Genomic DNA, 69,894 nt, shown 5'->3' with positions numbered 1-69,894 from the left:
TATGGGAGAGATAGCAGAAGAGTTCCCGGTGGTTATAACGGACGATGACCGGTGCGTTGTACCGGAGGTTGAGCTCACCGTACCCAAAACCGACGATCCGAGCTTACCAGTTCTTACGTTTCGGATGTGGGTTCTTGGTATCAGCGCGTGCATTGTACTCTCTTTCATTAACCAGTTTTTCTGGTACAGAACCATGCCGTTGAGCATCACCGGAATCTCAGCTCAAATCGCCGTCGTGCCGCTCGGACATCTCATGGCGAGGGTGCTTCCGTCGAAGAGGTTCTTGGAAGGTACGAGGTTCCAGTTCACGTTAAATCCAGGTGCCTTCAACGTCAAGGAACATGTTCTGATAACAATCTTTGCGAACTCCGGCGCCGGCTCCGTCTACGCTACTCATATCCTCAGTGCTATTAAGCTTTACTACAAACGCTCTCTTCCTTTCCTCCCTGCCTTTCTCGTTATGATCACCACTCAGGTTTCCACATCTTAACCACATCCTCTGTTTCTTGAATCTTGAATTCTTGAATCTTGAAGTTGTTTGTTTATGTGTTGTTATAGATTCTTGGATTTGGATGGGCGGGTCTGTTCAGGAAACACCTTGTCGAGCCAGGAGAGATGTGGTGGCCAAGCAACCTCGTCCAAGTCTCTCTCTTCGGAGCATTACACGAGAAGGAGAAGAAATCAAAAGGACACATGAGTAGAACACAGTTCTTCTTGATCGTCCTAGTAGCTAGCTTCGCTTACTACATCCTCCCCGGTTATCTCTTCACCATGTTAACATCAATCTCATGGGTTTGCTGGTTCAATCCCAAATCAATTCTAGTTAACCAACTCGGTTCAGGTGAACACGGTCTAGGTGTTGGATCCATTGGTTTTGATTGGGTCACCATTAGTGCTTACCTTGGAAGCCCTCTAGCTAGTCCCTTGTTCGCTTCAGTCAATGTAGCTATTGGCTTTGTGCTTGTCATGTATATCGTCACGCCTATTTGTTACTGGCTTAACATATACGAAGCCAAGACGTTTCCTATCTTCTCTAGCCAGCTCTTCATGGCTAATGGCTCACGCTATGATGTTTTGAGCATTATTGATAGCAAGTTCCATCTAGACCGTGCGGTTTACTCTAACACCGGTTCGATCAACATGAGCACCTTCTTTGCTGTTACTTATGGACTCGGCTTTGCTACATTGTCTGCCACCATCGTCCATGTCTTAGTATTCAACGGAAGGTATACAATTACTTAACTACTTTCTCTGTTTCATAAAAGAATATTATTTTGACATTTTATTTCTTGTTACACAAAATGTCATTTTAGAATTTCTATACAATTTATATTTACTTTAAATAATGTTATTTATCTCAAATACTATTTGATTAAGTACGTTTAAATAATAAAATTCAATCATTTTCTTAATTTGTATAAATATATTTTTTGTTAAAAGGAAAGAGTTAGTTTATTTCTACTAATCAGATCAAACTCAAGACTAATCTCTATATGTTTTACAGTGACTTGTGGAAACAGACAAGAGGAGCGTTTCAGAAGGATAAGAAAATGGATATACATACAAGAATCATGAAGAAGAACTACAGAGAAGTTCCAATGTGGTGGTTTCTGGTGATCCTCTTACTGAATATTGCGCTCATCATGTTCATCTCTGTGCACTACAACGCCACCGTGCAGCTTCCTTGGTGGGGAGTGTTGCTCGCTTGTGCCATTGCCATATCTTTCACTCCTTTGATTGGTGTCATAGCCGCCACTACTAACCAGGCACCAGGGTTGAACATCATAACCGAGTATGTTATTGGGTATATCTACCCGGAACGTCCTGTTGCCAACATGTGCTTCAAGGTCTATGGATACATTAGTATGACTCAAGCTTTAACTTTCATTTCTGACTTCAAACTCGGTCACTACATGAAGATTCCGCCTAGATCCATGTTCATCGCTCAGGTACGTTATCAATTGGTTTTAAGTTGGAAGCTCGTTAAAAAAGAAGAGCATAACTAATCAAACTGGAATAAGTTCAGGTGGTAGGGACGCTTGTGGCGGTTATGGTTTACACAGGAACAGCTTGGTGGTTAATGGAAGAGATTCCTCATCTTTGTGACACAACCTTGCTTCCTTCAGACAGCCAATGGACTTGTCCCATGGACCGCGTCTTCTTTGACGCCTCTGTGATTTGGGGACTAGTGGGACCACGCAGGGTGTTTGGAGACCTTGGAGAATACTCGAGTGTCAACTGGTTCTTCCTCGTAGGCGCCATAGCTCCACTCTTGGTCTGGCTAGCCGCTAAAGCATTCCCGGCTCAGACATGGATCTCCAAGATTCATATCCCTGTCCTTGTTGGAGCCACCGCAATGATGCCGCCAGCAACAGCTGTTAACTTCACCAGCTGGCTTATTGTTGCATTCGTCTTTGGCCATTTCATTTTCAAGTACAGGAGAGAGTGGTGGAAGAAGTATAACTATGTGTTGTCGGGTGGTTTAGATGCTGGCTCGGCTTTTATGACTATACTTCTGTTTCTAGCACTTGGACGAAAGGGTATTGAAGTGCAGTGGTGGGGAAACTCTGGTGACCGTGATACATGTCCTTTAGCTTCATGTCCAACCGCAAAAGGGGTTGTGGTCAAAGGTTGTCCCGTCTTCTAGCTTATCAGAGAAACAGTATATAACAAGACGCAAGCAAACAGTATTATTTTTTTTCTCAGAAATGTATTTACTCTTTGAAGAAGTTTGTCATAGCTTAACATTAGGTACTGTTCTGTTCTATGACCAAACACAAATGCTAGTGATTCTATTTGTGTCTTCTTATAATGAGTATTATGTGAAGATATGTTTTTATCCAAAGCATATTACAAGAACGGAGTTTATCAAAATGGTAGAAGCAATGTCTTGTATAGAAAGAAAGAAGAAACACACTGATTGCATACAAAAATGAACTTGTGTCTTTCAGTCTAACATGAACAATAAATAATAGCCAAGAAAATTCAACAATCAAACTTCACTGCTATGAACTTTCTGTTCTGCATGCTATGTTGCCTTGCAAAACAACCTTAAAACCTTTTCTTGTCTTCTATATGTCTCCATTATTGAATCCGGAATGTGCGTAATATGTAGATTATTTCATCAAATGTTGAGAGGAGCTTCTTCTGCGTTTCTTTCATTAAGAGGTGTCCAATCATTTGCCTCTGCAAAATCATAGAGAGTTAAAACTGATTGTAAGTGGAAAGCTTGCTAGAGCAAGTAGGTAGCTCAATCAACATAGAGACAACATACTTGGCTTGTCAGCAATCATCATGAGCCTTCTTTGCAGGAGACTTGCAATAAAGAGGAAGATGGAGCACATTCCAAACATGACAGTCATAGGGAACTCATTCACCTTCAGAGCACATAAAAACTAGTCAGTACCAAGACACAGGTTCATAGGATAACGCATAAAAAGAATTGTGGGGGTACTTACATTGTATAAGACAACGCAGACAAAGATGTTCAGAGGAATCCGGAAAAAGTTCATGATTGTGCTTCTTGCTTCCTCAGGGATGTATTGGGATCTCATCTTCATTATGGATGCCCAAAACAGTCCTACACACGCCTCAAAGACACAGAACCCAAGAAGCTGAAAGCAACCAGAGAAAGAGATTCCTCCACCCTTTACTTTGGAAGGTGCTACCAACGACTGAGTCACAGACATATAATTGCAAACAATGAGTCACAGAATAGAACAACACAAAAAGAAGCTTTTTAAACACTTACAGCCATTATAATTGGAAGCAATAGTGAGGCAGCAGAAACTAGGAAGACGATCTGCATGTAGCTCTCTACTTTGGGAGATGAGCGAGACAACAGACGAGATGCAAGGGAACTACCGAGCATCGAAGCAAGCATAAACGTAGCAAAAATGAAACCATGGGGAATCTCCTCATCGTTGGGGCTTAGAGCAGGAGTCCACAGGAATACAAAAGTATACATAGATCCTTCAAAGAGCGACTGAATGGCACCCAAAAGTGCAATTTTTTCATCTGATGAAAGATACAAACATTCTTCAAGACTCAAGACGCAAATGTCAATAGATAGTGAGAAGCAAAACAGGAAACAAAGTCCAAAATTAGCAAAAGGATTATCAACTCACCTGATGCAATGGCAACTGCAGCACCTCTAAACTGAGTAATCAAGTCCTTGTTGTCAGAAGGATCACCATAGTTCTCTGACCATGAAGATAGAATGACAGCCATTCCAATAGCAAGAAAGCATGCAGCAGCGTCAAATGGCGCAACAGGTCCAAGAGAGAAAGAGTGCACTAGCAAGTTCCCAAACAATCCAGCGATAATAGCAACAAGACCGTTTCCAAAAAACACAGCCTTTGAGAATGTTAGAGACAGCCATTGCTGCTCAAAGCCCCTCTGAATACATCACAATAGAACAACACAACGTTTAGTTTGCATATTTATCCGGAACTCAACATAAAAAGTAGCAAAATTCACCTTATTGTGCTCAGCAACTAGCCAGGATTCAAAAGATGAAAAGAGAAGGGAAGTAGCAATGCCTCCCAACACACGCCCCACCATCAGAACCTTATATTGAGGAGAATGCTTGGTGATGCAGCTCAATATGTAAGTAATACAGTACGTAACGCACGCCCTCTTACGACCCCTGTGATACAGAGAGTTGTTGAGATTTGCCATTTAGTGTAAGAACATAATAAAAGCATGAGAGAGAGAGAGAGAGAGAGGAAACTCACTGTTTGTCGGCAAGAGATCCAACGATAGTGCCAAAGAGCATAGAGGAACCAAAACCAGCAATGAAAAGCTGCCCAATGTCCCCTTTGCTATACCCATAAGTACTGTAAAGATAGTACACATATGGACCCTGCAACCAGTCACCCGCTGCCATTCAAGGAAACAAACAAAGAGTCAGCAAACTCCGGTTGGATCATTGAGTTTAGACATATACCAAAACTCCACCTTCCTATAAACCTTGAAACTTTAGTTTTAGCAACCAATCTCTAACACATAGCAATTAGAGTAACATTATTATTGTTAACAGATCTTATTAATACTTGGTTATCTTCTCTAACAATGTGATACAGAATCTTTCAAGTAAACACGAGAGAAAAACAACAACAAACACGGATCTGAATCTCCCACCCAAATTCCACATTACTTTAACCAGATCGGATCGAATCATGCATTGTATTAACATTTTCTAGAGATAAAAATTGAGGATCGTATTCGTACCCATCATGAGCGAGTAAACGACGAGGTAGTTGTTTTTGAAAGAAGTGAACGCTGAAGAAGTGTTGATCCGATCCTTGTTGTTCTTGCTCAGCTCCAACGTCGCCACGACGATGCCTAGGACCCCGAACACCACGTAGTAGAACACCTCCATTGTCGATGGGGGAAGGAAGATGGGAGAAGTGATAACACTGCGCTTCTTTGAGATTCAGATCTTTCTATTCTCTACTATCTCTATACTAGGCCTGGCTTAAAAACCAAAACCCGACCCAAAATTAAATGTATCGGATCGGTTTGGATCCGTCTAATAATCATGTCTTTAGTATTAATTGTGATACTTTGAATATCGTATTCAGTTTGGTTTAACCCGATAACCGAAACATAACCCGAACTAAACCAAACATATATAATTATAGTTATATATAACGGTATAAATACCAAGCATGGTACGGATTACGGTTTTTTGAATTTCGAATTATCATTATTATTAAGTATTGTAATGCTATAAACTTTCTAATGTTGATTTTTTTTAATTACTTTATGGATTTTAAAAGGTGATACAAAACCAATCTGGAATCGATATGTTATATCCGAACCCGATCTATACTTCCAAATTTACTAGAATAAGACCTAAGACATGATATGAAACATAACTAAAATCCGAAAACATGATATGAATTTAAACGGGTATCCGAACGCCTTTGCATAATCTAGACGAAATAAAAAAAAAGATGTTCTAAAAGTGTCACATCAACAATTATATTCTTTCGGTAACAAGCTGGCACATCAACTTATTTTCCATGTCATCTTTGTTTGTATTTTTTAGAAAAAATAATTGTTAACTATATGAAGTATTGACCATCACATGGATAACCATGTAAAATAAACTAATGTATATCTAACTACACGAAGAATATGTTATGCATGACAACATCTATCAACTTAATGATGTTATGCAGTTAACGTCATGAGTTTAATTTAATTCATCCAAAAACGGATGTACCAGTCAAAGACAGTTTAAATATCACATTTCATCAATTAAAATATGTTTATTTAACAAATATCAACTCCGTAATTCCTTTCACCTTCTCTCTATTGTTACTGCAAGCCTATAATCACTTATTACAAAAAGTTGTTTCTACATACCTTTATACAATTGTTAAATCATTCCTAAAGACATTTTATAATTTTAAATATAAAGTTTTTTTATTTCCAAAAAAGAATTTCAAAAGTTTAAATTTAAAGTTTCATATATTTGTTTGCATTTTAGTCTTTACAATTACACATCGCATTTCTGATTATTAAATATTTTATTGTTTATCATTTTAATCCTTAAAAAAATTTATATCTCATAAAAATTTAAAATTTGTATTTATAAATCTAAGTTTTAAGTAGATGAGATATGACCATCAATTTCTCCACAGATGAATCAAATGCTACTGCGGTTAGCAACAAAGGAAGAGGTCAGACAAGCTTTATTCAGGATGCATCCGGAGAAAGTTCCAGGACCGGATGGAATGACAACTCTTTTTTTCAGCATTCTTGGCATGTTATTAAAACGGATGTGGTGGAGCTGGTGAATAATTTTTTTGGTCACATGCGACTTGGACCCAAGGCTAAATTTAACTAATATATGTATGATACTAAAAGTGGAGAGACCGACAAGGATGACGGAACTAATGTTTGATACAAGATAATTTCAAAAGTTTTGTGTCAAAAATTGAAAAGTTGTATTCCCAGATTAATCTCGGAAGCACAATCGGCTTTTGTGGCAGAAAGGTTAATTTCGGTTAATATTCTTATCGCGCAGGAAATGTTTCATGGTTTGAGAGCCAATAAGTCTTGCCAGAATAAGTTTATGGCAATAAAAACAGATATGAGTAAGACATATGATCGGATATAGTGGAATTTTATTGAGGCTCTCCTTTACAAAATGGGTTTTGATTCTCATTAGATCAAATTAATGCGAGAGTGTGTCTCTTCAGTCCAATATAGGGTACTTCTCAATGGGCAGCCTCGGGGTCTTATAACCCCTCAGCGAGGATTATGTCAAGGAGATCCTTTATCCCCTTATTTATTTATTATGTGTACGGAGGCGTTAATTTCAAATATTAAAAAGGCGGACCGGGTGAAACAATTAACCGGTATGAAAGTGGCAAGAGCTTGCCATGCAATTTCTCACCTGTTATTTGCAGATGATAGCTTGTTTTTCTGTAAGGCAAACAAGGAAGAGTGTCAAACTATTCTCAGAATTCTAAAGGAATATGAGACTGTATCAGGGCAACATATTAATTTCCAGAAATCCTCAATTCAATTTGGACATAAGATTGATGAAGCTAGTCGTCAAAAGTTGAGAGATATCTTGGGAATTCAGAGTCTAGGGGGAATGAGATCTGATTTAGGCCTACCGAAAAGCCTAGGTGGCTCTAAGGTACAAGTGTTTGGCTTCGTACAAGATCGGTTGAATAATAGGGTTAATGGATGGACCTTTCGATTTTCTACCAAGGGTGGAAAGGAGGTGATTATTAAATCGGTGATTACGGCTCTGCCAAACCATGTGACGTCTGTGTATCGGTTACCGAAAGCTACAGTTAAGAAGCTAACGGGTGCAGTAGCCCAATTTTGGTGGAGTCCAGGAGGCAGTACAAGAGGTATGCATTGGAAATCATGGGATAAATTGTGTGCACATAAGGATAATGGTGGGTTGGGTTTTAAGGACTTGACTGATTTTAATACGACAATGCTTGGGAAGCAGTTGTGGCGGCTGATCGAGAAGCCAAATGCTCTTTTCTCTCGAGTTTTCAAAGGACGGTATTAAAGGAATGCTTCACCCCTGGAACCGATTCACTCATATTCCCCGTCATATGGCTGGAGGAATATTATCTCTGCTAGATCTCTGGTTTGTAAATGACTAATTAAAAAAGCTGGATCAGGGTCATCTATTTCAGTATGGAATGATCTCTGGCTCTCATCCACTCGCCCGAGACCAGCTAACAAAAACCTTCATAAATAATAGTTACCCGGACCTCACAGTGGGTTCTTTCATTAATTCGGAATCCCGAACATGGAATTTACAGGCAATTAGGAATTTGGTGGATCCACAAGATGCAAAAATAATTGAGAGTATACCATTGAATAGAAATCAGGTGGAAGATATTAATGAATGGTACTTCACCAAAAATGAGAAATACACGGTACAATCAGGGTATCAAGTAGAAAGGATTTATTCTGATAAGGAGAAACCACCTGAATTTTATGGTCCCAATGTAGATATTCTCAAAGCATTTTGCTGGAAAGTGAGGTGTCCTCCGAAGTTAAAGCATTTTTTATGGCAGTTGTTGTCCGGTTGTATAGCGGTAACGAAAAACCTAAAAACGAGAGGGATACAAGGAGATACTTGCTGTGCCCGGTGTGGAGACCCGGAGGAATCAATAAATCATGTGTTTTTGAATGTCCTCCAGCACGGCAAGTGTGAGCACTATCTAAGATCCCATCAAATACAAATTTTCCCCAATTGGCTCTCTTTTTGCTAATATGGATCATCTATTTTGGAGAGTTAACCCAAAAATGGAGGATCATCAGTTTGTCTGGATATTATGGTATATTTGGAAGGGCCGGAACAACAAAGTGTTCAGTAATCTTGATATTGATCCGATGGAAACGCTTCGATTAGCAGAAGTTGAATCAACATTGTGGGCTGAGACACATGTTATTAATAATCATAGGTTGGCACAAGAAGTACAGGTAAGGCCTGATTTAGGGACCACAGGAAGATGGTGTTTCACAGGCGGTTCTTGGAAAGATAAGGACCTATTTTCAGGACAAGGATGGTTCAGTACGTTACCATGGTTTGATGGTTTATTAGGGGCAAGGAATATAAGGGCATGTGTAACGACCCGCTCCCGGAGTATTTTTAAATTTGAAGGAAATAAATCGTGAGAGGTTTTTGTCTACAAGGAGAGTATTTTTCTAAGTGTGAATACACTTGTAATCGTGAAGATTAGGTATGAAGATGTATTTTAACTAAGTGTCAGATCTTAAATGAGCTCATGGAATAAATTTGGAACTAGCGGAGCGATGATAAACTGATCATGGAACGATCAGAACATACATGAAGCGAGATCAAGACCAATTAAGGAATGTTCGGCTGTTGGGCAATGCGGGTTCCAAGTAAGGAAAGTTGGACTAGCCATCATTGCGGGATAATACAAAAGGAAGGTTGGATCTGCGGAAGTCAGTTAAGGAAAGAATCAAAGATATCAAGTCAAGCCATTGATGGTGATCTTTGACCAAGCCAAATAAGGAAACTGGCATTAAGTGCCTGGCTTGGTGAGAAAGCTTGGGAAATCCTATAAAAGGACTCCTTGAACTCTCATTTCTAAGACACAACCAAGAAAAACATATTTAGAGAGAAGTAAGAGCAAGAACGGGTTGGTAGGGAGAGAAGTTTGAGAAGAGGGATCAAACGAGGAGGAGCTAAGGAGTTCTTCGTCAGAAACGCTAGGAAGTTCAGAGTCTTCGAGTCCTAGAGATTCAGCTAAGGTGAGGACATGATTCGTGATAGTCCAATAAGAACTATTTGTCCTGTTTTGATTCAATATGATTGTGTTTATGCTTGGATAGAATTGTTTATGGAAAGTTCATTCATCATGTTCATAGGGAAATGTATGATATGAATTGTTTATGGAAAGTTCGCTCTTCGTGTTCATAGGGAAATATATGATAGGAATTGTTTAAGGAAAGTTTGTTCATCGGGTTCTTGAGAAATGCATGCTATTGATTTGCGGGATGGATTATTGAGTTATGTTATGATGTTTATGTGAGAACTGAATGTTTGATCTTGAGAACCTAGGTCATGAAGTTATAATGCGTTTAAGGAAAGAATAAATGAATTGAGTTAATGTAAGGAAAAGGTTAAGGAAAAAGGTTAATGAAAAATGATTAAGGAAAGGTAATTGACCGACGGGTCACAGGTTGGCTACGGCCGCATGTATGGCTTCAGCCGCAGGTTTGGCTTCGGCCCAGGTTTGGCTTCGGCCGCAGGTTTGGCTTCGGCCGCAGGATTATCGGCATTCGGGTCGAAAGGTTAAGAAATGAAAAGAATTTAACTAGTTACGTAAGGGAATGATAGAACCGGATGCTAGGGTGTTAGTTTGATTTAGTATTGCTTATTGGGCTATATTGGGCGGTATTGAGCGTCCTCACTGAGTACTTTCGTATGCTCATGCCTCCTTTTGTGATGCAGGTGACGAGTAGTTGATTGGACCGGAGCGCGGGACAATGAAGACCATCGGGGCGGGTTTTATTTTCTTACAAACTTGGGATTTCTATTGGGTGTTTTATGAATCATATACTATTATCCTACATTATTTTCTCGGATTTATTAATAAAGTTGAAGTTTTGTTTGAGTTTATTCTTGAAAAATTTCCTGAATTTTTACTTAGAATTTTTCAAGGTTTTTTTTAAGATTTCCTGGTCGGGGTGTTTCAATTGGTATCAGAGCGGGGTTGGCCAGCCAGTTCTGTCCTGGCTGGCTGTTTTTTTCGAAAATGGGATTTGTGGGTAAGGGGGGAAAGGAACCGATGGTCTATGTCTCGCGCGAAGGATGTGTGGTATGATTTTGCTCAGATATTTCTTGTTATGTGTTTATGATTGGACTGCTTAGTAAATGGCTAAGCAAAATTGTGTTAAAGAGTTTGCAGGAAGTTAGTGAAAACTAACTTAAGTCAAATGAAGGATACAAAGTGTCGACTGTCGGATTTTTCAATGGGTAGGCAAGGAAAGCATCAGGTTGGTTCAGTCAACAAAAGTAATATGCTTGAAGTCGTGCGTGATGGAGTAAGATATGTCAACGTTAGGGAATGAGTAGATATGATGATAGAATGTACGAAGCAATAGTCGGCATGGGTTGATGGTTATTGACTGGGCTTGTAGCATCCCCATCCTGCAGTCTGAGCTGGATCAGTCCAAGGCCGAGTGTTAATTTGACTGATCAGTCGAACCTGACACGTATGACATGTTGTTTGGATAGTACTGGTCGGATTAAGACAATTCTGTGGGTCCAGACATAGCAGTTGAGCTTGTCGGACTGAGCTGGTCGGATTCAGACAAAGCAGTTGGAATTTTCTTTCGAGAAAAGTTAGTTTATGTACGACTTACTGGTATATGTTATGGTGGGAATGGATACCGAGCTGAACGTGTACTGATAAGCTAAGTAAAACGGCGGGAACAGTTATCTGACGGCTACCGAGCGGTTACTAAGCAGTTACCGAAGCAGATACAGGACGGTTCCGTGTGGTTACTGAACTACTTAACTGACTGGGACGGTTTATGGGGCTGGAACTGCCAAGTAGTTATGGAACAATTACCTGACCGCCCGATCGAGAAAGAAACTGTACGGGGAGTTAATAAAAACTATCAAGGACGGTTACTGATTTGGGATTGGGCACGGGAGCGGTTATGGGAAAGAAAAAAAAAACCGCCAACTCCCATTTTTAGTGGGATTCCCGCGGATCAGAAAGGGGGAGGCGATACTGGACGGAAACAGAGAAAACCGAGAGAGAAAGGGAGAAACGGACGGAGAGGGACTGAGATCGGCAAGGAGTACTGATCGGATCCTTTCTCCGACTACCCTAGAGTTCAGCGGTGGTCTTACTGATCGTCTGAGATGTGTCGGGTTCTGGTTCGAAGATACGAAGCAAGTGGTTAATAGGAAGAACCGATCGTTCCGTGTGGTTACTGAACTACTTAACTGACTGGGACGGTTTATGGGGCTGGAACTGCCAAGTAGTTATGGAACAATTACCTGACCGCCCGATCGAGAAAGAAACTGTACGGGGAGTTAATAAAAACTATCAAGGACGGTTACTGATTTGGGATTGGGCACGGGAGCGGTTATGGGAAAGAAAAAACTGGTATCAGCAGTACGACAGAGGAACAACGATGGAGTGCGATTGGAACTGTACTTCGGTACTGTCTGTTCGATCCGAAGGAAGGATCAGTCAGAATTATGGTGGACCGGAGAGTTGACTTGAACTGAGCGAAAGATCAAGAAGAATCGATGGATAATAAGCAAATGGATCCGATGGTAATCAGGTTTTTGTTTGAATACACAAGCTGGATGCAAGGACTTAGTCGATCCAATTCTTAGTAGTGTGGTGGTGAAAGCCAAACTTTTTTTGACTATAGAAGCCACACTCCTTGTGTGCCAGGAAGTTGTCGGTCGTAGAAAAATGGGTTCAGGGAAGAGATCAAATTTGGTCGGACAGCATACATGGAGATTTTCAAGCCGCATGTTATTTATCAAGATGTTCCAATGATGGTGGAGAGTGCAAATAACTTTAATGGTTTGATCGTGAAACTAGATAAATGGTTCAAAGAAGCTCTTGGAATGGACATGTTGGATCAATGTCAAGTTAACTTGATTGAACAGATATTAGGGTAGCGTATCAGAAAGAAGGAAAGATGGTAGCTCAGAAAAATGAAGAAGCAATTCAGAATTTCAATAGTATTCCCGGAAAGAACCTATCAGCTGATCGAAAATAAGTATGATTTATTCTTAGGACCATCTCGGATGCAGAAGTTGAGTAAAGAGTGGTAATGGTAGAATGTCTATGGAAGCAATGTCTCAAAGAAGTTAAGCACGTAGAGCTAGCAAAAGAAAAAAAATGATATAGGTTCATGAGCGCAATGTCCGATGAAGGTGTTGGTCGAGTCAAGGAAAGGGTACGACCACTGCAATTGGTCGAGGACAAAGAATCCAACAAGATCATAAACCTTGTTGGATTAGTGGGCAAGAATCACCAATAGTAAGAGATCTGCAAGTTGGTTCAACCATTCAAGGGTTTGACGGTAAAAGATGTGACGTATGGTGGACGGCATACTACAAAAAAAGTTTCGTGGTCCACGAAAAGAGCAAATGGGTAGGTTAATATTAGTACAATCCAGCTATGAGTGTTTTGGATGGATACATCTATGATTGGATTTAGTTGTTTTATGAATGTGCCATAGCGAATTCTTCTCGACGATTGTGGAACAAAAGGATTGCAGTCAACGCTGAAAATGTTGTGAATCAAGGGTGATTCAGATAATTGGAGTGCATAGAGTGATAAATCAGGTGATCAAGTTGATTGACAAACGACTAATATCCGCCCAGAGAATATGTGTCAGCCCTGTATTTTGGGATCCATGATGCAACCTAGAAGAAGCATTTGTCGTCAGCATATTCGATTGCATTATTATAAAAGTGTTCCAGTCAGACCAATAGTGCTGGACCAAAGTTAAATGGAGGAAACATAAAGATTAGATCCAATAAGCGGTTAGTGAGCGTGGAAGCAAAATACATGCAGCGAGTCCAGAGTTGTTCAGTTTCTGTTTATTTGGCAGTTGGTCGTCCACATATTTAGCTAGAGAAACAACTATGTCCACGACCTCGCGATTGCGTGGAGGCTATGTGTAACGACCCGCTCCCAGAGAATTTTTTTTAATTTGAAGAAAATAAATCGTGAGAGGTTTTTGTCTACAAGGAGAGTATTTTTTTTTCTAAGTGTGGATACACTTGTAATCGTGAAGATTGGGTATGAAGATGTATTTTAACTAAGTGTCAGATCTTAAGTGAGCTCATGGAATAAATTTGGAACTGGCGGAGCGATGATAAACTGATCATGGAACGATCAGAACATACATGAAGCGAGATCAAGACCAATTAAGGAATGTTCGGCTGTTGGGCAATGCGGGTTCCAAGTAAGGAAAGTTTGACTAGCCATCATTGCGGGATAATACAAAAGGAAGGTCGGATCTGCGGGAGTCAGCTAAGGAAAGAATCAAAGATATCAAGCCAAGCCATTGATGGTGATCTTTGACCAAGCCAAATAAGGAAACTGGCTTTAAGTGCCCGGCTTGAAAATAAGGAAACTGGCATTAAGTGCCCGGCTTGGTGAGAAAGCTTAGGAAATCCTATAAAAGGACTCCTTGAACTCTCATTTCTAAGACACAACCAAGAAAAACATATTTAGAGAGAAGTCAGAGCAAGAACGAGTTGGTAGGGAGAGAAGTTTGAGAAGAGGGATCAAACGAGGAGGAGCTAAGGAGTTCTTCGTCAGAAATGCTAGGAAGTTCAGAGTCTTCGAATCCTAGAGATTCAGCTAAGGTGAGGACGTGATTCGTGATAGTCCAATAAGAACTATTTGTCCTGTTTTGATTCGATATGATTGTGTTTATGCTTGGATAGAATTGTTTATGGAAAGTTTGTTCATCGTGTTCATAGGGAAATGTATGATAGGAAATGTTTAAGGAAAGTTTGTTCATCGGGTTCTTGAGAAATGCATGCTATTGATTTGCGGGATGAATTATTGAGTTATGTTAGGATGTTTATGTGAGAAATGAATGTTTGATCTTGAGAACCTAGGTCAGGAAGTTATAATGCGTTTAAGGAAAGAATAAATGAATTGAGTTAATGTAAGGAAAAAGTTAAGGAAAAAGGATTAAGGAAAGGTAATGGACCGACGGGTCACAGGTTGGCTACGGCCGTAGGTTTGGCTTCGGCCGTAGGTTTGGCTTCGGCCGCAGGTTTGGCTTCGGCCGCAGGATTATGGGCATTCGGGTCGAAAGGTTAAGAAATGTTAAGAAATGAAAAGGATTTAACTAGTTACGTAAATGAATGATAGAACCGGATGCTAGGGTGTTAGTTTGATTTAGTATTGCTTATTGGGCTATAGTGGATGGTATTGAGTGTCCTCACTGAGTACTTTTGTATGCTTATGCCTCTTTTTGTGATGCAGGTGACAAGTAGTTGATTGGACCGGAGCGCGGGACAATGAAGACCATCTGGGCGGGTTTTATTTTTTTATAAATTTGAGATTTCTATTGGGTGTTTTATGAATCATATACTAGTACTCTACATTATTTTCTCGGATTTATTAATAAAGTTGGAGTTTTGTTTGATTTTATTCTTGGAAAACTTCCTGAATTTTTACTTAGAATTTTTCAAAGATGGAATCATTAATTTGGGCAATGGAATGTATGAAAAACTTAAAGCAGTTTCAGGTTACGTTTGCAACGGATTGTTCTCAATTAGTAAAGATGGTTTCGGAACCAGGTTCATGTTCATCCTCCTTTGACCATTTTATGAAATTTCAAAAAGGAATTAACAGCATTAGAAGAAACGGAGCTCAAACATAATGGTAGAAGCAATGCCTCATTGATTGCATACAAAAATAAACGTGTCTATAAATTCTAACAACAACAATAAATAATAGCCGAGAAAATTAAATAATCAAACTTCACTGCTATGAACTTTCTGTTCGAATTGTTGCATATGCTATATTGCCATAAGAAACAACCTTGAAAGTTTTCCTTGTCTTCTATCTGTCTCCATTATTGAATCCAGAATGTGCATAATGTATAGTTTATTCATCAAACGTTGAGAGGATCATCTTCTGTGTTTCTTTCATTAAGAGGTGTCCAATCATTTGTCTCTGCAAAATCATTAAACTCTTTGTAAGTGGAAAGCTTGCTAGGGCAAGTAGATAGCTCAGAGCCAAATGAAACATAGAGACAACATACTTGGCTTGTCAACAATCATCATGAGCCTTCTTTGCAGGAGACTAGCAACAAAGAGGAAGATAGAGCACATTCCAAACATGACTGTGATTGGGAACGCATTCACCTTCAGAGCACATAAAAACTAGTCAGTACCAAGACACAGGTTCATAGGATAACGCAGAAAAGGAAGTCTAGAGGAGACTTACATTGTACAAGACAACACAGACAAAGATGTTCAGAGGAATCCGGAAAAAGTTCATGATTGTGCTTCTGGCTTCCTCAGGGATGTATTGGGATCTCATCTTCATTATGGATGGCCAAAACAGTCCTACACACGCCTCAAAGATACAGAACCCAAGAAGCTGAAAGCAACCAGAGAAAGAGATCCCTCCACCCTTTACTTTGGAAGGTGCTACCAACGACTGAGTCACAGACATACAATTGCGAACAATGAGTCACAGAATATAACAGCACGCAAAGAAGAACCCACACTAATCCTTTTTTAGAAAACTTACAGCCATTATAATTGGAAGCAATAGTGAGGCAGCAGAAACTAGGAAGACGATCTGCATGTAGCTTTCTACTTTGGGAGATGAGCGTGACAATAAACGAGAAGCAAGGGAACTACCGAGCATCGAAGCAAGCATAAATGTAGCAAAAATGAAACCATGGGGAATCTCCTCATCGTTGGGGCTTAGAGCAGGAGTCCACAGGAATACAAAAGTATACATAGATCCTTCAAAAAGCGACTGGATGGCACCCAAAAGTGCAATCTTTTCATCTGATCAAAGATACAAACATTCTTCAAGACTCGAGAGGCAATGCCAATATATAGAGAGAAGCAAAACAGGAAACAAAGTCCAAAATTAGCAAAAGGACTATCAACTCACCTGATGCAATGGCGACTGCAGCACCTCTAAACTGAGTAATCAAGTCCTTGTTGTCAGAAGGATCACCATAGTTTTCTGACCATGAAGATAGAATGACAGCCATTCCAATGGCAAGAAAGCATGCAGCAGCGTCAAATGGAGCAACAGGGCCAAGAGAGAAGGAATGCACAAGCAAGTTCCCAAACAATCCAGCGATAATAGCAACAAGACCATTTCCAAAAAACACAGCCTTTGAAAATGTCAGGGACAGCCATTGCTGCTCAAAGCCCCTCTGAATACATCACAAGAGAAATATATTTATTAGGATAAGGGCTTTAACTCAACATAAACCTTTGGTAACTTTACCTTATTGTGCTCAGCGACAAGCCATGATTCGAATGATGAAAAGAGAAGGGAAGTAGCAATGCCTCCCAGCACACGGCCCACCATCAAAACCTTGTATTGAGGAGAATGCTTGGTGATACAGCTCAATATGTAGGTAATACAGTAAGTAACACACGCTCTCTTACGACCCCTGATACAGAGCACACCATTACGCAATTACTAAAATAGAGTTGTTGAGATTTGCCATTAAGTACAAGAACATAATAAAAGCATCAGAAAGAGAGGAAACTCACTGTTTGTCGGCAAGAGATCCAACGATAGTACCAAAGAGCATAGAGGAACCAAAACCAGCAATGAAAAGCTGCCCAATATCCCCTTTGCTGAACCCATAAGTACTGTAAAGATAGTACACATATGGACCCTGCAACCAGTCACCCGCTGCCATTCACAAAATATCAAACAATCCATCAAACTCCGGTTAGATCATTGATGTTAGACAAATACCAAAACTAAAGATAAAGTCTGAAACTTTAGTTTTAACAACCAGTCTCTAACTCATAGTAGTAGAGTAACATCACTGTTTACAGATCTTAATTCTCTGTTACCTTCTCTACCAACCAAGTGAAGCAATTCAAAATCATAAAGTTCCAATGTGATATATACAACTCTTTTCTAAAAAGACAATACTTTGCAAGTAAACACGAGAGAGAAACAACAACAAACACGGATCTGATTCTCCCACCCAAACACATTATTTCAACCAGATCGGATCGAATATACACACTTCCTAGAGATAATAAAAATTGAGGATCGTACCCATCATGAGCGAGTAAACGACGAGGTAGTTGTTCTTGAAAGAAGTGAAAGCGGAAGAAGTGTTGATCCGATCCTTATTGTTCTTGCTCAGCTCCAACGCCGCCACAACGATGCCTAGGACCCCGAACACCACGTAGTAGAACACCTCCATTGTCGCTGGATCCGGAGAAACTGAGAGATGGGGGAAGATATTTTCGATGGAGAGAGTGATCCTACTCTACTTCTTGAGATCCAGATCGTTTTTATACTATACTCTCTCACTGACGCGTAAATGCCACTACCTTTGGGCTCCACGTGGAGTTTATTACCTTCGGGTTATATAAAAATAAACACTCCCAAGTCGTAGCGTTTACGATTCGGAGCTGCGTGAGAGGACGTTGTTTCGCCGTATGAGGATAAGTGAAGATGTACGTGGCGAGATCTCGACGGTGTGTTGGAGTGATCAACGGTGAGAAGAGTGTCGGTGGAGTGAGAACATTGAGGATAAATGTGTCGGTCGGGTTAAGGAGTGGGGCCGATCCATCTTAAGCCGTCCGATGATTTTAGTTTTTGATACAATATAGATCTAATAAGTTCTTCTAACGATAGTGCCATTTTCATAGAACAGTGAGAGTCATTAGTGGAAGTGGGAAAGCGCATGACATGTATCAGAAAGTTTCAACGAGTGATTTGGTTTCAATCCACTGACTAAGGAACTGTTTGTTTCTCTATTCAAATGATTCATTCAAATGGAAATAAGTTTTTTTTTGTTTTATTAGACACAAGAAGTACAACTCATTCGGATGGTTCATTTGAATAATTTTCGACAAAATTAGGTTTAATTCCAAAAACCAGTTGACTGAACCGAATTGAATCATTTGGCTGGAACTGGTTCAATCAAAATATCGAAATGTCGATTTTGCCCCTCATCAAATCCTGAAATTACAAACCTAAAACCTAAAGCGCGAAAGATCGTATCTCTCTTTGCCGTCTGCTATTTTGCCCCTCATCAAATCCTGAAATTACAAACCTAAAACCTAAAGCGCGAAAGATCGTATCTCTCTTTGCCGTCTGCTATTTTGCCCCTCATCAAATCCTGAAATTACAAACCTAAAACCTAAAGCGCGAAAGATCGTATCTCTCTTTGCCGTCTGCTATTTTGCCCCTCATCAAATCCTGAAATTACAAACCTAAAACCTAAAGCGCGAAAGATCGTATCTCTCTTTGCCGTCTGCTATTTTGCCCCTCATCAAATCCTGAAATTACAAACCTAAAACCTAAAGCGCGAAAGATCGTATCTCTCTTTGCCGTCTGCTATTTTGCCCCTCATCAAATCCTGAAATTACAAACCTAAAACCTAAAGCGCGAAAGATCGTATCTCTCTTTGCCGTCTGCTATTTTGCCCCTCATCAATCGCCATGAAATCGCCATAGCTTGAGCGCTCTCTCTCTCCACCCCGTCTCCTCTCCGTCTCTCTCTGCCGCCGCGTCTCCTCTCCACGTCTCTCTCTCTCCGCCGCAGCTCACTCTCCACGTCTCTCTCTCTCAAGTATATCTCTCCGCCTCTCTCTCTCAAGTATATCTCTCGCATACTATTGATGGGTTTGCTTGGTTTGCTAGTTCACTGATGTTGTTCATTGATGGTTTTGATTGTGAATCTCATAGCTTGTGAATCTTAAGCAAGAGATCTCGTGATGGGTTTGATTGTGAATCTCATAGTTTGCTAGTTCACTGATGTGTTATTTTCTCGTGAGCTGATCTGATCTCGTGATGGGTTCCTTTATTCCATTTCTGAAGGGCTTTTTAAATTTTTTTTGAAACACTATAGTCTCAAATATGTTCACCCTAATTTTTTAAATCTGAAATATGGAACTATCTGAACTAGTAGAATCTCATAGCTTGTGAATTATGAATGATGGGTTTGAGTCATGAGAAGTAGAGCTCACCCTTGGTGAGCTTTTGAGTGAACGGTGCTCCTTACCATGCATTAACTAGCTCCACTTATGATTAATGCGTTTGTATCATTTCATCTGTTACGTCCAAACTGCATATAAGTTATGGCTAATGGTGTGCTATTTGTTGGTATCCTTGCTTAGAATGTTTAGGAATGACTTAATAGGACCCTGTAAGAAAATACATGAAAGTTGCAAGCAAATAATTTTAAATAAGTTATGGCTAATGGTGTGCTATCAGTTATTGATGATGTATGATTGTGTGGTTGTGTTTATGGCATTTTAGGATGAGATATAGAGCGATCATTGATGAGATATTGGCATCAGTTTCATTATAATGTTTAGTGGGTTCTGAGCTTTCTTATAAGCTGAAAAAGCATTTTTTTTTTGAATTTTTGTGTCCCATTGTTGATTGACCAAAACCTTTTTATATGGCAGGTTGTTTCTCTTCTTGGGTTGGGAGTTCTTGCTTGGAATAAACATATTGCTTGGAGTGTGGTAGTTACTTGGATCGCAAGCCTTCTTTTAAATTTCAGTTTTATAAAATTTGAGTTTCTACTTTATGTTTCTACTTTGAATTGTTTAGAAGTTTATTTAAATTTGAGTTTCTACTTTGAATTGTTTAGAAGTTTATTCAAATTTGAGTTTTCACTTTGAGTTTTATTAGAAGCTATAAATTTTAATGCAATTTTAAATAAATGAATGAATATATGAATTTTAAATAAATGAATGAAATTATAAATTTATATGAAATAAAATTTTATAAATGTCAAAATGATAATTTTAAAATAATTTTAGTGTAAATATATTTTAGACTAAATAATATTAATTAGTATAGTTAAAATTAATATCAAATATATGATTAAATCAAAACAAGGATATATTTGTAATTTTTTTATCAAATTCATTTGAATGAAAAAAAAAAAACAAACATAAATTCATTCAAATGATTCATCTAAATGGTTCATCTAGATGAAAAAACGAACAACCTCTAAAATCTGGATGAATTATTTGGATGGATTACATAAATGGACCAACTGACATAAATGGACCAGCCGAAGGAAAATTACAAATGGAGAAACAAACAGCAGCTAAGTGACTATCCCCTGCGTTCTACATTGAATCTGAGCATTTCATTTGTTCGTTTACATTTTTTTATTTTTTTTTGTAAAAACATTTGTTTATTTCCTTTCTTCGAAGTCTTATTTTTTAAATATATGCACCTAGGAATATGTTAAAGATGTTCGACCTAAGTTCCTAACATATTAGGACAAACTTTCTTTGTTAAAAATATCCATGTACTCATGTATTGAAACATGTGATATTTGTAGTTATGTTATAATGTACTAGTTTTTTTTTTGACTAATGACTTTTATGTACTAGTTTTTGGTCTAATGGAACGACATTTTACCTAATTTAATTAATATTGAATAAATTAGTGATAATCCGTAATCACTCTTTTGATTTTTTTTTCACACTGATATTTCCATTAACTTTAGAACAATACAGAGATGGGGAAAAAACATTTGCTTAATCTTTAGGAAAAAAATGATTAGTAAAATTTAACTAAACTTAAGAAAATATAGATACCGGTTCGCAATCACCTAAAACTTGAAAAATGACTAGTAAAATTTAACTAAATTTTAGGAGAAAAATGCTGAGACAATTAGCTATATATACCCAAATGAAGTTCATATTAGTGAACTACACATTGATTGACACTAAAATTCTGACTCATACCATTTTGCACACTAAAAAACGATTATACCCCAACGTGATGATGAAAGCTCAAGTTCCATACACTGTCGCAACATGGAGTAGAAAAGCGTGTCAGGCGAAGAAAGAGGCATTCAAGGTTGTAGGTTGCCAGCTGGATGACTTCTGCTCCACTCATTTCATTTAATCTCTACTCCTTTTATTTTTACTATAATCTTTATATCTTTCGTTCTTTTTCTTCGTCTCTTTCTTTCCTTTCTTCTTATCTTCACTTCTTTTTCTGAATCTCATCGTTTTTTTTACTTTTTATTTCTTTTTCCTATTCACTTTCTCGCTCTTTCAAATATTTTCATTTTTTTTTATTTTTTTCATAATACATAAAATTTTAGATGTTAATTTTCTTAAAATCTAGCAAAATTCAAAGATGATTAAACACCAAAGATTGATAAAACTAGTGAATTTCATGACAATGATTCCATTGATGGTGAAAGTCAGTAATTTTCTTATGTTTGAATTTGTTGTGAATCATAGTTAGAACACATGTATTACCATATATTTATAGAAATGTGATAAAAGTAAAAAGTGTTAACACTATATAATATATGTTAAGATACTTATTTGATTATCAAGGTAAATGTTATCTGTAGCGTGTTAAACAAATCAATAACATAATAACAATCTTTATAATTTAGTATTACTTATTAATCTAATATATTATTTATCTTGTAATAGATAAGTTAGTTACTAAAATTTAAATTAACGAGTAAAACATCAAAGTTAACATGCAATAATCGTTATTGTAGGTTGTTAATATTTGATATATCATTTAAAAAATAGAATAGATGTTAACATATGTATTAACCATTACTTCTCATGTAACACATATAATAAACATACATATTAACATAGATATAATATTTTTTTTACACGGTAACATATATATTAGTTGTTAATTCTCATGTTGTTTTCATCAGAACATAAAATATATTTGGATATAATAATTGATTATCAGCTATCTATCAATGTAACACGTTAAACTTTATCATTATATTCTTAATAGTTTTAATAGTAAAGATTTAAATATTATATTTTTAAATCAGTTGATATAAAATTTAAATTACTAAAATGATTATTTTTCTAATGTTTACGTTTTTTCAGAAAAAAATAGAAGAGTTAAATCAATTGGTTTATTTGTTAGATAAATACATGATTTACTGACTCTCTAAACTGACACTTAAGAGAACGTGCACATGAATCCGGCTATAGGCTATATGGGTAAAATTGTAAACAAAATTATTTTGGTCACCGTCATCGATAATTATGGTTATGTCCGTGTAGAGATGGCAAAATTTGAACCTGCCCGCGGGCCTAGCCCGTTTGAACCTGTTGCGGGGCGGGATTGGTTACTAAGATCCAGGCCCGGATTTTTTGCGGGCTTCGCGGGATGAGCTTGTGCGGGATCGGGCCAGAAGCGGGATGGGTTCGGTGTATCCCGCGGGACGCGCGGAGATCCGCAAAGACTGGTCTCTATCATTGATCATCGTACGTTCTTTCACCACTCCTTTCAGTACATCGAGTATTTGCTTCGGTTAGGTCATAAACAACTTGATCAACTCAAAAGTCCTGAACCGGCAAATTCACTTACTGTGCACTTTTACCTTCAACGCAAGTTACACAGTGAAGCTGGACTCTCTTGATGTACTCTCTTGATGTACTCTCTTGACGTTCTCTTGCTCCATCACAAGCATGTTACCATACTCCATAAGCTTCTCAAGAGTCATCTCCGGCTGCTCGAACACTGGAGGACCTTCCCTCGAGTTCACCAGCCTCTTGCTTATCTTCTCCACTCCTAGTCCCTCAACGAACTTCCTCACCTCATCATCGTACACTCTCGCCCTCAATGCACCAACAAACATAAAGGTACTAATATTTTTTTTTATTACCGATGGATTGGCCAGGGAACTGGTCAACAAGCGTGACAATGTCTTCGTCCTTGATTTTGTCAAGACTAAGTTGATTGCCAAATTCTCAGCTGCACTTGAGGGCTCGATGAAGCTAGGTGTAACCTTGTAAGACAAGGATTAGCTAAAGGACTAGCCCTTGGGAGAAACAAGAATTCTTCTTGTAGACGAGTGCAATGTTTAAGATAAAAGTACAAAGAGTGCAATTTTACCTAAACAGTTTACGTTATGAGACTTGATCTTTTAGTCTAGTAATTTAGTTAATAAAAATTTCTTATAATGCTTAAGTCTCTGACCAATGGGAAATAAGTAAATAATTGGTATAATTTTTAAAATTACATAAAAATACAAACAAAACCCTAAAACAATATTACCTAAACAGTTTACGGCTTTACGGCTTTCACGACCAAAGCCAAAAAGAAACAACCAGAAACTAAACCTAACGAAGAAGAGAGAAAGAGATGACAGATGATGATTCAAGTTTCGATCCAAATTTTACGCCGTTGAATACAATGGATTTAGAGAGTCAGCGACTCATTGGAGTTCCTTTGGCAGCTGACGAGGCTGATGATGGTTCTGGTTCATCTGATGGATAGAAACTTGGAAGCACTTGAATCCTGATGTCAAATTCATTTGTCGGAAAACAGCTAAAGCAGAGGTCTATCATTTTTATGAAAATGAGAGAGAGAGACATTGAAGAGGGAGTTGGCTAGTCTTCCTGGAAGAGTAAGCTTCACTTCTGATTTGTGGTCATCATTGAAACGGGAGGGTTATATGTGTCTGACAGCACATTACATTGACCGAAATTGGAGGCTGAACAGTAAAATACTGACTTTTTGTGCTCTCCCACCGCCTCACACAGGTATGAATGTTGTTTTAAAGCTTCTTGAATCTGTGGAAGAATTGGGACTAGAGAAAAAAATGTTCTCTCTCTCACATTAGACAATGCTACAAGTAATGATTCGATGCAAGATATAGTGAAAACTCAGGTGCTTTTGAGCAATGATTTGTTGTGTGGAGGTGAGTTTTTTCACGTCAGATGTGCAGCTCACATACTCAACCTCATTGTGCAAGATGGTTTGAAGGTTATTAAAGACTCTTTGCACAAAGTTAGAGAGAGTGTTAAGACAACTCTCCAAGGTTATTTGGATGAACCTGCGCTAGATATGGATAGCTTTGAAAGTTTGGATATTCTCAACTGGTGGAAAGATAATACTCACAGGTTTGGTGATTTGCCAGCAATGGCTTGTGATCTGCTTAGCATTCCGATCACAACAGTGGCTTCAGAATCCTCCTTTAGCATCGGTTCAAGAGTTCTGAACAAATACAGGAGTCGTCTACTTCCCAAAAATGTCCAAGCTCTGATATTTAGTAGGAATTGGCTAAAAGGATTCGAAGCTTCTGAACATGGTAAATTATTCACTTTGTTATATATTTTAGGGTGCCATGTTCTTTAAATCTAATTAACTTTGATTTTTTTTAAATATTTCCAGAAGATGAAATAGTTGGTGAAGACGAGACAGTACCATGGTCTGATGATGAAGTTGAAGAAGAAGAAACTTGATTTTTATTTTGATATGGTGTTTTTATTTTATTTATATTATGGATTTCGTGGTGCTCTTTTTCTCTTGTCGGGTTTTGTCCCAATGGGTTTTCCCGATAAGGTTTTTACCGAGGCCACATTACATTACTTGGATTTTGTTTTGGTGTTCATTTACAATACTTGGATTTGATTATTTGGATTTGCCATCGTTCACTCATATTTTAAAGAAGTTTTTTCATTAAAACTCCTTAATGTAATCAAATATGGTTTGTATGCAAAATACATAGATTACTACACCATTACATAAGCTTCAGCTGATCAACTTACTCTAACCCATTTATATTAAAACATTGAACTGAAATTACAGTAATTACTCATGTTATGTACTCGTGCTGTTTCTTGAAAACAAAGCTACAACGGTTTCAATCAGCTTTGTTTTAATGTTCTGTCTCTTATGTAAAACATTGATTCCATTTACTAATATGCATTATTTTGATGTTGGTGTTTGGTATGCAATGTTCACATGAACTGACATGCAGGTTGCAAGTCGTTTCTATGATAAAGGAGGAGAATGATATGAGCATATGAAGGACACTATCATTCTGATCTATATTAACATGTTACATTGAGTTTCTATGATAATTACACAATAACTACGTTACTAGTATATACTTGTGTTCTTACATAGATCTCTTTCTTTCTATGTTTCTATGTTACATTGAGTTTCTATGTCCGCTTTCGATATGATTCTCAATCCTTTGGCTGAGCATCATTATGTTCAACTGATTCATAGGACATGTTGTGTTCTCATCTCTATTGGTCTCTTTTTCTTGCAGGTGCTATGCTCAGGATAGAGATCGTGGGACGGGAAAGGCGGGTCAGTACATCCCAATTGCCATCAGTAGCGCATGTGTTGATGAAGATCGGAGTCCCGCGGGCCTGTACCGCCAAGGCTTGTGCAAGTCGCGGGTCGGGATTGGGCAGCTCTTCTAGGAACCGCATCCCGCACGGGCCTGTACCGCGAAGACCCGCATTGACCGTGTACTGCGGCGGGGCGGGACAAGGCGGGTCGGTACAACCCAATTGCCATCTATGTCCGTGTATAAGGGACGCCAATTTTCTCAAAAATGTTTGCTTAATCTATTGTTTTTGTTAAAATAATTATGAAAAGCAAATAGTAATCAAAAACCAGGTTAACCAAATCGAACCGATCCAATGAAAACTCAAAACAAGGCTAACCAAATCGAACTGGTCCAATCAAAAACTAGAGCATCAATCTTAACTAGATAAGAGAAGATTATCTATGATTTGATTTTCAAAAGATAGAATCGAAGGATGAAAATCAAGAAGAGACAACAAGCACCACATGTTCAGATTCTTTCTTAAACTGAGAATAAAGAAACCGCAACACTCATCCCTCTCTCTGTCTTTTTCTCACTTCCCGCAATTAAATTCTCTCATTTTCCTGAAAAATATCTAGAAAGAAACTCACCAGAGATGGCTTCACTTACTTCTATCGCCACCCCTTATCGCAGCTCAAGTTATCCATCTTCTTCGCAGGCTTTACGTGTCAAACTCACCGGAAACACTCTGTTCTCTGCGGGAGCTAGATCCCCTGCTTCTTCATCATCGCTTCTAACTATTCGAAGCGCTGCAACGAAACCTGACAAACCAGCAGGTACACAAACTCGTTCGTGTAATGATTTTGAAATGTGACAGTTATGTTATTAGATTATTAACCCCTTGATTTGCTGGTTGTGTCTCTTGGAGGGATTAGCTGAAGTCGATTGGAGACAGAAGAGAGAGCTTCTACTTGAGAAAAGGGTATGCACGCACATCATGTTATCACTCAAAGATCAGATTTTTGAAGATCAAAATGTTACAGAGAAGGTTGCTAACTTGCTATTGACCTGTTGTTGTTAGGTGAGAGGTGTGGACGTGAAGGAAGCTCTACGGTTACAGAAAGAGAACAACTTTGTGATTCTTGATGTTAGACCAGAGGCTGAGTACAAGGAGGTGAGCAGTTCTACGCTTTCTGATATGATGATCTCTTTGTATCTTACTTAATGGCGAATTCATGTGTTTTTGGTTTTGAAGGGTCATCCACCTGGAGCTATCAATGTGGAGATGTACAGACTGATACGGGAATGGACGCCATGGGACATAGCTCGCCGTCTTGGCTTTGCATTCTTCGGTATCTTCTCTGGCACAGAAGAGAATCCTGAGTTTATTCAAAGTATGGCACTGAGAACAGATCAATAGCTTTAAACCGTTTCCATATTGTTTGTATCCAGCAGCTGAATGTTTGTTTTTGTGTGACAATGTTGCAGGTGTAGAAGCTAAACTTGACAAAGAGGCAAAGATAATAGTAGCCTGTTCATCCGCAGGCACGATGAAGCCGACTCAGAATCTCCCTGAAGGCCAACAATCTAGGTAATATCAAAGTCTTGCAACTCTTGTGTGGTTTGTTTCAATGCTCATATGATTAGCGTTCTTGCAGGTCTCTCATAGCAGCTTATGTTCTGGTCCTGAACGGCTACAAGAACGTATTTCACCTTGAAGGTGGAATCTACACATGGAGCAAGGAAGGCCTTCCTATTGAATCTGAAGAAGAAGACTAACAGAAAGAGTTGTCCAGTTTTGTATCTCTGTCGAATTCAGGTAGTTTCTTTTAGAGATTTGGCTTTCCGTAATGTGTGTTTAAAGTTTGTAAAACTTCAGACATTACCAATGAAAGCAAACCAGAATCCAGACAACTTGATCAATGAGCAAACTATTCATTCTGAGTTCCAACCCACATAACAAGTCTTTAACTAAAACTGAGTACACAAAGTAGGCTTTACACAAGACTCAAAAGTCATTGTTGTTACTGTCATCAAGATGATGTGTCTTCCTTCAACCTGTACAAGGTGATTTCTTGCTGCTTGAAGTATCTGCGATCCTCTTCATCAACCAGTACAAGATTCAGATAATACTTGACGCTAAACTTGTTGTTAATGTTGCGATGCGTTGGTGTAAGATCGTATGGTGCAAGAAACAGTCTTACAGGTATCGACTCGCCTGCAAAACTCCTCACTCATCAAGTCATTCAAGTTTCTTAGAAGCAATCACTAAAACATCGTGTACATGCATATATACCTCTAACTGGGGTTCCATCCATCAACTCAAATTTAGCAAGTGTCTCTGTCTCCACATGAATATTAGCACCAGCACCTGTTGATTCCCTCCTCCTGATCTCAAGATCCATATTCTTCATCTTGATCCTCACAAGAAGAAAGTATATTTTCCCGAGGATAACATCTTTTAGGTGATACTTGCTTTTGTTGTACTCAAACTCGATGTGCAGGCAATCCTCAATCCCAACTTCCATCTGTACGATAAGGTGAGATCCAAATGGAATTAAGCCTCAAAGTGTGCTAAGAACGCTCTGAGTGGAAAAGAATAAAACTATTGACATCTTTTTTTTATAGCTAGAGAAAAGGAACTCAGTGAGGCGAGCTTCAAGAGAGATAGGATTTAGTATCATTCACAAGTGACTGTAGTTAGAGCCGAAACACTAAGAATTGAAACTAGATTGAGTTTTTTTTTTTTTTCTTTGGAAATGAGGCATAGTTCTTGCTCTATTCTTATAAAGTTTCAAAGTAGGATCCTATCAGAACTCACCTTGATGCTGTTATTAATTGGAGGAGGTGGAGCATAGTTCCGAACCTAATTTCAAACAACATCAACAATGTCACAACAAACACACCTCTAGGGTGATATTAAACGGCAAATCATGAGTCATTACGCAGCAAAAAAAAAAAAGGAAGAAAAGTACCATGAATTCCTGGTATTCAAAGATGCTTCCAGCATAGCCACGAGTGACGGTTACTTTGAGGACATATCTGAAGAAACAGATTGTATCAGAAACTTGTATCAAGGAACACAAATGTATCAGCCGCCTTATGAGAAAAATAATCATATGATATACCTTAGCCGCACATTGACACCATTGTATGTCTCATATGGCATCTCGACTGTTGGAAATTCAAAAGGGTATGTCTTTCTCTCGTATATATCTCCAGGGACATCCAGTTCACGAACTGGAACAAGGCAAAATAGAATCACAAATACAAATGGGTCATAATAATTATCTAATACGGTTGAACATGAAAGTAAAGTCATGTTAATCCTAAGTTTTACTCTCACCCAAGGAAGTGAAGTCATAGAAGTTTCCTCTGTCAAAGTACATTTCTGTCGAGAACACAAATGCCATCAGTAATTCAGAAACCGGGCAACAAATCTCTAAAAAGACTCTTTTGGTGGTTAGATCTACTAGGAGGTCATGGCAATTGCACACCTATTTGACCAAGAAGCTCAACTTTCACACCATTATGCTCCACCTTTTTCCCTTGATATGGTTCAATGCAAACCTAATGAAGATGTTACGGACAAATGATCAAAAAGTATCACAACTCATAACTGGAACAGCTGAAATTCATCAAGAGCAAGAAACCAAGAAGTACCTTCCCGGAAAGAGTTTCTTGACTCTGGAAAAGTGGCACCAAAGCTGTTCGACCATTTTCTTTCTTCATGGGTACCTAAGGGAAACAGTGGAGGAACAAAGAGGTGAATAAGAACATCCGAAAACATGATTCAATAAGTTTAATGCATGCGAGTGATCCAGGCAATTATATTCAGTTTGAAAACTTGTTTTCACTACCACAGAAGAGAGAAACCTGTTTACGATTTTTGCCATCAGAGAAAGTGATTGAAATGTTGCAGGCGGGCTTGAATGCTCCAAGAAGATAATTCTGAGACAATTAAAAGTGTGTTTCAGACACAGAAACATCAAGCCAAGAAGGCAAATTTCATAAGTAAGAGCACTTACCATGATCACAAGACTTTAAGAGATTTCAATCACAACAAACAAACCTGTTCAAAAGGAACAAAAAATTAGCGGCATTCTTTAGTGTAGTACACCCAATGCATGCGTTTAAAAGCTAGAGCTTTGATTTAACGATTCTTCAGCTGAACAAAAATAGAAGCAGACTCTAGTTCCCATTTCATCAGACCAAAAATAAAAAAAAACAATCGAGTGAAAGCTGAGAAACTTCTAAATCAGTTGTAATGCTTCTTCAGTGATCAGAACACAGCTCGATTCGATAGAAATCAAGTCGTTTAGATCAAATGAGACCCAAAACAACAAACAATTGCAACAACACTTACCCGCCAAGTCGAATCCACCGAATCTGATAGTGAAGAAAGATCACAGAAACAAAGGCACGAAAAAGAAGGAAGGCACATTATTTTCTAGTTGACCATACAAAAGCCCAGTCCACAAAGCCCACATGTTCAAAGCTGAGATCTTCAGGCTTAAAAGAGTCTTACTTTCTGATTAATCAACTTCACAACAGTTCGATCAAGCTTACATTAACTATCACCAGAAGTGAAGAAAGAGATGACACATTGGTCAATCTTTAGTAACACATATAAAGATGAAAGCCTCTTAGTAAAATGCCAAAAGCAAAAGTAAATCATCCTATAACAAAATTATTACAAAACAGAGTTATATTATGGTAAAATATTAAACTTTCCCACTTGAAACCAGAACGTTTATGAAAAATATGATCCGGATTTTCATCAGCTATCTTCTTCATGATCCCCGTGCCGTGAGTCCTGAGAACCTGCCTGAAGGTTAATGAACTGAGAGACCAGTAGCTTCGAGATTCCACTTATAGCTGCTTCCACCTCATCTGGCTCCCTTGATCCTCTCAACCCACAGTACTCCCCTGCTGCAACTTGAGTCTTCTTCGACGTAGCAAGAACTTTCTCCAAATCCAACTGCGACAATGGCCTAGGAGCCTGAACAAAGAAAATGATAGCAACTCAAAACATCAATACTCTTAGTGGATGCAAACAACATTGAGCATTCTCTTATGAAAACTTACAGGACATGGTCTCCCTTTTCTCTCTTCCTCTAGGATTTCTCTGACAGGGAAGTAAGCTGCTTTCTTGCATAGCTCAAATATGTCTGATCCTGTGTAGCCTTCGCATAAACGAGCTACGTGGTCATAGTCAATATCCGGTTCCACCCTCTCTCCTTTTAATGTCACTTTCAATATCTCAGCTCTCTCCTTACGATCAGGCATTCCAATCTCAAAGGCTTGAGGAAGACGCCTCAATATTGCTTCATCGAGCTCTGATGGTCTGTTCGTTGCAGCAAGTACCATTACCTTCGCATTCGCTGCAATGCAACCATTATACTAATTAAAAAAAAAACAAATATCCATGAATCAAATGATCTACACTGCACTAGTCTGCATGTTAAAGTGAGCTGAAAGGTGAAGGATTCAACTTACGATCAGTGGAAAACCCATCCCATAAAGCCATAAACTCAGTCTTCATGTTTGCCATTGCTTCATGATCAGTTGAACGGCGCTGACCAAGAAAGCTGTCAACCTCATCGATAAAAATGATAGCAGGTTGGAGTTTGTACGCCAAGCTAAATACAGCAGAAACTGAAAACAACGGAACAGAACAGAGAAGCTCATTTATCTGAAGAAACAACGTTAAACAGACCAAAGATAAGCCTACTCAAAGTGAACTACTTTGGTGCACTTACCAAGCTTCTGAGCATCACCAAACCATTTGCTCATCAGATTAGAAACCCTAACGTTAATGAAAACAGCTCCAGACTCTTTAGCAATAGCCTTAGCAAGCATAGTCTTCCCAGTACCAGGAGGCCCATAGAGCAAGACTCCCTTTTGAGGTCCAAGCAGCTTCCCATACGCAAAAAGCTCAGGCCGTTTCAACGGCAAAATCACAAGCTCGTACAAAGCCTCCTTGATAGCCTCCAAACCTCCAATAGAACCAAACTCCACATCAATGTGGTCTGGGTTTATCACATCACATGCTATCACATCCTGTTCCGCAAAACAAAGAAACAAGTTAGCATCTTTCTCACTAAACACACAACAATTAGAACCCCAACAAACATATACTACCTCGTATGGAGTGGTGTGAATAAGAGGACGACCTAGACGCTTGGAGATCTCTTTCTTATGCTCGAGAGCTTTCTTGGACGCCTCACGATTAGGGTCGAGGTGTCGGAGCCCGGCAAACAGAACCAAGCAACTGAAAGCAGCGCTCGCAGCGTAAAGTATGAGTTCTTGCAAGATCTTCGTCTCCGACGAGCCACCGCCCATTTCTCTTAGAAAAATAAAACCTTTATCAATAACAGAGGATCTTAAATTAAATATTGTAATTAAAGAAACCCCTAAATAACAGTAGCTCAGAGATTAGGGTTCCGAAATGAAACCTAGGATATGTTTGCAGAACACGGGGAGACTCTTGCTATTCTTGTGGACGACGACAGGGAGTGGTGGTTCTCGAAACTATGCTTGAGGATCGGGGAGAATGAGAATGGAAATTACCGTAATAGCCCTCACTTGCACCGTCGTTTATTCGTAAACAAGCTTTATCAAAAGGCCCTTATTGGGCCCTAAATGGGCCGTGTGATTAATTATAGTGATTGGTTTGGCTCACGAGTAACAAAACAAAGATGGTTCCGGAGAAGATGAGAAAACGCGAGACAGAGACGAGAAAGTTCGTATCACATCTTCAACCTTCAAGATCTCTCCTTTTGTCACCTTTATAATCTTCACATCCTAATCTAACCTCTATATATACACTATGCTCACTCGATCCATGAACATCAAGAAACATAAAACTAGAATCTGCGTAGTCTTCTTCCAGTGATAACTTTTTGGCACGCTTTATCATCTCTATACGCTTTGAATAGATGGCTTCAACACTCTCATTCACGTCGTCTCTCCGTTCACCTCTCGCTTTGCCTCCATCATCCAAACCTACTTCATCTTTCTCTGTCTCGTTTCCACGGAAGATCCCTGGTAAGATCAGAGCTCAAGACCAGAGATCAGACTCCCTTGATGTTGTTCACCAAGGACAAAAAGGGAACCAAGGGTCCAGTGTTGAGAAAAAACCTCAACGCTTAGCCATGGACGTTTCTCCTTTCGGTAAGTTTAACTAAACGAGCGTTAGCTTGTGTAACACTCTTTCACTCTGTTTTTTACTGTAACCAATTATCTGTTTTGATCTTTAATGTCAGGGTTGTTGGATCCGCTCTCGCCTATGAGGACAATGCGTCAAATGCTGGACACGATGGACAGGATGTTCGACGACGCTGCCATGATCGTCCCGGGAAGAAGCAGAGCAGGAGGAAGTGGAGTTTCCGAGATCCGTGCGCCTTGGGACATGAAAGAAGAAGAGCACGAGATCAAGATGCGTTTCGACATGCCTGGTCTATCCAAAGAAGACGTCAAAGTCTCTGTCGAAGACAACGTTCTTGTTATCAAAGGAGAACAGAAGAAGGAAGACGAGAATGACTCGTGGTCCGGAAGAAGCTTTAGCTCTTACGGTACACGGCTTCAGCTCCCTGATAACTGCGAAAAGGACAAGATCAAAGCTGAGCTCAAGAATGGAGTTCTGTTTATCACTATTCCCAAAACCAAAGTGGAACGCAAAGTCGTTGATGTCCAGATTCAGTGAGAATCGAGTAACGGTTTCCTCTGTTTTCTTGTTCTGGAGCTGTTTGTTGTACATATCAAACCTACGTTTCGCTACCTATGTAACAAAAAAGAGAAGATCTTGTGTGTGAAGAAACAGTTAAACTGAAATAAAGGTTTTACGAGGTTCTACTGTGAAAATATTCGTTTCCTCAAACTAGATTTACAACAACAGTTCAGTTACTCGGCCCATTGTTCTTTTGGGCCAGAGCCGAAGAGCAAAATTTTGCGGGAGGTCCAATGTCGCAATATTTGCTTAAGGATCAGATCCAACGATGAATGTCTCGCTGCTTTCCTGTGTGAAACCATACAAAGACCAGTGATCAGATCATCTATTCTCCATAGGAGGCATGGGTCAACAAAATAAAGCACATTGCTATCTGCTATCGATACTTCAATAGACGTTTTTGCGTGTTTGTTGCTCAGGACAATTGTTACGTCGGTTCTGCTTCGACCCGTAAGTACGTAACACGACCAATCAGTGATGTACACGACATATTTTACTCACAATGGGGACTGTTTACATTGTGAAATCTGATTAGATTAATTTAAATATAATTAGATTACTTTTGTGTGTTTTCTACAAAAATTTTTGTGATCGACAATATAATTCGGAAGAAAATTCAGAAGCAATACGTTAGTTTATTTAAATTTTACTCAACAGCCAATCAAATTATTTATACAAAATTATAAACATCTAACAAATTTTTGGATATATGAAATATAAAATTTATGCTATAACTTTTCTAGTGACAATAATAGTATATTCAAGTCGACTTTATAATCTCTGATAATTTATCACACTTTTAAGCAAAAGTTAAGCCGTCGTTACAAGTGTAAGATTATACAATTCATAGTTTTTATATCCACTGTAGGAACATCAATATTGTTTTTATCTCGTCATAAACTATTTCATTCTATAGAGAAATACTATAGTAATTGTGTAGCTACACTGTCAGTTGGTTCATTCTCATAATTCACACACCATCGTGACTTCTGTCACCTCATCTAATCCTTGTAACATATGTCAGAGAAACTATCTCCAGGATTAAATTGAATTTGTAGTTGATAGATATAGTCATATAAAAAACTGAAAGAAGAAGATTATATCAGTGAATTAGAACGATTCTATTAGGCCGGGGCGTTCGGTTCAGATATATCCAAATTAACCATATATCGTTCGGATTTGGGTTATATCAAACTTATTGTTAGATATCATATCCAAATAAATATGAAATTAAATATTTGAAGTACATATTTATGTTTCAAATATTTATATGGTATATTAATTTAGATATTCAGATCGGTTTCTTCGGATATTTTTCGGGTTTTCAGATTATATGTTCGGGTTTGGTTAATAACACTTCGGGTTCGGATAACACTTCGGGGTCAGATAAATAAAGAATAATTTTTTTTTATGTTTTCGAATTATACTTTTTCAAATTCGAACTTTTTTATAAAAAATTTTTTTTGAATTTTTTTTGAATTTTTTTGATTTTTTTTTTCAAAATTTCTTTTTGAAAATCAAAATATTATGTTTGAAACTATTTTTTTAAATTTTTATATATTTTTTAAGTATTTATTTATATATTTATTAGAATCATAAATTTCACATTCCAAAAGTTGTACCCCATCCCGCAACTCTAAACCCTAAGTTTAGATTAGTTAACCCTATGGGTATAAGTGTTTTTTATCATTCATTAAAAGTGAAGGTAAAATTGATAGATGTAGACATGAAAAATGGTACTATGAATGTGGTATTTATGACAATTTTTCTTTTTATTTATTCATTACAACTTTCTTTACAACTATATATAAAATTAGTTTATATTACAACTATTTTTGTATGTACAGGTTTATATTTGCACGTCAAACATAAATAATAAACATGTATTTTAATATTTTATATTAAAAATATTTTATATTAATTTAAAAAATATTATTTATGTTATTTATTATAAATAATTTAATTAAATATTATTATATAATTTGTATTTGGCATAGAGCGTCAAAATTTTTTGGCGCGGCTCTGCTGATACTAGTGATCAAATATATAGGTGTGTAAAACTGAATTTCTGTTTTGGTAATATGAAAAAGTCACATTTAAATGCAGTAGTTTTGAAAGAAAAAAACACCCACTTCCAACGGCCCCGCCAAATAGTATCTTAAGAATAATTTTCTTTTAAAAAAAACTAAAAGTAGGAGAAAGATTGATTGGTTCTTTTTTTGGCGTAATTGACATGTATGGGTTGATAAATGATTAGGCTTTTAAGAATAAAATAAAGCTTAATTACATAACTAAATTAAATATAAATATTTTATTTTTAGATATCTAAACGACTGGGGATGTTCTAAGCAATAATTAATTAGGTCAAACGAAGAATTTTCCACTTAAAGAATCAAATGCAACGGCATTTTGTTCTGGTCTTATACGACAACGAAAGTCAAAGTGCAATCTGGATTATTTCTAGAGCAATTATTAGAGCATCATTATCAATCAGACTTTTTTTTTTTTTTTTTTTTTGTGTGTGTGCACTGTCAATCAGACTCTTAAAATTGAGTTTTAATCATTATTAAATTTATATTTGAGAATAATTTAATCATGTATTTAATTTTTAGTTTTAGACTACTTCGAAAGAGACACATGGCTTAAGGATATTTAACGTTTTTTGGGTCTCTAATATGAAAACATATTCTTATATTTTTCCATTCTATTTGTTCCTTTTTCACTTTTTATATTACTTTAGTTTAAGTTTTCTTAAAGATTCTTGACAAAAAAAAATTCTTAAAGATTCTTAAAAAAAAAAGTCTTAGAGAGACTATTCAATGCGAGAGCACCTCCTATCCCATTTTTTTTTTACGTCAAACGGCTGATCTATTACTCAAGCTTGAGGTGGTCTGGGGAACCAGATCGAAATAGAACAACCAATGTAACACATGTCCCTGTGATAGGATCTTGCTATCTTAGCTAAAGAATCAGATGATACATTTTCAGAACGAGGAATAAAAACAATCGAGAAGTCTGAGAATCTGTTCTTCAGCTTCTGTAGTTCATCTAACTCAGTGGAGAAGTTGGGCCATGCTACGGGGTCTTGAATCATCGAGATTAGATCCTTACAATCGGTGCCAAAAGTCTGACACGTCGACAGTTGAAGCATGCATTCCATCGCCCATATAAGGGCATCAAGTTCCGAATGAAGTGGTGATATTTTTCGTCGCTGGTTTCTTGCTCTCAATAGCTGAGTTGTTCCTCCTAAGGTTTTCCATGTCCATCCATAACCACTGAAGAATGCGTCATATGTCCATGAGCCATCTATTAGGCATCTCTCAGAACTTGCTATCTGGTCAGAGGTTGTTGTAACTGTATGTTCTTCTTCTTCTTGTTTCATGTTTGCTTCAAACCAAGCATGACATTCTGATTCAGTATGTCGAACAGTTTCCAAAAGGTCCATGTCTATTCCTCTGAATAGTTTATCATTCTTCGCTTTCCAAATATACCACATAATCCAGGAATATGAGTCTTTATCCAGCTCAGGGTCTTCTATATCGTTTTTCTTACGAAAAAGATAATCGATGTTCGCGTAGTGACTCGCGCTGGGGAACATTGATGGTAGAGTTGGGGTTGCTGCATATATCCATTAGAGTCCTAAACACACATATATGTATATAATATATATGTATATGTGTAATTATGGGGTCTATAACTTTGTGGAAAACTCAATCCAAAGTTTCTAAAAAATATTTTTTAAGAAATTTTAGATTGAGTTTTCTACAAAACTATAGACTCCACAATTACATATGCATATATAATATATACATACACATATATATGTGGAGTCCAATGGGTAGAACCCCCATTGAATGTTTTTTTATCCATTCCTTTTAGAAAATGTCACAGACAGAACACCATAATAGAAGTCAAATGCAACCACTTGGATTCTGTTTTACACGTAAACCAGAGATCTGTTACAGTATGAACCAATCACAGCAAAGCTTGAAGTTTTAAATTCAGTCCATCTAATTAATGAGGCTGTTGTCCGATGTGAATGAGTTTTGCTCATACTTTTTAGGTTCTTCGTGACCGTTAAGCGGAGTCTAAAGTACCAATAACAATGGAAATCTCAAAGTGTCCAAAATTTCAATACACAAACATAGAACACGAGCACGACTTCAATCCTAATAACAGGCAAACATCTTTTTAATTAGAAGATGATCTTGATTTTTAACACCCGACTAATCTTGATGATGTAGCCATCGACTAATCCATTCACCATGTTTTCTAATAGTTTAAATACATAATACGATAAACTGGTTAAAATGAGCTTTTTATTATATGTAAAACGTTGCTAAGTTTAGGTAGTCTGAATTCCTGATTGCTTTCACTACTTTGTATATTTTTAGTTAGCGTTCTAGCCCCGCATTGCACGTAAAGGTACTGCAGAATTATTTGTATGATAAAGAATTTTCTTTACAAGAAACTAATATAGAGTCAAAGACAAATACGATGCTAGTTTATTGAGAGATGAATTTATATAGAGTTTGTGAATTTTAAGAGTTGATAGATTTTAAAAGTTACGTGGATTGTGAAAATTTATATACATTGTCTTATGAAATTTGATCATAACCTTTTTGGATTAGTATAAATTTTCATGAATCTGTATTACCTATTTTCTATCATTCTTTTTGTAAAGTAAATATACTATTTATTTATTTTCTAAATCATATAGCATTATTATTTATTTTTTCTTTCAAATTAAAAAGAAAATAATAGTGATACATACAAAATTGGTCAATTTTTCTTAAATAGCCATTTTAAAGTTTTTGTCACAAAAAAAGCATTCAAAGAGAAAAATGACCAAAAATAATTTCATGAAAAAGGTAAAAGATGATTTTAGCCCTTGCTTTATATATAAAAGCAATAAAATAATAAAATTAAGAATAAATAAGTTTCTTTTATAATTTCGGATTATATGTTTTCAAATTCGAACTTTTTTATAATTTTTTATAATTTTGGATTTTCTTTTTCAAAATATTTTCTAAACTCCGGTTTGTTCGTGTAACCCAGGATTTGACTCTCAAATTTTCTTTCTGAAATTCAATTTTTTTTTAAACTATTTTAAAAAATTTATTTAAGAATTATTAATATTTATAAATGTAATTATTAATATTTATATTCAAAATGATAATTATTTATTAAAATAATTATATATTCTAAAATGTAAAAGTATATAAATGTAATGAATTATAGTTTTGGACATAAAATTTGGATTTAAGGTGCAATAGATATTTGATAAGAATAATTATTTTGTCTTCTAGCTTTTTATCACATATATTTTGAAAATCACAAGATACATATAATATTTTAAAAGTTGAGTTTTATGAGTAAAAATGAATAGAATCCATCTTCCAATAACACCAGATTTTCTTAAAATTAGAAAATTAATAATAACTAAATTTTTTTGAATAAAATGAATTTGAATAGATTTTGAAAATTCTTAAACCAATAATAATGGATTATATTAAGATTTTTGAAATGTAAAAACCAATAATAACAATAGAATCTCAAATTTTTTAAAATTCATGAGAATTCACTTACCAATAACTCTCCCTTAGTGAGAAAATGAAGGTACGGAGATGGCGAAAACTGGATAGCTATGTTGGAATTAGAATTCAATCTTTTGACATTCTTTCAATATACTTAGGCTTGATGCCGTGATATAAGATGGTAAGACGACTAAGAACAGTTCTAGACGTAACTTTTGTAATTCTAATTAAGAATAGTTCGAGGCGTAACTATTGTAATTCGTTCGAATATTGGAAATTTTGTTAAAGTTTAGGAAACTTTTTAAATGAGTCGTCATTTCCTTAAAGCCTGAGAAAGCTTTTTGGAAAGAATTTTTTACATAATATTTTGGGAATTTTCTGCTCTTTTTTTTTTGCTATTAGAAGATAAAATATTCTAAAGATACAAATAAATGCCTAAAATGTAACATGATATAATTTTTTTTAAAAAAAAGTTAAACCCAAATCTATTGAAGAACAGTCTTAACCCATAGGTCTGGAAGCAGCCTACTACAATCCCTCTCCCGGATATTCATACACACGGATCTAGTAAAACAATGTAACTTAGTCGATATAATCCAAAGCAGAAAATAGGCACATTCATTTTAACATGTAGTTAAACAATTTATTTTGCAAATTTTAATACAAAAAATAATCAAAATTAGCATCTCATTTGTATACATTTAGAAGATTTTACTGGCATCGTTAGAAGATATTTTGAATTATAAATAACAACTCAATTACTCAAACTATCATGGTATCGTTAGACACGCAATGTGGAACTGATTACGTACGAAGCTTCAGTAAAGCTGAATGATGCACGTCATGGTTCAACTCAACCCATGCATGGTTCAAACTTACCATTATATGACTATAACCAACACCAGATGTTATAGATCATCGTTTTTTTTTTGTAACAAGGCTTAGATGTTATAGACCATCTCCAAAAATCAAAATTAAAAATACATAATTCGATAAGGTAAAATATACAAATATATTATGGTTTTTTCGGGAAATACAAGAGATATACAATCCTAATGGGATGCATACATTAATCTCGAATTTGTGGCTAATGTCATTTGCTTCTTTGAAAGCTCTGCGATAAACAACGTGAAATTCGATTCCAACATGGTATTGACTTATTATTGTAACATATTGTACAACAACAAAAACTTCACGGTTCAGCACTTCAGACCAAGCAAATTCAACAATAACAACGACAAGACAACGATTACATAGATAAAAAAAAAAAAAGAAAATAGAAAAGACAACCACACAACAGAAGCAAGAAGGTTGAAGTGATCAAGTCATCTTGTAGAATTCCATGATGTAAGTGCCAAAAACGCTGCAAATGACTTGGAAGCCTTTGAAACCAACTCTTCTTGCCAAAGACTCAAACTCCTCTTCGGTTCGCTCTCTGCCGCCGGCGGTGTGAGCCATCATGATACAGTCCAAGTGGACTACTTGTTTGGTCAAGAGGCTCGAGTCTGGTGCTATTGGAACTAAGCACTCCACAGCTATCACCTTTCCATCATCCGGAAGAGCTTCATAGCAGTTTTTCAATAATTTCAAGCAGTGTTCGTCGCTCCAGTCATGGCAAACCCACTAATAATATATTTTTATATTCAATATCAGTACACAGATGAATATTTGTGGAAGTATAATTGAGTTATAACAATCACTGGGAATCTATAACGTCTTAATTTGCTAACCTTAAGGAATATGGCATCTCCTTTGGGAACACTAACAAACATATCTCCTTTAACATGTTCAATACCTGCATCGATCGTCAAACAAAAACCTTATTTATATGAACGTTCGTATAAACATATAATTCACTTCGAAAATTGTTGTGAAGCCTATAACAAAGATGTACCAGCAAGAGACGGGGCATTCTCGATAACATGTGGGAGATCAAAGTTGGTCCCTTTGATGGTTGGGTATTTGGAAACAATCATATGAAGAGAGGCTCCTATTCCACCGCCAACATCGACTACAGATGATAATCCTTCGAAGCCCTTGTAAGCCTCTAGAATCTTCTTCATCACAATGGTGGAGTGGTTTGACATTCCATTGTTAAACACATTTGCAAATCGCTGGTCTTTCCCATGATAAACGAAGGTTGGCATACCGTATCCCTTATCGAATGGGATCCCTCCTTCAAGGACTGCATCCTTCAAATGATACCTGTTATGAACAAATGCAAATCAAAGCAAGAATACTCAGAGAGAAAACACGATTGCATCAAATATTTGTTTTAGAGTTTGTATATTGATTATGTAAACTAATAATTGATACTCTTTCCGTTTTATTTTAATTGTTGTTGTAGATTAAAAAAATATGTTTTAAAATAAGTGTCGTTTTAAAATTTTGGTGCCAAATATATTAACTTTATATGCTATTCTATTTTTATATTAATTGAAATATGTTTAGATGTATAAGTAATGATATTTTTATTTAGAAAATATACAAAATTAAATATTTTTTTTAATTTGTGTGCACAAATCTAAAACAATAATAAAAATGAAACGGAATGAGTAATTCTTATAAGTGTATCTATACAATCTCAAAATCCAATATTTTTTCTTTAGAAAAACTTTTTTTTATCTAGAGAAAATAGTTTTTCCAAATCTTAGAACTGTGTTTTTTTTATTGGTCCACCGAGATTTAAGTCACTTCTATTAGATTGAAATAGTTTTTATGATGTTAGTGTGTTATTAGGGTTTGGTACTTACCAACTCTCCATGAGGACCTTGTCTTGGTTCAAAAGACAGTGAGTGGCAAGGGAGACACCGTCATCGTTATTAGTCAAGTATTTGCAGACAGTGTCAAGTCCGTAGAGACGCTCTACACCACCGTCATGTAGTTTACGTACAGAGCAAGTCAGTATGGAGTGTGAGGCAAGCAACCGGAGGATCCGGTCAAGCATGACCTGTGCATCAGGGTTCTTGGTTGGGAGATGGGATGCTAACTCTGAAGGAGACATCTGAGTACCGAAGAAGCAATCGTTCTTGGCCATGATCTCGAGCAAGTCGAGCTCTATGGCTGCTTTCAGAACCATGGGAAGCACGGACGCGCTCCCAAGCTGCATGGCATAAAGGCTAGCCTCCTCGTCGCTAGAAATTTTTATCAGAGGAATCACCTGAGAGTTTGCCAATGATCCCATGATGTTCGAAGATGTATTTTTTCTTAAAAAAATTTCGGCTAATGTCTAAGCAAATGTTTCTGATATGAGAACTGAAGGTAAGACTTGTTAGTCCTTTTATACTGGAAAAGGTGGGTATTGATATAAGGAAGTTAAAAGGAAGGAACCTCAAAACAACAAAATATATATTAAATTATTAATGCAATCGCCAAAAAAGGTTGAATTCAACCATTATGCATACTGTATATATACGTATAAATTATTGTTTGTGCAAGCCGTAGTTGTAGAATTTAAAATTCGTAAAGCCACCGTACATTGATTCCAGACCCTTAAATTATAGCCACCTTGATTCTGATTTTAAAATGTGTTGTATTTTGGTTGTTGTATCCTAAAGGCCGGACAAAATATTTGTAAATTTTAATTCGATTTGTTATATATTTCAATTCGAACCGAAAAATTCAGATGTAACTCTACAAAGGGAAACAAATATTAATACACAATATTCATAAAAAACGAAACAAATCACAAATACTAATAATTTTAAGAACGGATATCCTATCCATTCTGTTATATCAATATATATATATATATATATATATATATATATATATATATACATAAAGAGTTATATATATAACTTATATAAATATTATATTTTATATAAGTTTACAGTATTTTATTTATTATACTAGATATTAGAATTTTTAAAAGTAAATATTTTTTGTAATAAATTTTTTTTATTTTATATTATTTTAATTTTTTTTTTTTTAATTTTCAATTTTATTTTATTTGTACGGATCGAATCAGATATTTCGGTTAAAAATCTTAAATTTTTCGAATATCCGGTACACTGAATATCTTAGTCGTTACGAATTGAATCGAATCGGATAATTAATCATTTGGACAAAACGGATCGGATCACAAATACCTCCCACCATTCCCTATGTACGTTTTTTTGAAGCTGTAACCTTTAATCATGTCCGTTTGTTTGAATCCTGTTAACCAAGACATGTGACGTTTCAGTAAAAAAAAGTTTATGTATATTTAGAGCATTTCAGTCCCATTGGTGGAAAGAGGAAAGAAAGTGACAAGCAATATCTCAAAATTTTAATAGATATATAAATTAAGATATGAATTTTTAATAGATATATATATCTATTTTATTATATAAAGCTTGTGTTGGGGTCGAAAACGGTTACGACGAAGTTAATGTCCAAATATCCGCAAAAATCGGCGTGAGCATTTGTTTATGAAAGTTATACTTCGTAAAAAGAATCTTTACAAAGAGCCTCGCGGTAAAATCTTGTTCTAATCTCAATCGAACCAAATACCGATTGTCACAAGGCAACAACCACTTATCCAAACCGACCACAGACAAGGTCGAGTATGGCAATCGGGCCACAGACAAGCCAAGCTCGGTCGCTACGTAGCGACCGAGCACGAACGCTACCGAGCACGAACGCGGCTCGGGCACGTACGCGGTTTGGTCGTTACGTAGCGATCGAACTCTCCAAAAACGTCGATACGACACAAATCCATGCATTATCGTCTACTCTTCAAATGCTATCTCCCGTAGACCGTGGCTAAACCATTCTATTTTTTCTCGTCACTCGAAGTCATCAGTCAAACTTTACGATAAAAACCGCGGAAAGTTTGTTTTTATCGAAGAAACCGTAATAAACGTTTCGAGGCAAAGACGGCCCAAAGAGACCTAAGACGTAGCTCGAAGCTCACTTACGATTTCTTAACCAAAAGCCCATAAGCCGTATGACGGTTTATGCTTGGTTCGTAAGGCAAGAATGTCAAGTTTTCGCGGATAAATGTGAAGTTTCTGAAGATAATCACGAAGATTGGGAAAAACGGAATATCTCCATTTTCAAGCTATGATGGCTTAAGGGCAGAAAGGAAAAAAGCGTAAACCGACCTAGGAGCAAGTAGGAGTCCTAGGCGAGAGGCACAAGAGAGAACCTTTTCCAGAGAAAACTTAGCACTTAGAGCAATTAGGCAACTTTCCGTTTTTGTTATTTCGAGCTGCGACTCAACTAGGTTTTACAGTCTTAGGTTGTTAGAACTAGGAATCTCGCCAACAGCTCTCATAGCCGAGGCTTCTAGCTTGCTGTCACGCTCATACGTAAATTCAGAATAAAACTCCTTTTGCTCTCTTTTACGATTTCTTATTTCTTTTCATCTTTACTTGCGTGTTCTGATTGCTTGGCGTGTGGTTTAGCAGATATCCGGGACTTCGGGGAAATTAGGGTTTTCCTAGCTTTCCTAATTTAAACGGAAATCGACAGTGCGAATTTCGGTTCCCACGGCTTGGTTCTTCAAAGTTGATAATTAACATTATTGTGACACACGACAGTTATTATTTAATATTTTGGCATGTGTTAAACTATCTCAAAATTAAAATTATATATACTATGATAATAACAAAAACGAATTTTGTAAAAAGTAATTATAAATATTACTTAATATTAATTTTCCTTTTTCTAAAATAAAAAACAAAAAATAATTGTAAAAATTATGTGATAGTAATTTTCTTTTTAATATTGTGAAATATGTTAAAATATCTCTTAATTAAAAATATATATTAATATAATAAAAACGAATTTTGAAAAAGTAATTTTGAAAATTATTTAATAGTATAAAAGTAAATTTTAAAATTATTTAATACTCTAAAAGTAAATTTTAAAATTATTTAACAGTAATTTGTTTCTAGAAAATTTCCATTTTAAAAATCCTAAACAAAAACGTTTTGTAGAATAATGTTTTTATTACTAATTTTCATTTTCTAAAATCCTAAAGAAAATATAATTGTAAAATATAATTTGACAGTAATATTCCTTTTAAAAATATGACATGTGTTAAAATATCTCATGATTAATAAAATATATAATAAGATAATAAAACGATTTTTTTATAAAAAATTAAAAATTATTTAATAGTATTTTTCTAAAATTTTTGTTTTAAAATTTCTAAACAAAAAAATTGTAAATTAATTTTCTTAATACAAATTTTTTTTTTTCTAAAATTCTAAAGAAAACAATTGTAAAACAATATTTGATAGTGATTGTCATTTTCTAAAATCTTAAAGATAAGAAAATTGTAAAAGAGTGTTTAAAAGTAGTTTTATTTTCTTCAAATCCTAAAAAAAAGATTTGTAGAATAATTATTTCAAATATTTCCTAGATATCCTGATCTTCGCATGTTTTCTTTTCTTAAACTGATTTTGTTTTTTTTTTTATAATTTTCATACTGATGTACGTCAATTATTGCTACAATTATACTTAGGCATTTGTACATATAGATGTTATTCTGTTGTTTGTACATCAGTTAAGTCTTTTCAAACTGAAAAGACGTCAATTCCATATATGAATTTGCTATGAAATAACTATCAACAAAAATGAATGTCAAAACTTAAAAAGTTGGTCTATATTTGCCAAATCCATTCTTCTCTCATTATTAAGGGTCACTACAAGTGTAGGACTTCATATTCTTAAAGTAGACACAAAACATAACGGCAATAATATTCTACAAGATATTATATATCATGAAGTTTTCAATAGTATATGATAGATAGAAAAAGGTTAAAGTCACTCCATTGATGCTAAAGTAAACAAATTTGGTGTTTATCTAGCAATATATTTGATATTTAGCTGAATATCAATAATTCATATTTATTGGCGCCGTCTAACATTAGTATTTGGAATTGTGTTGTTTTTAATTTGTCTTAAACAATATAAACAATATGGAGAGTTTACACCAATTCTATATGTTTCAGTTAACTACAACTAATATTATTGTGAAAATAATTAAAATTAAAGTATTTATAATTTTTATTTAAAATATACTATTATGTAGGAAAACAGGTTTTTATTCCTGAATTTATGTAGGAAAACGGGTTCTTATTACTAAAAGGAGTCTCATATACACAAATGCAAAATGACCTTTCAAATTAAAAAGATGTCAATTCCATATATGAATTTGCTATGCAATAACTATCAACAAAAATCAGTGTCAAAACTTAAAAAGTTGGTATATATTTGCCAAATCCATTCTTCTCTCATGAACAATTATACATAGCATTATCGAAGGTCACTACAAATGTAGGACTTTAGATTCTTAAAGTAGACACAAAACATAACAGAAATAGTGTTTTACAAAATATTGTATATCAAAAAAATTTCAATAGTATATGATATATAGAAAAAATGTTAAAGTCACACCATTGATGCTAAAGTAAACAAATTTGGTGTTTATCTAGCAATATATTTGATATTTAGTTGACCATCAATAATACATATTTATTGGCGCCGTCTAACATTAATATTTGGAATTGTTTTGTTTTTAATTTGTCTTAAACAATATAAACAATATGGAGAGTTTACACCAATTCTATATGTTTCAGTTAACTACAACTAATATTATTTTGAAAATAATTAAAATTCAAGTATTTATAATTTGTTTTAAAAAATATACTATTTTAAAAACACTATGATTACTGAAATAGAAATAATAATCTTAATTTATGTAAGAAAGCATATTATTTTTACTAAAATAAGTTTTACACCAATCTATACTATTATTTATGAAGTGATTTACTTATCTATACTATTATTTATGAAGTGTTTTTCTTATTTGTCATGTTCTCCATAATTTAGGTAATTTTACTTATTTATCATATTTTCAATGATTATAGTTAGTATATAATTTTGCTTATTTGTCATATATTTTTTTTTTGTGTCAACTTATACAGACTCATACTGACTCTGCGAATCAAACCAGGAGATCTGCATCCATGTGAACGACGAAAGACGGTTGCTTCCTGACACTGCGTGCTAGGCTATCCGCCTTCGAATTTTGCGTTCTTGGTACATAGATGATCTCTGATCAGATGAAGCTTTCTTTCAGAATCTTAATATCTTCCAAATAGCCTGCAAAAGCTGGTCATTCTTCTGGTTCCGAAACCATCTTCACCAATTGAGAACAATCCGTTCCGAAGTCATTATTTTGAATAATCTCTATAATATAATTTAAATTTTAAATTTTGATTATTTAGTTACATAAGTTTAATATTTATTTGTTAGTATAACTTTTCCCTTTATTTGTTTGACATCTCATGAATTAGCTGTTGTGAGAAAATATAACAATTAAATTCTTGTGTTTATTTATGTTGATATATATCAATAGTTAATTATAAATTTGTATTTAAAGACTATCACTATGCTTTTTTGAATAATCTACTATGCAAAACATTGCTTTCTAAAGCCGGTGTTATTTCCGTTAAAATGAAGAGTATAGATCCAAGATCTACATGTATTTGATTAAGTTTAAACCTTAAATGAAGACATATCTAAAGTAAACCTACTATAATTAAATTTGATTATAGTAGTGTTTTCGTGGAATTAAAACATAAAATAAAACCCGTACAAATCTAGTATCTATATATAAAGTAGTGTTTTCTCCCTCTTGGTTGAGACACGTCATCAAATAGTTAAACAAAAGGCTGACATGTGTCAAATGATACGGTGCATTTTTGTTAGGTTTTATTATAGGCTTTTACACGAGTATTTTTTAAGGGCTTTGAATAACGGTTTTTGGGCTGAAAACCAAAAGTAAAGCTCGCCGTAGTAGCCTTCGACTTCTTCAAGAATGATGACCTTTGATACATAGGGATATTTGTTTTGATCGAGCACCAACTAGGTCAATCGTTAATGAATGTTCTAGAATGTTGTGTGCGACACATCTTCGTGAGGTTTCTTTGGTGGAGCTCTGTTCGCGTAGTTTCGTCTGCGATTCATCTCCTCCTGATTGTTACATGGGCCATAAGAGCATCAGCATCGTTCAGTTTCTCAGAAGTTGTGTTCTTTACATTATTAAATTCATTTTTTGGTTGAAAAACTAAATTCAAAAGAGAAAAAAAATTGAACCAATAAAAAAGCTACATACAGCTCTTACGAATAGTGGTAAGAACATGATTACTGGAGGTCTATGAAAGAGTCTCTTAGACTTAAAATAGTAAAATATAATTGAAAGAGAGGAGAGAGGAAGTTAAAACACAAGAGACGTACAGAAACATTTGCGGCTTTTACAAGAGACTTATCTTTCCTGTGTCTTTTATTCATTGGTCCAACACATTTTATAGTTAAAGTTAAATAACAAAATAAAATAAAGTAGTAAAATATAGATAAGAGATGTTTCAGAGTTTTATCGTCGATGAAGATGTTCTGAAGGCATCTTTAGTGGCAGTACCTACCAACTAAATATATATAATATTAAAAAAATAGGAAAGGGATACAAACTTTTTGAGAATCGATTTTTCTTCGAGGTACTCTTGACCAAAAGTGATAGGCCATGTATTTGATCCATTTTTATTCGTGGTTTATAAGTGTTTTAACTACTATTTATTATACTCTAAAGTCTATTTAGTATATTTACAGGTTCATGAGTGATTTGAAGTAAAGTGATGATTTTGGAGCATTTTGGAGATAAAATGAGAATACATCCGAGCTGACCATTGAGCACGACCATCGGTCGACATTGAAGAGAAATAATCGATCGATGTTCACATCGTGACATCGATCGACAACGAGTGCGCAGAAGCCCGTTTGGTCCAAGCCGACTTAAAGCCCAAGACTTCACCAAATTACAAGATTACCTCTGACGAGTTTTAACCTAATACTTATAGTTTGCCAACATGTTGGAGGCAAAAAGTGCTTTCTTGTTTTTTTGTTTTTCACAGCAAAAGGTTTTAAGGTTTTTCTAGGATTTTAGGAAAGTTGGAGAGAAGATCCAGAGAGATTTGTGATTGGAACTCCATTGATTCTTACTTTAATCTCATGCAGTTTTATTATATATTCCTTGTTGTTATGAATTGCTTAGCCTTGTCTGAGTAGTTCTATTGTTAGGTTTAAGGTTCAAATAGGTTATAAAGGATTAGCCCCAACTATAGATTGCTAAGTTATGATATTCATCATTAGGATTGTCATTAATGTCTGTTTCTAGATTAACTACCTAGGAGTTGTAGACACAAGTGATAACTTGCATCTCACCATGAATCCGTCCTAACTGAGCTAGAATTGTAAGAGTAAGGCGAAAGCTGATTCTAGGAAGCCTAGTGAGCATAATTCAACGCGTGCATAAAGCTTGACTTAACGCTCGTCGATCGATATTCCTATAGAATAATCGATCGACAGCGAGACACTTGTATCGATCGATATTCCTCTAGAATCATCGATCGACACTAAAGTCGTGTTAATAGACATACCTAGAAAGCAAACGTCGATCGGTTTGTTGTTTAAGAGCTTGAGCTCTATAATAGCATGCATACAACTAATAATCACCTATAGTATTATAATCATGATTTTCTGAATAGAAACTCTAAGTCTAGCTACTTTAATTAATTGTCTTAAACCCAATCAATCAACCGAGCAACTACCTTGCTCACAACTGATAGACCATGAATTTGACTCACTTTTACCCATGCTTTATAGGTGTTTTTACTACTAATTATTATATTATAGAGTCTATTTATTATATTTATAAGATCAGGAGTGATTTGAAGATAAGTGATGATTTTGGAGCATTTTGGAGATATTTGGAGTAAGCACCCGAGATGACCATTGAGCTCGACCATCGGTTGATATTGAGGAACAAATATCGATCGATGTTCACATCAGAACATCGATCGACAGCAAAGCGCGCAGAAAGCCCGTTTGGTCACAGCCGACTTGAAGCCCAAGTCTTCACCAATTTACAAGATTACCCCTGACGAGTTTTAACCTAATTATATAAGCTTTGCCACCATGTTAGAGGAAAAATGTGCTTTCTTGTATTTCTAGTTTTATTACTTTCAGCAAAAGGTTTTTAGGATTTTGATAGATTGGAGAGAATATCCAAAGTTATAATTTGTGATTGGAACTCCATTAATATCTATTTACTATTCTAATGAAGTTTTCTTACCTAATTGCTTTCATGAATTGCTTGGCTATGTCTGAGTAGTTCCACTGTTAGATTTTAGGGTTTAAATAGGTTATGAGGGATTAGCCCCAACTATAGATTGGTGAGTTGTGATAATAGTCATTAGGATTGTCATTAATGCATGTTTTTAGATTAGATATCTAGAACTTACCTTTGGATTGATAGATAAAAGCAATAGCTTCATTCTCATCCTGAAAACATTCTAACTGAGCTAAGTTTCTTGCTAAGAGTAAGGCGAGAGCTGATCTATTGAGCTTAGTAAGCATCTTCAACCCGTGCATAAAGCTTAACTAGAAACGATCAATATCCATACTGGATAATCGATCGACGGAGTGAAAGGTGTATCGATCGATATCCCTATAGGATCATCGATATCCCTATAGGATCATCGATCGACACTGCTATTGATCGAACACATTTGTTTGGGCCACTAGATCTAGTTAATAGACAAGTCCAGACATGCGAGAGCTGATTGTCTTGCTGATTTAGTAGTTGAGCTTTACATTATCATGCATGCAACTCATTAGGCATCTGTAGGATTATAATCCCAAGTTTCCTGAATAAAAACCCTAAGTCTAGCTATTTCCTTTTAAGCACCAAAACCCCCACCAATCAATCGAGCAATTACTTGCTCAACAAAATTGCAAATTTACATTTTAAATCTTAAAACACCCTACTTAACAAATCATATTAGATTCATTAGGTTCCCTAGCTCCTTCTGGATTCGATCCCTAAGTACTGCAATTGAACCTCTTATTTAAGAGAGTAAATTCACTCTTGAGGGTAATTTGAGTGATATCAACAACCTCCTTATTTACATTTTAATCATAAATCAACCTAACTTAATCACTCTGGTTAGATATAGGGTCTGATTGGTAAGGGCTGTAGCTTTAAAATTTTTTCTGTAGAAAAAAATCTGTAGACTTTTTGCTGTGGCTTTAGATTTTATTGCTGTAGAATTTTATGGAAAGCACTAAGAAATTGCTTTGGATATTTGGCTCTGCAGAGCACTTGTACAGCTGTAGGTTATTTCAAGAGCTGTGGTTTCAAAAAAAAAATTAAAGCTTGATTGCTCTGAATTTGGTGATTTAGAAATAAATAGGGATGTGGACAGCAACTACAACAACTACCAATCACCCCCATATTAGGTTCCCTAGCTCTTTGTGGATTTGATTCCTAATACTATAGCTGAACCTCTTATTTGAGTGAGTAATTCACTCATTAGGGTAATTTGAGTGAGATTGAAAAGATGAGAGACTTTTTTACACATGTCCATCTATGAATGGTTAATTGTTTTAAAAAAAAAATTCTATAATCAAAAGTTCATATTTTATTAATTTTTGAGAAACCCTTTTGTTTGTCACCACTAAAGATGCTCTAACCGTTCTCCCTTTAGATATGTTCTTCCTTTTTCATCTCTCTTCTCATCTACCGTTTAATTATTTACTAGATTTAAATCTGCACGTACGTGCGGATATATGTTTGTTTTTAAAATAATATTTAAAGATATATTTAATATCAATTTTTATGTATATAATTTTATGATAATTTCAAAAAATTTAGAATATACTATTTAATTTCGAAATTAATTATTGAAATATATATAAAGTTTGGTCTAGACTAAATATGATAAACAAAATAATTGCATAATGGAAATATATTTGGTTTTTCTTAAGAATGTTATTGTTTAAATGTATATAATGTTTCTGTTAGAAAATATCATATATGCATAAATTTAGGATAATATTGTATCAAACAGAAAGTATTTGCTCAAAGATTATAACTCAAACTCAAACTCTTTATTGCTTTAGAAAACTATCTCAAAACTAAAGCTCTCAACTCTCTTAAGTTATGCAACACATTTGCATATCCTTATATAACACTTTTTTTATCCTAACCTCATTAGGATTAACACAAATCTATATTTCCTAATCCTTTTAGATAACCATAACACATTAGGATTAGGTAGCTTCCAACCCAAGCTATCCCAAGCTTATCCCAACATTCTCCCTTCCAAGCTTGAAAACTCTTTTCTCCAAATCTTGTACTCCAATGAAATCTCTCATTTCTCTGAATTTGATTCTTCCTAAAGCTTTAGTTAAGATGTTCGCCTTTTGCTTGTCTCCAGGAACATGTTCTACTTCAATCTGCCCCTCTCCACGCATTCTCTTATAAAGTGATATTGAGAGTGTATATGCTTACTTCGACCATGAAAAACCGGGTTCTTAGTAAGAGCAATAGCCGACCTATTATCAATACATATCACGACCTTCTCGCATGGAAGATCCGTGATCTCACTTAACAACTCTTGAAGCCAAAGTGCTTGTCTTGGTGCTTCGGTTCCAGCCATGAACTCAGCCTCACATGATGATAGCGCTACAGTGTCCTGTTTCTGCGAGCACCATGTAATTGGACTTTCTCAAGATGGAATATATGACCCATTGTGCTTTTGCCGTCGTCTTGATTGGTGTTGTAGCTACTATCACTAAACCCTATTAATCTCGACACAACTGATGGCGTATGTTGGAATGTCAAACCTAGAGATGTCGTTCCCCGCAAGTATCTCAAACATTTTTTGATCGCTACGCCATGAGACTCTTTCGGACAATGCATGAACCGGCTTAATACACCAACACAGTAAGACATGTCTGGTCTCGTATGAAGCATATATCGTAGACAGCCTATCTTTCTTCTGTAATCTGAGGCGTCAATCTCTCTTTCTCCAGCTGCCTTAGAGAGTTTTAAGCCAGCTTCCATCGGTGTTTGAACCAAGTTGCACTTATCCATTCCTGCGTCTTCTAAGATCTTAAGAGCGTAGCGTCTTTGATTCAGTACTATACCTCCAATATGTTGACAAACTTCTATCCCTAGATAGTAAGTCAACAAGCCAAGATCACTCATGTCGAATTTCGACGCCATTCTCTGCTTGAACTCTAGTAACAAATAGGTCATCTACATAGACCGCGACTACGAGGAGATGCTCGTCTACCATCTTTCTGTATACGGAAGGCTCCTTCGTACACTTTGTGAATTTAAGCTCCATAAGAATTTGATTTAACTTCGTATTCCAAGCCCTCGGTGCTTGTCTTAACCCATATAGTGCTTTGCGAAGCTTGTATACTTTCCCTTCTTCTACCTGCTTCACAAATCCTTCAGGTTGTGAGACGTAGACGACTTCTTTTAATTCTCCATGCAGAAAGGCTGTTTTCACATCGAGATGATGAACTTCCCATCCACGAGCTGCTGCAAGATTGATGAGTAGTTGAATTGTCCCAAGTCGTGCTACCGGCGCGAATACTTCATCAAAGTCGACTCCATATTGTTGCACGTATCCTTTAGCCCCAAGCCAAGCTTTGTATTTGTTGATGCTTCCATCAACATTACGCTTGATCTTAAAGACCCACTTCAGGCCTATTGGCTTGACTCCGACCGGAGCTCGACAAGGACCCATGTGTTGTTTCTGATAATTGAATCAATCTCATCGATACACACTTGAATCCATTCTCTTGATTCACTTGCTTCCAAGAAGTTGATCGGCTCGTTGTTAAGACAGTAATAGTTTCTCTCTTTCTTCTTCTGCGAGAAGAACATAATCTTCTAGGTATTTTGGCTTGTTACTTTGTCTGGTTGATCTTCGCAGACCCGGTTGATCATCTTCTTCCTCTGTTTCGCTATCTTCGAGCTCGATAATTGATTCATCCTTCTTCATACTGTCAGCTCCTCTGTTTCTTGTAGGTTCATCGATCTCGAAGATAGCGAAACAGAGGAATAAGATGATCAACCGGCTCTGCGAAGATCAACCAGATAAAGTAACAAGCCAAAATACCTAGAAGATTATGTTCTTCTCTAAGTCCAACTCTAATTAGTACGAGGCCTTTTGGGAAGGCAACAATCTGAATATATTTCTTGTGAGGCAAACTTTTAAGAAATTTGCGGACGAGCTTTGGTTCTTCAATATCAATACCTAGGGCAGCCGATTTTGACGATATTTCTGAAAGTTTCCCTGCAAAATCATCAATGGTTTCGGAATCCTTCATCTTTAGTGGATCAAATTCGGCCATTAGTGTCTGAAGTCTCGCTTCCTTTATTCGTTCAGCTCCCATATGCCGTGCTTTAATGGCATCTCATACCTTCTTTGCGGTGTTAAGATCGCCAACCTGCAGAATCAGTGCCTCCCGGATTGACTGGAACAACAAGGCCGTGGCCATGTTGTTTTTATCGATTTCCGTCGACTCTGATTCGATGACTTCCCAGACCTTATGAACCTTAAGAGTGATCTTCATTCTCATAGCCCAAACTGTGTAATTTGTGGCAGTAAGCATCAGACACTTGATGGTCGAAGGTCCTCCTCCACCTTCTTTCTTTTCTGTCGACACAATTATATCTCTCATAGCTTCCTGAAGCTCTGATACCACTTATTGTATCAAACATAAAGTATTTGCTCAAATATTATAACTCAAACTCAAACTCTTTATTGCTTTAGAAAACTATCTCAAAAACTAAAGCTCTCAACTCTCTTAAGTTATGCAACACACTTTGCATATCCTTATATAACACTTTAATTATCCTAACCTCATAAGACCAACACAACTCTATATTTCCTAATCCTTTTAGATAACCATAACACATTAGGATTAGGTAGCTTCCAACCCAAGCTATTTCAAGCTTATCCCAACACATAATTAGTTTAGTTTCTAATTAATGGTCTAACATAGACTTTTGTATGATAGATAAAAAATATGATCCTAAATTAATAGATTAGATTATTATTTACAACTAGAGCTGTTCTCAGAACATAACCACTGGGCATGCTCTACGTCTCCCGTTCGAGTCTCGTGGGGGATCAAATGTTGTAATGTTGAATATATCAGCCCCTTCTTGTGTGAAAACCAATACCAACCACAAGAGATCCCCTCCGTACGATGAATAGGTCAACAAATTAAAGCACTTTGCTATCTGCTATTAACGGTCGTTCCGGCGTAATTATTGCTTGTGAACAATTGTTGTCTCGGTTCTGCTAATAACACAACTGCAAAGACAACAAAACAAAACATTTTAATCATGATAAAGACGTGTATTGTGAAATCTAGCAAAAAAAAATGTGTGATATTACTTGCAACAATAAAATACGACTGGAATATTTTGTGTTTCTTCTACAAAATTTTCTTCGATCCTTTGATAGAATTTGGAGGAAATCTAAGAGGTACAATGGCTTTCTCTTACTTAATTCAATAAGGTTATTTATATAAAATCTATAGTTTGTGTCTAACAAATTTTCTAGATATATAAAATAAAATATTTACTTTGTACATCAATGAAATAACGGTATTTTGATCTGGTCTAACATATACGAGTATACGAGAATAAAGTAAAAAGTGTAAATTGGATCCATTCTGGATGACTTAATACTTATTAGTTTTTTTTTTTTTTTTTGGTCTAAATGTTAAGATTTATAACTATTTTCTGAATTTTACATGTTGCAAAGCAACTTATTACAAAACATGAAAGGAAAAACAGAGCATAAAAGAAACATCATTAGCTAAAGGAATCAATGAACCAGAAATACAGTTCTAGAAGAGAGTGAATCCGATGGAGCCGGAGTAAGCGAGAGCAGCCTGTCTCTCATTTGCCGGTCCACGTTCCTGAAGAACACCGTCGGGCTGTGGCTAATTTCCCTGAAGATGCGGCCGTTGCGCTCTCGCCAAAGAGAATAGACAATAACCTGCAGCAGTAGCTTCATAATAACCTTCACATGTGAAGGAAAAATTCCCTGGTAATTTGAACACATCAAAACCGCCGAAGAGAGGTCCAATGGAGGAGAAAAAATAAATCTGCCACAAAATTTATTCCAGACAGCAGTAGCATTACAACATCCAAAAAAGAGATGCCGATGAGATTCAACGTCCGTAGAACAGAAGACGCAAGCATCAGGGACTGTCAAACCCCAAGAGATTAAACGGTCTCGAGTAGGTAACCTGTTCAGCACAGACAGCCAAGTGATAAATGAGCAACGAGGAACTTCTTCCTTGAACCATACAACTTTATGCCACTCCACCGAAGGAGATCTCTGGCGTAGTAAATGTGTGCAATCTCCAGAGGTAAGTATCCTTGTCACTTGTTATGAGAAGGAACTGGTATAGTGGAGAGAACAATCTGCAGGGTAACTGCATGACCACTTCTTGCTGGTAGGAGATTCCAATGACCATCCCTTACTGCATCAGCGACTGATGATGAGATTGGTATTCTAAGTGTCCTGGAGGGATTAGGCCCAAATAACAAGTGTAGAGGGCCCAAATCTGTCCAGAAATCGAACCAGAAGGAAGCGCTAGAACCGTTGCCTATAGAACACCGGAGAAAAGTATGTAGGAGATGTTTCAGCTGCAACATACTCCTAACAGTGGGTGAGAAGCCCTGGGAATCTCGGACCAGCCAAAAGTTGATTCCATGAAAGCGATTACTCAATAGCCAAGCCACCCAGAGAGAGCCCGAGTTCGAGAAGAAATTCCATAGGCGCTTTAATCTGAAAACCATATCGAAATTCTCAAGTTTCCTTAATCCAAGACCTCCTTCATCCTTCGGAGTACAAATAGATGACCAAGAAACACGAGCACCCGAGGCAGAGGTGGTGGAGTTCTTCCACAGAAACGCTGAGCATAGAGAGTCGACTTTGTTATAAAATCTCTTTGGGAACACAAAGACAGAACTCCAAAAGTTTACCATGCCATACACCACAGAGTAAATTAGCTTCACCTTGCCTGCAAATGTAAGAGTTTTCACTGTCAAAGAATGTAGCTTGGAAGTAATTCTTTCCAAGAATGGTTGCAGCGTGGCGAAGGTAATTTTTTTCGGGTCCAAGGGAAGGCCTAGATACCTCGTAGGGAAGGAACCGCGTTTAAACCCAGACATGTCAGCCATAACTGAAGCTTGCACATCATTGTAACCTCCAAAGAAGATCTCGGACTTTGCCTCATTTATGTCCAGACCAGACCAGTTTTTAAACTGCAACATGACCGTTTTTATACCCGAGACCAAAGATTTTGATCCATCAGAAAAAACCAGTAAGTCATCCGCAAATAGGAGGTGAGTGATCCTAAGAGAGTGACAAAGAGGGTGAAGCCGAAACCTATCCTCCACCTGGGCCTTATTCAAAAGTCTAGAGAGGACTTCCATGATCATGATGAACAAGTAAGGAGAGATAGAATCCCCCTGTCTCAAGCCCTTTTTACCCTCAAAGAAACCAGCCAACTCCCCATTTAGAGCAACCAAGAACCTAGGAGAGGTAATGCACTCCTGGATCCAAGAGACAAATAGCGGAGGGAAACCTTGAGCCCAAAGGATTTTTATTACAAAATCCCAGCAAACCGTATCAAACGCCTTACGGATATCCACTTTAAGCATACTACTACGAAGACATGACGATTTGTTGTAGTCACGGATCAGCTCTGAGGCGAGAAGGACATTTTAACCCAAGCTACGTCCTTTTAAGAAAGCGGCCTGATTAGGGCTGACACATTCACGTAGAATGGGCTTCAACCGGTTTGCGATGATCTTGGAGATAACTTTGTAGACAATATTGCAGCAACTGATCGGACGGTAATCTCCCACAGAGGAGGCTTCAGGTTTCTTCGGTATCAAAGTGATGGCGGTAGTATTTAGATCCTTAAGTAACCTGCCATTTCTGAAAAACTCACTTACTGCTTTGATGATGTCAGGCCCAACCGTGTCCCAAGAAGTCCGAATGAATTCAATGGAGTAACCGCCAGGGCCGGGGGTCTTGTTGAATGGCATGGAGAAAATTGTACCCTTTATCTCCGGCTCAAGAACAGATCAAGATAGATAAGTTTGTTGAATCTCCGAGCAACGAAACGGGAGGAGGTCCTGAAGTTCGTCCATAGGAGCCATAGAGATAGGGAGATCAGTAACACCCAAGATATTCTGAAAATATTGAGCAGAGTGTGACTTGAGGTCATCGGTAGAGGAGATAACCAGATCATTCTCATCCTTCAAAAAGTGAATATGGTTCCTAGTTACGTACTGAGTGACCATACTGTGGTAAAAAACAGTATTACGATCCCCTACGTCCGCCCACCGAACGTTGTCTATAGAACTTTTCTTCTGCTGTTAACAAAACATTTAGTTTTTACCGTTGAATATGTTCTTCCCTAGCTGTATCAGAATCAGGAAGAGTAAGCAGAGATCTCTGAAGCCAATCCACTATAACAGTTTGATCCTTGACTCGCTGAGAAATACCGCTGAAGTGTCTCTTGTTCAATCTTCGCAGGACCATCTTGAGCAACTTCAGTGAACGGACCAGCTTAAACTGATCAGTTCCCGTGATTTGGCTGCAGTTCCAGGACTCAGATACCAGCTGAGAGTAATCTGGATGATCAGTAACATGAGGAAAGAACTTGAAGGGTTTACAAACCCGACGTCTAACCGAAGGAAGATGAAACAAGCAGGGAGCATGATCAGATTGACCTGGTTCCAAGAACTCTGCATATGAATCAGGGAAGGAGGAGGACCATGACTGATTAATGAAAGCGTGGTCTATCTTAGTAGAGATGGGATTGTCGTCCTGATTATTTGTCCAAGTGAAAGGCAAACCCTTAGCTTGAGCCTCAAACAACTCCGCATCCTGAAGGGAGAGATTAATTTCTTCAATACCTGCAGTGTCAACCCTCGCAGAGATGTGATTTGAGTGGTGGCTTACTCTCAAAATCTGATTAAAATCCCCAATAACCGTCCATGGGAACCTATAAACTGGAGACGTAGCTTGAATGTCCACCAAACTGTCCCAAAGAGGTATCCGATCTTCCAACTCGTTGAAAGCATAAACAAAAGAAACTGTAATACTTATATTATCTGCTGGAATCAGCACCCCTCAGATGACTGATTGAGCCGATTCATGATAGATAAACACTGAAACCCGAGGGTCCCAGACCAAGATAATCCTCCCAGAAGCATCAGACCGGTAGTTCCCAAAAATCTTCCAACTTGGAGGTATTGCTCTCAAAATCCGATCTTTATTGTTTTCAAGAATATGAGTTTCCAAAAATGCTCCGAAAAGGGGTCTGTGGATATTAATCCAAGCCTTAGTAAAATTGTGGCGTCTGTCACTATTAAGCCCTCTAACATTCCACACAAAAAACATGATTAAAATGGAATTAGTTTTTTGTAGCCTTCCGGCCACTCTTCCTATTATTGACAAGAAAGAAAGGATCATCAACAACTTGATCATCGCTCAAAACATCAAAAGAGTTTGAGCAATTTCCAACATGAACTGAAGCAGTTACAGCCTGAGGGTGCATATTTGATCCTCCAAGATGAGATGTCTTTTTCCTAGCAGGCGTGCTGAAGCCCTCTTCATCCTGATCCGCGGAGACAGGTTCTCCAATATTGCTAGTAGAATCAGCAGTAATAGAGTCCTGGCAGGGCACAGGAGAGACCTCTCCTTCTTCTAGCTCCAAAGATTGGTCAAGAGCAATCATCTTTCCATCTACACCGGTCCCCTTACTTATAGCTACAGATTCCTCTAACATCTCCAAGTTCTCAGTGACCTCAGGTATAGGGTTCACCGACGTATCCAACTTCTCAGAATCTTCAGATACCGGACCCGTCATGGGTGCTTCTATTACCTGCACTGAAGCAGCTTTAGGAACATAGGTCTGAGAACCAAAGATTGGCTTTGCTGTACGCGAACGAGCAGGGCGAGACATTGATCTTTTGCGCTGATTTGGAGGGGCAAAATTTTGGTTAAGGAAACCAGCTGCAATCTCCACATGACATTCTTCTTTTTTATGGCCATATTTACCGCAATGCTCGCACTTAATTGGAAGCCAGGGGTAAGAAACATCAATCCGAAACTCTCTACCATTCGAGAAACCCGAAACTATTGTATCAGGCAGACGTTTCAATAGATCAACCTTGACATAAAGCTTCGCAACTTGGAAGTTTTCTTTACGCTGAGTTTCCGGAGCTACAGAGACCGGTCTCCCTACCACTGTAGCTAGACGACTCAGGCTTTCATTGTTGTAAAGGAGATAGGGAACATTTCTCAGCTCATCTGGGACAACAGCTGACGTTATAGGAGCTTCGCCTGGAGCAAAGTCTGGTGACCAGGGAGCAACAAACATGGACAAGCCTGTAATGTTCCAGCAAGAACGAGACAGTAGTGTTTCACGGGTCTTCGGGTTTGTAACACGGAGAAGAAATGACCCTTTCCCAAGCCGATGAACATAGATCCTAGGGCCTGACTTCGCCCAAACTGCATTAACAACTCCAATGATTCTGCCCATAGGAGGAACGTCACCATGGAAACTAGCATAAAGGAAGTCTTTGAATTCCTCCTTGGTAGTCTCAATATTCTCATCAGGTATGAGGACAAACGGAACACCAGAGACATGGTCAGTGGGAGTGCCAAGTTCTTGAAGTTCCGAGGAGTTCTTGAGCACAGAAGCATAATTCCTAGGTGGAGCTGTCTGAGCCGGAATCAATAAAGGAACTTTCGGAGCCGGAGTGACGCTCTGAGAAATCACGGCCGGCATATAGAAAGAGGCTCCAATCGGAAGATGAGGCAGTGGATTCACTCCAGCAGTAGCCACATCAGAACGGGGTGATGAACTACCAGCCTTAACCGTTGAGTTAACCACCAGAGCAGGCGATTCCATCACAGGAGCAGCTGATTCAGTCGCAGGAGCAGCAATTAGAGCACCCAACAGAGCTGGGATGTCGGGAACAGAACCAAACTTAGCAGAAAAGCCAAGAGGAGGAGAACAAAACACCGGAGCCACAGATCTGGTGGGAACATCATCGGACAGAACAGATCTGGCGATTGCAGAAACGGATTTAGCCTTCTTCTTCGCCTTAGACGCAGAAGCAGCAGAACCGACAAAACGAGCAACTTTAGAAGAAACTAGGAATGACGACGATGATTCTTAATTTTTTTTGGAAGCATGGTGACAGAAGAAACTAGGAGACGTGAGAAAGGAGACGGTCGTCGGCCGGGCGTGAGGCCCACTGGCGGAGGAGGAGACGGGAGAAGCTTATCGCATAGAGAATCGGGAGAAGCTTATCGCATAGAGAATCTTTCTGCCGATACTTACGAACCACTTTTTCTACTTATCTTCCATGCGAATCAAAACTGTATAGGTTGAACTTTTTATAGTGACTGGGCTCACGCCGAAGGGCCACCTCGCCAGAAATCCCCGTAGGGATTTTTTAGCTAACCCAGTACCACCCCGCTGTCCCTGAGTATCGAACTGGCGACCTCGGGTAGTCATGTACACCATAATGGAAGTCAAGTGCAACCACTTGGATTCTCTTTTACATGTAAACGAGAGATCTGTTTACAGTGATAACCAATCATAGCGAAGCTAAAAGTTGTAAATTCTAACTAAATAATATAATCGTAGTCAAAGCAACATTGAGGCTCCGGTGTTCAATAGTGTTGCTCATACATTTTAGGTTCTTCATGACGCGTTAAACGGAGCCTAGAGACTTGGAGAGTCACAAAACACAAACATAGAATAGAACACGAATTCAACCTAAAAAGTAAAACGTATTAAGTGCTTCGAATAGAGAGAAAGAGGAAATCAGTTAATCTTATTCTTATTCTATAGACAACAATACATATATATAGGAATACAATACTAGGGTTTAGAACAATATGGGCTTATGGGCCTATATGGACATCCATAAAATAGTTCATAACACTTTTCATTGGATGTCCATTATACAAATTTTTTTTTAAAGCGCATAAAATGCTGCTTCATTAAAAACCTTACCAGGAAAACCCAGTGGAAAAAACTATGGTTAAGGGAAAAAGAGTGCAGCGCTCATCTACTCCCTGATGAAAACATAACTTGAGATATCTGATAGGACACAATCTAATGTGATGAATTAACTCCTTCGTCTTGGACTTGAACCGGTTCACTTCTCTTGGCAGATTTGACACTCCTCACTGAAGCTTGAATATCTTGATGATCGTAGGACAAAATGAGTTCAAAGCATTTGGAAATCGAAACTAACATCCATGTCTAACTTTAAGCACCGATCTGGCTCTGTTAAGATGGAAATATCAAGCGGTATTTCGAATATTATATGATATTAGGTATTCTAAGACAGCCTAGCTTGTAAATGTCACGCGAAAACAGCCATATCTCGAGTTCTATTATGGATAATGACTTGATTCAAATTTGAGATGAAAATAGACTCAAAGATCTTTCTCTGGACACCAATTTCATATTGCAATTCCATCTAAAAGGTCTCCTTTGATTGGAAAACTTTTGACCTTCGATTATGTCTCAAGAATGGAATGTGTTCATACATTGATTCTTTTTCAAGTATGATTGATCTATCTCATTTTCTCCTGCTTCTTAAATCTCGAAAAATACTTTGGAAGATTGATGACATTCCTCTTTAGGTATCTATCATTAGCGTGTTATTTGTTGCCTCGTTAAAATTTTGACATGGAAAACCAGTGGGACAAAACTAATGATAAGGAAAAAGAGTACAACCACACACATCATCGTACAACAAGCAATGGATGTGAATAAACAATAAAGCATCAAACGGCATAACAAGCGAATAAGAAATCTGTTCGTGTAAGCATAACTCTATTTGTGAATCATATTTTGGTTATTTTGAGTGAGACTAAGATTAAAAGAAGACTAGTCATACTTATCTTAGTTATATAATAAAGTTGGAGAGATCGGAGATGTCGTCAATCTTAATTGGTAATGACGACCTCTTCGTTTCGTCAAAGTGTGTCCTCCCTCACGTTGAAAATAACGATAAACCAAATCACAGAGACGACTTCATGGGCAAAAGGAACGATATGGAAATCTCGTGAACCAAGACGATTCTTTTAGAAGGTAATTAAAGTTTTTTCGGCGGTTAGGATTCCGTGCTGATAACGTGTTGTGAATAAAGAGAAAGAGGAAATCGGTTAATCTTATTCTTATTTCTTAGACAACAATACATATATATAGGAATACAATACTAGTGTTTATAACCTCTAGAACATGGGCTTATGTGCCTATATGGACATCAATAAAATAGTTCATAACATTAAGGTGGTTTTTATTGTAGACGGCGAGTAGTTAATGATTTAATAGGTTTAAATCACACCATTTCGACTGGTTTAAGTATGCTTTACAAAAAAAACATCATTTAAATCATTTATTTTTAATATTTTGCATTACTTATAAATGATGTAAAATTTTTTTACATCATTTAAAAAAATGACTCTAAAAGTGGTGATGTAAATATTTTGTATCATTTTACTAATAAGTGGTGTTAAAAATAATAATATATTCATCGGTTATATCAAGTGATGTCAAAATGTGACGATTATAAAAATTGATGTTAACTTTTATATCAACTGTGTTAAATGATGTTAATTTATTTAAATGATGTCAATATGTGTCAGTTATATGAAATGATGTTAACTGTTATATCAATTTTATTAAACGATGTTAATGTTAGTATCAGTTAAAGTAATTGATTTTAATTAGTTACATCATTTATTAATAACTGATACAAAACTTATATCAATTTTTAGAAATGATTAGAATACTAGTATCATTTATAATTACTGATTTAAGATATTGGTATCATTTAAAAAAATAATTGATATTACATTTGTATCAGTTTTATAAATGATTCAAATATATATATTTACATCAATTATTAAAATGACGAAAATTATTTATAATTGATGTTAAACTAGGATCAAAATATTTTAGAATACTCTACTAATATTTCTAATAGAAATAAAATAAGTAACTAAATAAGAAATCTTATATATTAAAACAGAAGTCACGACCTTGATTAGTGTGTGATTTTTTTTTTTAAAAAATAAATCCAATGGACTTATTCCTAAAAAGTCATGTTACATTTAATCTATAATTTTATCATTTAAATTTTGGGCCTACCAGAAATTTTTATTGGGTTATCAATAATTAGATTTAAACAATATATGATCTATTAGATTTATAGATATTATAAATTAAATAGATTTGTTGTAATACTATACCACTATATATGTTAAATATTTAAATATTTGTCGATGTTAAATTTTAAAATTATAAAGATTTTTTTTTAAAATAACAAAAATCATATTATCTAACAATGATTAATCTTTACTACCTTAAACCAATGAAAACAAATTTTAAACTATATAGTTTATTTTAAAATTAAACAAAAACTAAATGTTTAATTATTTACTCGATAATATAAATCTATAAAGCGAAAAATTTAATTTTTTTAAAAACTTTCTAAATTTGTGAAATGTTACAATATCTTTGAATATGACAATAAAACAATATTATACTAATATTTATATATATAGTTACGATTTTAATAATGAAATAATAATCCGAAAATATATATATAGAAGAAGATACAAATACATGCGAAAGTTTGAAACAATCTATTCAATGAAAAAATATACCGTAAACTTATTATGTTTTAAAAATTGATAGACACAAATATATTATAATATATACCAATTTAGAATTGAAAACAAAATATTTATATAAAAAAATGAAAATAAAAACCCGCGCGGTTGAACGGATCGAGATCTTGTTATAATTTACAATGCAAATTACTGTACTAGAAACTAAAACATAATTGATCCGTGGTACAAATTCATAAAACACAAATAAAATAACGTTAGTAAGAACATACATGGTAAACTGAGCACGATTACTAGTTAGCACGGTTTTCAACTTTAAATATCGATTGACACCATTATTCCTTCTACATTACAGTCGTGAAAACTTTATATATATTATAGTCAGTTATTTTATTAATATAGTTTAGATATTTAGTATCAAAAATGTTAATGATACAATAAAAGTAAAATGACATATTTTTGGAAAAATGATTTCTAACTACATGAAGTACTAACCATGACATGGTCAATCATACTAACTAAATTTATGTATATCTACCTACACGAAGTATATGTTATGCATGACAACATTCTTCGACATAATAATATTACGTAGTTAACATCACAAATTTATCCAAAAAGTTATGTGGATGCCAGAGACCGTTTAAAGCTCTCGTTTCATAAATTAAAATATGACATACCTGAAAATTAATTAAACATTAGATTTTGATTTGTGTATTAAAAGCGTAAGAATATTTTTAACAAAATATAATTTAAAAAATATAATTTAAAAAATTAATATATTTTATAAAATTTAGTTTAATATGATATTAATTAAACTAATGAATTATTTTATTTATATTTTCATTAAAAAATTGCATTCGTTTAAACTTAGTAAATTTCATACTAGAATTTTATTCTTAGATTATTTTTATTCCTAAAAGTCTATAATTAATAATTATATACGGGAGATAACGTTTAGCTTAAGTTGACATCAAACAAGTATTAAAAAAATAAAATATTAAAGTCAATAAATAGACGTCAAATAAGTTTTATATTTAAAAATTTACTAAATAAGTAGATCATACAATTAGTCAAAAAAATTACATAATTTTATTAAAATTTCATAAAAAAACAGATTAAAATAATTAAAAAACAAAATTAAATAATATCCCTTATATACTAAAGCACAAGTCACATGACCAATTAATTGCTGACACATGGCTTGTGCTTCATTATATTTTTAAAAACACAATTAAAAAGTATTTTTATTGCTAAAAAATGCAACTTTAATATATCTACATTTAAATGCATCTTTAGTCGATGAAAAGTAAAATCGCACTGGAAGTTTTTAAAGTAAAAAAAATGTTTTCTCCGTTATCACAAAACAAAAAAAATCAATCCTTCATTTTCTGAAACTGAAAAAATTTATATCCCTAAATTTAAGCACATCATTACCATCATGTTTAAAAATAAATCATTTCATCTACAATTCCTTAAATCATGGCAAGTTTCAAACGGTTTCTTTTTTTTCTCTTTATAACTTGCAATAAATTTGTTTATTCTATTTACTCTCCCTTAATTTTTCTACAGTTTGTAGTCTTCTTCTTCGTCAATTTGGTTTTGGGTGGTAAGTATAGCAAAAATAGATATACATGTTTATAGTTATTTTCAGGTTCAATGTTCTCTTCTTAACTTGATACTCTCTTTTATTTTTTTGCATGATGCGAGTGAATTTCCCTCCTCCTTAAGAGCTTACTTTTTCCCAAAAATGGAGAATCAGATCACGGTCAACAAGACAACAACCCAGGTAACAATAACTATAAAGCATATAATTTTGATATATTATTCTTTTCTATTTTTTAACAAAAAAAATAATTTTGACTATTTACTGTGTAAATAGATACAAAACATCAGACCTAAATTTGATTTGGAATAAAAACGTGAGTATTTATATTCAGTTTACCATAAAAATTATGTTTAAAGCTTTTTTTTCTACTAGAATTTTTGGTTTATTATGGTTATAGAACAAAAGAAAAGTTACGGCATCTTACTATTGAGGAATTTGAAAATAGTCGCTGTAGTGGGAATTAGATTAAGGTCAATTGTTAGAAGATATATTTTAGTTAATTGTAATATTTTTTCTAAGATAGAGTATATCCAAATTTCTATAATTTTTATTTTTATCCACAATTATTTAGGTTTATTTTCAGATTTAATACAATTCTAAACAAAATCAAAATTAAATACAATTCTAATCAAGTTTTCTTTTACAAACTTCCTATGTTGTTTTAAAAACTACCTAAAACAGAAAAGAACTAATATTTAAATAAAATAATTTTCCGAAACTCTTAAATAATAATTTAAGAACAAAATTTTCTTTTACACAAACAAACTAAATTTATAAATTTTAATATTAAAACAGATTAAGTAATAAAAATCAAAATAAGTAAGATTAAAATCAAAATTTTAATTTTAAAAAATTTCAATATTTATCTCGATAGTTTGGAAAATATAGCAAACATGTAACCATTTTAAAAATAATATCAAAATTATTGTTTAACCCCTCCCCCTTTCAACCTATTTTATTAAATTTGAATACACCACTGTTCATATATAAAATATTTGAGAGAAAATAATTTAATTATGATTGAAAATTATAACATAATCAAATAACTTTAAATACATAAAATAGATCCGTGCGTATGCACGGACGATAATACTAGTCTTATATAACTGTCATATTTAATATAAATAATATAATTATATAGTTTTCAAATTAACTAAAATTAAAATGTTAAAACACTACTTACTAAAAAAGGATAAAACATATTGATTTTTCAAGTTAGATTTGTTAAAAATATTATCATGCTTTTAAAACGCGGATTAAAATCTAATTTAGTTAACTTACGGTCGGTCGGTAATATTTTAATTGATGAAACGAGATATTAAACGGTCTCTAATATCCACATCAGTTTTTGGATGAATGAAATTAAACTAGTGATATTAACTACATAACATCATTAAATTGAGGGATGTTGTCATGCATAATATATACTTCGTTTAGCTAGGTATACATTAGTTTAGTTTGCATTGTTAGCCATGAGATGACCAATACTTCACGTAGTCAGCAATCATTTTTCCTATATTTTTCTTAAATACATATAAATTTACGTAATTTTATACTCCCTATGTTCCTATATATAAGATGTTTACATAGAAACACACATATTAAGAAAACTACTTTTTATCTAGAAAATATCATTAAACTATAAATTAATGGCATTCAACCAATTACAAAATAGACTATTAAAATATGATCGGATACACAGTTTTTGATAAAGTAAAAGTTACCTCAAAAAATGAAAATATCTTATATATTGAAACATCAAAATTCTGTAAAACATCCTACATTTAGGAACGGATGGAGTAATATTAATATATTTTTTTTAGCATCATTTTTTTATTGATGTAATTTGTATTATTTTAACAAATGATGCATCAATTCAATTATTAATTAAAAAAATAAATGCATCAATTATTTAATTGATATAAATTTGTATAATAATATCATTTTCGTTAAAGTGATTCAAAATAACATAAATTATATCATTTTTGTTGAATTGATGCAAAATAAATTAATATGAACATCATTTACTATAACTGATGCTAAATTAATATTATTTGTATCATTTATAAATAAGTAATATAAATTACAATCACTTATTTTTGTGATACACTTTTAAGTGATTTAAAATGATCGTTTTCTTGTAGTGTTTTATTATTAGTAATTTTCAGAAATTCGGTAAAATCCCAGTTACTTATATATGTAAACCGTTACTATGGTTGGGTAGTCTGAATTCCCGATTGGTTTTCACAAGTTTTCCATGTCTATTATTCACTGGCGTTCTAGCCCACTTTGTACGTAAAGGGAATTGAATTGTACTCAGATGAAGACTTTTCTTTATAATAAACTAACAAAGAGTCAAAGATAAATATGGAGCTATTACTATTGAGAAATTAGAAGGTAAAGAGAAGGTGAAACTCGATAGCTAGGTTAGAATTAGGATTTAACATAGCATTAGCTTTCCAAAGACACGTGGTCGAATGGTGTCCCAAGACATGCGGTCGAATGGTAAGGTAATGGACTTGAGAGGCTAACACGTGTCAGTTCAATTCATCTATCGAACGAAACTAATTCACATTGTTGTTGGACATCTACATGATAAACTCGCACTTACAGTCCATTTATATACTCGGAAAAAAAAGCTTTATATGCAAGATGCACCTCCTCTTAAAAATCATTATTCAAATCTTTCTATAGATCCAAAATATTTCAGGTTAATAATAATAAAAAGAACACACTATTAGACATTTTGGATTATAAATAACAACACAATTACTCAAAATATTCAGTTACAAAAAAAAAAAAAAAAAAAAAAAAAAAATTACTCAAAATATTGGCATGCAACTTAGACATGTAACAACCAATGCATGTTGGCTCTTGATTTTATGGAAGCTCGGTTCACTGGGTTCGATTACGTTGTGAGAGGATTTATTAATTAAGCAATTGATTCTTGTCCCTTGTCTCCAGAATTAGTTAGGTCCAGAGCCCAGGGTCTGAGGATATTTTTTATGAAACATTTGAAGGGGTCCTCCTAAGCCTGAGACTTTTATCCGAGATCCGGATTAGATCCGAGATTCGATCCGGATCCGATCCGAAAATCCGGATATCCGGAGGGGTCGAATCCGGATCCGGATAGTAAAATGTTGGATCAATCAAAGCCGGATCCAGATCCGGATATCTTAATTTTTTAGTCCGGATATCCGGATTCGTAAGTTTTATTAATAACTATTTCAAAAATAGTAATATTTATATATAAAAATTAATTTTATTAATATATTTTCATTTTTATAAAGTATATATAAATTTTATGTAAATTTTGTAATATTATACATAGAAATAATTAAAAATATTATATATATTTTTTTATTTTTAAATTATTTTTAATATTTTATATATACTAATATTATTTTTTATTTATTTTAAAGATCCAAATCCAAATCCGGATCCGGATATCCGCCAGATATTACAATTTTTAAAAGGATACCGACACCCGAATATTCGAGAACCCCGGATCCGGATTAGGATAGTAAAATTATGGATCCGCCGGATAAGAATCCGGATCCGGATACCTTAAAATTGCCCGGATACCCGATCCGTCTCAGGCCTAGGTCCTCCTACTTTGTGAGGCCCAGATTTTTAATATTTTTTTATATTATATGTATGCATT

At 35.7% G+C, this 69,894-nt stretch overlaps 9 protein-coding genes across 10 annotated transcripts in view; 3 read left to right on the top strand and 6 right to left on the bottom strand.

Moving 5' to 3' along the window:
* The window catches only part of LOC106308397 (oligopeptide transporter 6), a 3,495-nt gene extending 506 nt beyond the window's left edge, over nt 1-2,989 (top strand). Inside the window, exons 1-4 of the mRNA XM_013745558.1 lie at nt 1-475; nt 559-1,226; nt 1,505-1,949; nt 2,027-2,989. The exon at nt 1-475 is cut by the window's left edge and continues 506 nt beyond it. Of these exons, the coding sequence (XP_013601012.1) occupies nt 2-475; nt 559-1,226; nt 1,505-1,949; nt 2,027-2,647 (2,208 nt within the window). The 5' untranslated portion in view covers nt 1 and the 3' untranslated portion in view covers nt 2,648-2,989. The remainder of the gene's footprint in view (nt 476-558; nt 1,227-1,504; nt 1,950-2,026) is intronic.
* Nucleotides 2,896-5,383, bottom strand: LOC106308413 (molybdate-anion transporter-like). Its single transcript, XM_013745573.1, has 8 exons — nt 5,233-5,383; nt 4,737-4,881; nt 4,480-4,648; nt 4,128-4,398; nt 3,752-4,017; nt 3,459-3,674; nt 3,275-3,377; nt 2,896-3,186 (listed from the first exon to the last, which is right to left on the bottom strand). Exons 1-8 carry the CDS (start codon nt 5,381-5,383, stop codon nt 3,125-3,127), a joined length of 1,383 nt encoding a protein of 460 aa, XP_013601027.1. The 3' UTR covers nt 2,896-3,124.
* A 10,002-nt stretch (nt 5,384-15,385) lies between these two features.
* Nucleotides 15,386-18,093, bottom strand: LOC106308406 (molybdate-anion transporter-like). Its single transcript, XM_013745566.1, has 8 exons — nt 17,802-18,093; nt 17,279-17,423; nt 17,007-17,175; nt 16,662-16,932; nt 16,287-16,552; nt 15,978-16,193; nt 15,793-15,895; nt 15,386-15,704 (listed from the first exon to the last, which is right to left on the bottom strand). The coding sequence occupies exons 1-8, from the start codon at nt 17,950-17,952 to the stop codon at nt 15,643-15,645; spliced, it is 1,383 nt and encodes a 460-aa protein (XP_013601020.1). The 5' UTR covers nt 17,953-18,093; the 3' UTR covers nt 15,386-15,642.
* An 8,221-nt stretch (nt 18,094-26,314) lies between these two features.
* On the top strand, nt 26,315-27,737 carry LOC106308337 (rhodanese-like domain-containing protein 14, chloroplastic). Its single transcript, XM_013745502.1, has 6 exons — nt 26,315-26,629; nt 26,729-26,775; nt 26,875-26,967; nt 27,049-27,187; nt 27,282-27,384; nt 27,452-27,737. Exons 1-6 carry the CDS (start codon nt 26,449-26,451, stop codon nt 27,570-27,572), a joined length of 684 nt encoding a protein of 227 aa, XP_013600956.1. The 5' UTR covers nt 26,315-26,448; the 3' UTR covers nt 27,573-27,737.
* Nucleotides 27,634-30,258, bottom strand: LOC106308331 (vacuolar protein sorting-associated protein 26B). Its single transcript, XM_013745496.1, has 11 exons — nt 30,160-30,258; nt 29,822-29,865; nt 29,670-29,744; nt 29,457-29,531; nt 29,291-29,363; nt 29,140-29,184; nt 28,922-29,033; nt 28,769-28,835; nt 28,615-28,659; nt 28,090-28,321; nt 27,634-28,011 (listed from the first exon to the last, which is right to left on the bottom strand). Exons 2-11 carry the CDS (start codon nt 29,822-29,824, stop codon nt 27,827-27,829), a joined length of 912 nt encoding a protein of 303 aa, XP_013600950.1. The 5' UTR covers nt 29,825-29,865; nt 30,160-30,258; the 3' UTR covers nt 27,634-27,826.
* A 169-nt stretch (nt 30,259-30,427) lies between these two features.
* Nucleotides 30,428-32,375, bottom strand: LOC106308319 (ATPase family AAA domain-containing protein 1). 2 transcript variants are annotated; one of them, XM_013745484.1, is made up of 6 exons: nt 32,252-32,375; nt 31,938-32,158; nt 31,556-31,856; nt 31,293-31,451; nt 30,882-31,177; nt 30,428-30,795 (listed from the first exon to the last, which is right to left on the bottom strand). In XM_013745484.1, exons 2-6 carry the CDS (start codon nt 32,136-32,138, stop codon nt 30,574-30,576), a joined length of 1,179 nt encoding a protein of 392 aa, XP_013600938.1. In that variant the 5' UTR covers nt 32,139-32,158; nt 32,252-32,375; the 3' UTR covers nt 30,428-30,573. The 2 variants fall into 2 exon arrangements, with proteins under 2 accessions (XP_013600938.1, XP_013600928.1); XM_013745474.1 differs by having other exon boundaries at nt 31,938-32,142; nt 32,252-32,368.
* Nucleotides 32,376-32,589: 214 nt separating this feature from the next.
* On the top strand, nt 32,590-33,659 carry LOC106294292 (25.3 kDa heat shock protein, chloroplastic). Its single transcript, XM_013729854.1, has 2 exons — nt 32,590-32,969; nt 33,062-33,659. The coding sequence occupies exons 1-2, from the start codon at nt 32,735-32,737 to the stop codon at nt 33,499-33,501; spliced, it is 675 nt and encodes a 224-aa protein (XP_013585308.1). The 5' UTR covers nt 32,590-32,734; the 3' UTR covers nt 33,502-33,659.
* Nucleotides 33,660-40,261: 6,602 nt separating this feature from the next.
* On the bottom strand, nt 40,262-42,312 carry LOC106296210 (flavone 3'-O-methyltransferase 1-like). The gene is made up of 4 exons (XM_013732294.1): nt 41,816-42,312; nt 40,957-41,267; nt 40,793-40,857; nt 40,262-40,685 (listed from the first exon to the last, which is right to left on the bottom strand). Exons 1-4 carry the CDS (start codon nt 42,244-42,246, stop codon nt 40,383-40,385), a joined length of 1,110 nt encoding a protein of 369 aa, XP_013587748.1. The 5' UTR covers nt 42,247-42,312; the 3' UTR covers nt 40,262-40,382.
* A 15,720-nt stretch (nt 42,313-58,032) lies between these two features.
* LOC106332475 lies at nt 58,033-61,484 on the bottom strand. The gene is made up of 4 exons (XM_013770932.1): nt 61,439-61,484; nt 59,385-61,138; nt 58,350-59,023; nt 58,033-58,252 (listed from the first exon to the last, which is right to left on the bottom strand). The coding sequence occupies exons 1-4, from the start codon at nt 61,482-61,484 to the stop codon at nt 58,033-58,035; spliced, it is 2,694 nt and encodes an 897-aa protein (XP_013626386.1).
* Between the last annotated feature and the right edge of the window lie 8,410 nt (nt 61,485-69,894).

The sequence above is a fragment of the Brassica oleracea genome, chromosome C1 (assembly GCF_000695525.1).
Source record: "Brassica oleracea var. oleracea cultivar TO1000 chromosome C1, BOL, whole genome shotgun sequence".
Lineage (NCBI taxonomy): Eukaryota > Viridiplantae > Streptophyta > Magnoliopsida > Brassicales > Brassicaceae > Brassica > Brassica oleracea.
This window is presented reverse-complemented; position numbering and strand designations above follow the sequence as displayed.

Bases quoted from the DNA above. Each gene is read 5' to 3' on its own strand.
- LOC106308413 (XM_013745573.1), bottom strand. From the start codon at position 5,383: ATGGAGGTGTTCTACTACGTGGTGTTCGGGGTCCTAGGCATCGTCGTG. The intron at 4,018-4,127 runs GTGAGTTGATAA...ATCTTTCATCAG, and splicing joins TGCAGTTGCCATTGCATCAG to ATGAAAAAATTGCACTTTTG. The intron at 3,378-3,458 runs GTAAGTACCCCC...TGTGCTCTGAAG, and splicing joins TCTGCGTTGTCTTATACAAT to GTGAATGAGTTCCCTATGAC.
- LOC106308406 (XM_013745566.1), bottom strand. From the start codon at position 17,952: ATGGAGGTGTTCTACTACGTGGTGTTCGGGGTCCTAGGCATCGTTGTG. The intron at 17,176-17,278 runs GTGAGTTTCCTC...GCTCTGTATCAG, and splicing joins GGATCTCTTGCCGACAAACA to GGGTCGTAAGAGAGCGTGTG. The intron at 16,194-16,286 runs GTAAGTTTTCTA...TCTGTGACTCAG, and splicing joins TGCTTCCAATTATAATGGCT to TCGTTGGTAGCACCTTCCAA.
- LOC106308337 (XM_013745502.1), top strand. From the start codon at position 26,449: ATGGCTTCACTTACTTCTATCGCCACCCCTTATCGCAGCTCAAGTTAT. The intron at 26,776-26,874 runs GTATGCACGCAC...TGTTGTTGTTAG, and splicing joins AGCTTCTACTTGAGAAAAGG to GTGAGAGGTGTGGACGTGAA. The intron at 26,968-27,048 runs GTGAGCAGTTCT...TTGGTTTTGAAG, and splicing joins CAGAGGCTGAGTACAAGGAG to GGTCATCCACCTGGAGCTAT.
- LOC106308331 (XM_013745496.1), bottom strand. The intron at 29,185-29,290 runs GTGTGCAATTGC...TGTTCTCGACAG, and splicing joins TGAGCTTCTTGGTCAAATAG to AAATGTACTTTGACAGAGGA. The intron at 28,836-28,921 runs GTATATCATATG...CTGTTTCTTCAG, and splicing joins GGTGTCAATGTGCGGCTAAG to ATATGTCCTCAAAGTAACCG.
- LOC106308319 (XM_013745484.1), bottom strand. From the start codon at position 32,138: ATGGGCGGTGGCTCGTCGGAGACGAAGATCTTGCAAGAACTCATACTT. The intron at 31,452-31,555 runs GTAAGTGCACCA...CGTTGTTTTCAG, and splicing joins TGGTGATGCTCAGAAGCTTG to TTTCTGCTGTATTTAGCTTG. The intron at 31,178-31,292 runs GTAAGTTGAATC...GTTGCATTGCAG, and splicing joins GGATGGGTTTTCCACTGATC to CGAATGCGAAGGTAATGGTA.
- LOC106294292 (XM_013729854.1), top strand. From the start codon at position 32,735: ATGGCTTCAACACTCTCATTCACGTCGTCTCTCCGTTCACCTCTCGCT. The intron at 32,970-33,061 runs GTAAGTTTAACT...CTTTAATGTCAG, and splicing joins CATGGACGTTTCTCCTTTCG to GGTTGTTGGATCCGCTCTCG.
- LOC106296210 (XM_013732294.1), bottom strand. From the start codon at position 42,246: ATGGGATCATTGGCAAACTCTCAGGTGATTCCTCTGATAAAAATTTCT. The intron at 41,268-41,815 runs GTAAGTACCAAA...TGTTCATAACAG, and splicing joins AAGGTCCTCATGGAGAGTTG to GTATCATTTGAAGGATGCAG. The intron at 40,686-40,792 runs GTTAGCAAATTA...ATATATTATTAG, and splicing joins GAGATGCCATATTCCTTAAG to TGGGTTTGCCATGACTGGAG.
- LOC106332475 (XM_013770932.1), bottom strand. From the start codon at position 61,484: ATGACTACCCGAGGTCGCCAGTTCGATACTCAGGGACAGCGGGGTG. The intron at 61,139-61,438 runs GTACTGGGTTAG...AAAAAAATTAAG, and splicing joins TACTCAGGGACAGCGGGGTG to AATCATCGTCGTCATTCCTA. The intron at 59,024-59,384 runs GCTACAAAAAAC...GCTTTCAACGAG, and splicing joins ATAGGAAGAGTGGCCGGAAG to TTGGAAGATCGGATACCTCT.